General features: G+C 37.8%; 1 protein-coding gene across 1 annotated transcript; it reads right to left on the bottom strand.

The window, feature by feature from the left end:
* Nucleotides 1-26,608: 26,608 nt before the first annotated feature.
* ZNF383 (zinc finger protein 383) lies at nucleotides 26,609-35,915 on the bottom strand. The gene is made up of 4 exons (XM_008057386.2): nucleotides 35,863-35,915; nucleotides 32,077-32,203; nucleotides 31,675-31,770; nucleotides 26,609-28,044 (listed from the first exon to the last, which is right to left on the bottom strand). The coding sequence occupies exons 1-4, from the start codon at nucleotides 35,869-35,871 to the stop codon at nucleotides 26,849-26,851; spliced, it is 1,428 nt and encodes a 475-aa protein (XP_008055577.1). The 5' UTR covers nucleotides 35,872-35,915; the 3' UTR covers nucleotides 26,609-26,848.
* Between the last annotated feature and the right edge of the window lie 35,467 nt (nucleotides 35,916-71,382).

Below are 71,382 nucleotides of genomic sequence, written 5' to 3'. Positions count from 1 at the left end.
GACAGAGTGAGACTCCAACTAAAAAAAAAAAAAAGAAAGAACGAAAAGAAAAACAATTGAGGTCATTTTCTGCCAACCCTACTGCCTTTGCCAAAGAGTTCCGTTACCTTACTCGGGCTTATGATCTGACATGGCATGATATTCATGTTATCTCTACTTCCACCCTCACTCCTGATGAATGGGATCGTATCATGGCCGCTGCTCAGGAGTATGCAGATAAAGTCCATTTAACGGACAACACACAGCCAGTGGGCTGTCCCAGCAACGGACCCCAATTGGGACTACCAAGTCAGCCATATAGGACGTAGACGTAGAGATCACATGATACGCTGCATTCAGGCAGGACTTGAGGCAGCATTTCAAAAGGTAGTGAATTATGATAAGCTTAGGGAAATAACCCAAGGCCCAAATGAAAACCCGGCTGTTTTTCTAAACCACCTCAACGAGGCTATGACTCTCCACACCCACCTCAGTCCAGATGATCCTGCCGGGGCTACTGTTCTTGCTACCCATTTCATTGCCCAATCTGCCCCTGATATCTGCAGAAAGCTAAAGAAGGCAGAGGATGGCCCTCAAACCCCTGTCCGTGACCTGGTAAACATGGCCTTTAAGGTTTTTAATGCCCGCAAGGAAGATGCAGAAACTGCTAGGCAGCAGCACCTCCAGCAGGCTGCTAAAGCGCAAGCCCGCACCCTGGTTGCAGCCCTGCGGCCAACGCAACAGGGTATGGGGGTCTCTCGACGTCTGGAGATGGGTAACAAAGCTCCCCCGGGAGCCTGTTTTAAGTGTGGCCAGGAGGGCCACTGGGCCAAGCAGTGCCCTAACCCGCGTCTGCCAAGTAAGCCATGCCCTATCTGCAAACAAAAGGGCCATTGGAAATCGGATTGCACTTGGCCTGGCCAAGTCCAGGTGCCTCCACACGAGGGTGTGGCTGAGCCACCTGCTCCACTCCATGAGCTGCTTGGACTGGCAGAAAGCTGAGGATGCCCGGATTCGAAGTCCCCAATTACCCTCGCTGAACCCAGGGTCTTACTCCAGGTAGTGGGTAAGTCAATCTCATTTCTCGTGGACCCAGGGCTACCTATTCGGTTCTGCCTTCCTTTTTGGGGCCTCTATTTCCTTCCCAGGTCTCAGTCGTTGGTATCAATGGCCAGCCTTCTGCCCCCCTTCAAACCTCGCCTTTACCTTGTTCTCTCAGTCATTGGATGTTTAGTCACTCCTTCCTTATTGTCCCGTGCTGCCCCATTCTGTTGCCCGGCAGGGATATCCTCTCAAAACTGGGGGCCACTTTAATGCTGCTGGTTCGATCAGCAGCCCCACTCCATGCCAATATTGCTCTAGTCTCTGTTTTTCCCAGCTCAAACCTGCCACCTCCCCTCCCACCCCACCTAGTCAACCCCGATGTATGGAACATTTCCACTCCAGTCATAGCCCAACACCACACCCCGGTTCACATAATTTTAAAAAACCCCTCTAACTTCCCTTCTAGACCCAGTTCCCCATTTCAGCCACACATCATAAGGGCCTTAAACCCATCATTATTCGCTTGCTTTCTCAGGCCCTCCTCATACCTGTTAACTCTCCATGTAACACCCCCATCCTTCCGGTCCATAAGCCCTCCGGAGACTACCGCTTGGTCCAGGATCTCCATCTCATTAATAAGGCTGTGGTCCCTCTCCACCCAGTGGTCCCTAATCCCTGCACTCTTTTATTTCAGATACCCCCTCAAACAACACATTTCACTGTCATTGACCTCAAGGATGCTTTCGTTACTAGCCCCCTACACCCAGACTCTTACCCCCTTTTTGCTTTCACCTGGGAGGACCTGGACACGGAACAGGCACAACAACTTACATGGACGGTCTTGCCACAGAGCTTCTGGGACAGCCCCCACCTCTTTGGCCAGGCTCTCATGGCTGACCTAGCTGATTGTCCTTTCCAACCTAGCCACCTCATCCAGTATATGGATGATCTCTTACTTTGCAACCCATCTGAGGAGCTGTCCCACACATGCAGCCGCCCTTCTCAATTTTCTGGCCTCTAGGGGATAGCGGGTGTCCCCCCAGAAAGCCCAGCTCACACAAACTGAAGACGTCTACCTTGGTGTCCGCCTTACTCCCACCACTAAGGCCCTGACAATGGACCACTTCCACGCTCTACGGCAGCTGACACCCCCAGAAAATGGTGACCAAATCTTGTCCTTTTTGGGCTTTGTGGGGTACTTCAGGCAATAGATCCCTAACTTTGCCCTGTTAGCCAAACCTCTGCATGTGGCCGCCAAACAAATGCCTACGGGGCCTCTCACCTCCCCCGCTGAGGTTCACAAGGCATTTGTTGCTCTCCACGACACCCTCCTGTCTTCACCACTGCTGTGTCTCCCTAACCCCTCTCAGCCCTTCTATTTGTTCACAGATGAGCACCGTGGAATAGCTGTAGGGGTCCTAACACACCCGGTGGGCCCTTCCCACTGCCTGGTAGGCTATCTCTCCAAACAGCTCGATACCACTGTTCAGGAGTGGCAACCCTGCCTACGGGCACTAGCAGCAGCCGCTGTTCTAACCAAAGAGGCTTTAAAACTTTTCTTACATCACCATATCACTGTCTTCTCATGAACTGTTGGGACATTGAGTGCTCTCTCTCCTAGGCCCCTCCAGGATACAGGAGTTCCATTTGTTGTTCCTGGACAACCTGGGGGTAACTCTAAAGCCTTCACCACCCCTTAACCTGGCGTCCCTACTCCCTCTCCTCTCCTCTGATGCAGGGCCTACCCACTCTTGCCCAGAGGTGGTGGAGGCCCTGACTCCGCCCAGGGATCAGCCACTTCAGTCCCCAGACCTCATTCTGTTCGTGGATGGTAGTTCTGTCTGCACCCCGCAAGGCCACCGGCGGGCGGCTTATGCTATAGTCTCTGCTGACTCTGTTCTTGAGGCCCAGCCCCTTCCTCTGGGCACCACTTCCCAAAAAGCGGAACTTGTTGCTCTTTCACCGGCTCTTGAACTATCTAAAGGGCAGCGGGTAACCATCTACACCAACTCCCAATATGCCTTCCTCATTGCTCATTCCCATGCCACCATTTGGAAGGAAAGAGGATATCTTACCACTAAGGGCACACCCATTACCAATGCCAAACTAATTTCTAAACTACTCCAAGCCCTGCAGAGCCCACAGGAAGTTGCCATTGTCCACTGTCGAGGCCATCAAGCCTCACAGGATCCAGTGGCCAAGGGCAATGCCTGGGCAGACTCTGTCACTAGGGGACTAACCCAGGTCGCACCTCCATCCCCCCTCCTCTTCCTCTCTCCCTCCTTGCAACCCCAGTACCTCCCTGAGGAGCGGCAGTCCCTATTAAATAAGGGGGACCATGTCACACAGCAGGACTGGATCATGCTGGGGATCATGTTGTGCTACCACAAAATCAGCCCTCCCATATTTTGACAGAAGTCCACCGCTCTCTGCACATTGGACCTGAGGCCATGTATAGGTTTCTCTCTCCTATATTCCATCTAATGGGTTTAAAAAGGCTTATCTCTCAGGTTCATTCTGCATGCTCAGTCTGTTCTACCATCACTCTGCAGGGAGGATTGCGCCCCCGTATTCCCACTCACCAGATGAGGGGCCACCTCCCAGCCGAGGACTGGCAAATTGACTTCACCCATATGCCTGTCCGCAAAAAATTTCGGTATTTGCTCACTCTACTGGATACCTTTTCAGACTGGATCGAGGCCTTCCCCACAGCCAAGGAAATGACTGATGTCATGGCCACAGTCCTTCTGGAGCACATCATCCCCAGGTTCAGCCTCCCAGCCAACATCCAGATGGACCTGCCTTCACCACCAAAGTTGTCCAGCAGGTGGCTGCTAGCCTGGGAGTTACCTAGAAACTCCACACCCCTTACCGCCCACAGTCGTTGGGTAAGATAGAAAGGGCAAATGGCATTTTAAAAACACACCTCACCAAGCTCACCCTAGAGGTAAAACTCGGCTGGCCTGGCCTCCTCCCACTCACCCTCTCCAGGATAAGGGCGGCTCCAAGGGCTCCATTGGGTCTCAGCCCTTTTGAACTGCTATATGGCAGGCCCTTTTTAATCAGTCACAACCTACCCTCCCCACCACTTCCGCCTGCTTCCTACTTGCCTTACTTGTCTCTGCTTAGGCAGTTGCTAAGGGAGCACACGGAACGAACCCTTCCCACGGTCACTCCTGACAACCCATCAAATCTGGTTTGTACAGCCCTTCAACCGGGGGATTCAGTTCTACTCAAACAACTGTCCCCTCAAGCTCTAACCCCCCGGTGGATTGGCCCATTCACGGTGGTCCTCACCACCCCCACAGCTGCCAAATTACTGGGACATTCCTCCTGGTATCATGTCTCCCGTCTCAAATTGGCTCCGGCCACAGAGGCCCCTTGGCAATGTCAACAGGTGGGACCTACCCGTCTTCGCCTCACCCGGGGTCCTGCTATTCATTCTAGTCCTGCTGCCTCTCTCACACACAACACCACCAGATGATGGCTACCGCTGGCAGATTTACGTTGAGGAAACAGCCCAGTCTTACGGTAAAGTCATTACTCAGGTTGTGGGCACCGGACTGTGCCAGCCCTGGGGGTGCCAGGCACCAGTCACTATCGACATCTCAATAGGCAGCATGAACTCCATCAGCCTGGGTGCAACCCCAACCCCAGTCTTCTGTTTCCAATATGACCAAACTAATGCCAAATGTAACTGGTGGCCTCAGACATATGGGAGTTGTGCATAAAATTGCTGCAAAATACACAAGGTCTACCCTCTCACCCACCAGGGAAAACTAACCCGTTTCACCATCTCTGATCCCTGGCACCCCAGGTGGACACAGGGAGTCGAGAGAGTTGTTTACAACTTCTGGCTAAACTCCAAACCATCAGGAAAACTCTGCATTTTCCGAACATACCACCTTGTTTTCCCTCCCCCTAACAAACTTCCCAACCTTATTGCAGAAGCAGATACTTCTTTGGCTAACCAACTCCCCACCACGAGTGCCGACCACCCTTCTCCGTTCTCTTAGCTCCGTCTAATACAAGAAGGTATCTCATTACTCAACCACTCTTTGGTTGGGAATGTAAGTAACTGCTTTCTTTGCACCGCTCTAAACCGCTCCCCTTTAACAGCAATTCCTGTCACACAGTTGTTCAATGCCTCTAGTGGGCCAGTCAACCAGCCTCCTCCTATCCCTGGAGTTCCTTTGTTCTGGCCCCTCAGTAACCTCTCTAATACCTATTATGGCAGCTCCTGCACATGTAACATCTCCAGACCTGTGCCATCTACTCTATCTGCTCCAAGGGGTGGGTTCTTTTGGTGTAACGGCACCCTCTTCAAATCTATCAATAATTCTTACCCTTGTTGCTATCTGGTAACGCTTGTGCCACAGCTTACATTCTATTCTGAAGAAGAACTGTTACTCAAAGCCTTTCCCACTCCCTGCCACACCCGCCGTGTGGCATTTCTCCCCCTCATGCTCGGTCTCACGTTTGCCACATCCTTGGCGGCTGGAGGGCTGGGCGGGGGAGCACTGGGACACAGCCTCCTTTCTTCCCAAAATCTGGAAGAAAGGCTCCAAGCTGCTCTGGAAGCATCTGCAAGCTCCCTGGCATCCCTGCAATGGCAAATAACCTCTCTAGCCCGGGCTACTTTACAAAACCTTGATCTCCTTACAGCCGACCAGGGTGGAACCTGCATGTTTCTCCAGGAAGAATGCTGTTTCTACATTAATGAAACAGGGCTGGTAGAGGAAAATGTCAACGTCCTCCGAAAGCTGGGAGACGAGCTTCACCAAGAAAACACCGCAGAATCGCCCTTCTCTGCTTGGTGGAACTCGGGCATCACCCAAAGGGTATGCCATTCTTGGGACCTGTTCTACTTATCTGTCCTTTACTTATGGTTGCACCCTGTCTGTTTAATTTTTTGCAGTCTCACATGAAGGAAATTTCTCACGTTGCAATCAGCTACTCCTGCACCTCTATCCATATGCCCCACTTCCCTCTGAGCCACCCAATCCTGGCCTCCCCTAAAACTATGCCCCCTTTCAGCTTGAAGCAGCCAGATTGAGTCAACGCCCCTTTACCAAAGAGGTCAGGATGTTAGGCCTGGGAAGAAGCAGCACTCATCTTCCTCTATCTGCCTCTCCACCCACCGATCCCCTATACACCCCTCCACCCTAAACCCACAAACCACATACCAGCTTACTGAAACCTGCTGGCAGCTGCTGAGAAGGGCCAGACAGAAACTTTCCAGCCCTCGCCAGATACGACGCTTTGTCTTCCTGCTTCACTGCCACCCTCAACACCCTCCCCAAATTACAGCACCCTTAAAAACCCAAGCCTGCCCCTCCTTGGGCATGACTCCCTTGGCCCATCTTTCCAGACCACAGGACCTCACCCAGGAGTTTCTCCCCCAATAAACATTTGGTTTATACTGGCCCTTTGTCCTGTGCCTTTTTCGGTATCTCCAAACGTTACAAGCATCAGGCCACAAAAGCAGTTAGTACTGGAGGGAGAAGGAAAAGCTACAGGAGCTTACAGAAAGATTAAGGACAGAGTTATTACCTCAGGCTTATCAAAGGGAGAAAAATCTGAAAGTAATGAGACATAGTAAAAGTTAAACCTATGAGAACGTTATAAAGAAGAAATCAAAAGACAGTTTGACAGGGTCATGCAATACTTTGATTTTCCTTCTTTATCTGCCAGAATCAGGTTGGAAAATAAATCACATGAAAAGTCAGGAATTTGGGCCTGTAATCCCAGCACTTTGGGAGGCCAAGGCGAAAGGATTGTCTGAGGCTAGGTGTTTGAGACCAGTCTGGGCAATTTGGTGAGACCTTCTCTCTACAACATAATAAAAAATAAGCCTGACGAGGTAGTGCGGGCCTGTAGTTCCGGTTACTTGGAAGGCTGAGGCGGAAGGATTGCCAGAGCCCAGCAGGTTGACGCTGGGGTGACCGTGAGTGTGCCATGGCACTCCAGTCTGGGTGAGAGAGTAAGACTCCAAATCAAAAAGAAAAAAAAAAATAGAGTTATAGCCTGGCATGGTGGCTCACACCTGTGATCCCAGCACTTTGGGAGACTGCGGTGGCCATAAGCGTACCACTGCACTCCAACCTGGGCAACAGAGTGAGACTCCGACTCAAAAAAAAAAGCCAGAGTTTAGTTGTCGTAAAGCAGGAGCCACAGCTATAGTAGCCTCAGTAGCCTGTGTGTAGAATGAAGGGCTGTCTGGTGAGTGTTTGGAACTCCTGAATTCAATTTGTGATTGGGGCAAAAGGTAACTTAAAGTACAATTATCATATTTTTTTGCTATTCAGTGATTTGAATTCCTTATATATTTTGCATATTAGCCTTTATCAGATATATTATTGTTTTCCCATTGCCTAGATTTTTCCTCCACTTTGATTGTTTTCTTTGCTCTACAGAGAAACTTTTTATTCTGTTATAATCCCATTTCTTTTGCTGTCTGTGCTTTTAAGATCATGTCCAAAATTTGATGGCCCAGACTAATGACATGGAGAGTTCTTCCTCTTATGTTTTCTTTTCTTTCTTTTCACTGGTCTCACTTTATTGCATTTTACTTTTATGTTTTGCTTAGTTGAGGGTCTTGCTGTGTTGCCCAGTCTGGTCTTGAACTCTTGGCCTCAAGCAGTCCTCTCCCCTCAGCCTCCTAAAATGCCGGAATTACAGATGTGAGTCATCATACATAACCACCACCCCCTGTTTTTTTCTAATAGTTTTATGGATTAACATCTTACATGTAAGTCTTTAATCCATTTTGTGTTGACTTTTGTATATGGTGTGAGATGAGAGCTCATTTCATCTTTTCGCATGGGCATATCCAGTTTTCCCAACACGATTTATTAAAGAGACCCTATTGTGCATTCTTGGCACTTTTGTCTTACATCAATTGACTTAAATGCATAGATTTATTTCTGGGCTTACTATTCTGTTCCATTGATCTCTGTGTCTGTTTTAGGCCAAGCTGTTTTGATTACAATAGCTTTGTAGTAGATTTTGAAATCAGGTAGTGCCTTTGTTTTTTTTTTGTTTTTGTTTTTGTTTTTGTTTTTGCTTTGGCTATTTGGGGCCACACATCAGTCCATAAGAATTTTAGGGTTTTTTTTCTATTTCTATGAAAATGTCATTGGGATTTTAACAAGGATTGCACTGAATCTGTAGATTGCTTTGAGTAGTATGGATATTTTAATGATATCAACTCTTCTAATCAATGAACTTGAGATATCTTTCCATTTACCTGTGTTTTCTTCAACTTCTCTCATCAGCATTTTATTGTTTTCATTGTGTAGATCTTTCACATCCTTAGATAATTGTTTTAAGTATTCTTTGTAACTAGTGTAATGGTATCATCTTGTTTTCTTTTTCAGAAAGTTCATTGTTATTGTGTAGAAATGCTACTGACACTTGATTGTTAACTTTGTATGCAGATTTACATAATTTATTAGTTCTAACAGGTTTTATTTGGTGGAATCTTTAGTGTTTTCTCTATATAAGAGCATGTCTTTTGTAAACTGATAAAACTTAACTTCTTTTTTGATTTGGATGTCTTTTATTTATTTATTTTCCCTAGTTGTTCTGACTAGAACCTTCAGTACTATGTTGTATAGAAGTGGCAAAGATGGACATTCTTGTCTTGTTACTAATCAAGTAACACTGAGTAAGATGTTAGCTGTGGGCTTGAGGTATATGCCCCTTGTTGTGTTGAGATACATTCCTTCTTAACCTAGTTTGTTAAGAATTTTTATCATGAAAGAATGTTGAATTTCATCAAATTTTTCTTCATCTATTGAGATGATCACATTTATTCTATTAATGTGGCATATTACATTTATTGATTTGATATGTTGGACCATTCTTTTCTCTCAGAGGTAAATCCCACTTAGTCATGGAGAATAATCCTTTAAATATGCTGCTGAATTCAGTTCACTAGTATTTTGCTGAGATTTTGGTATCTATGTTCATCAGGGATGTTGGGCTGCAGTTTTCTTGTAGTGTTATATTTTTGGCTTTGATATCAGGGTAATGCTGGCCTTGTATGGTGCATCTGAAAGTTTCATTCTTTTTCAATTATTTGGAATTGTTTGAGAAGAACTGGTGTTAATTCTTCCTTAAATTATTCCTTAATGTTTGGTGAAACCATCAGGTCTTGTGCTTTTCTTTGACTGGAGATTTTTATTACTGATTCAGTCTCCTTATTTATTATTGGTCTGTTTAGATTTTCTATTTCTTCATGATTTGGACTTGGTATGTTATATGTTTCTACAAACTTATCAATTTTTTCTAGGTTATTCAATTTCTTGGCACATAACTGGTCATAGTAGTCTCTTATTGTCTTTTGTATATTTTTGGTATCAGTTTCAATGTTTACTACGTCACATCTTATTTTATTTGTGTTCTTTCTGTTGTTAAAATCTAGTTAAAAGTTTGTTGACTTTGTTTATCTCTTCAAAAACCCAACAATTAATGTTATTGATTTTTTTCTTTTGTATTTCTAGACTTTATTTCTGCTCTTCATTATTTCCTTCCTTTGGCTATGTTTGAGGGAGTTTGTTCTTCTTTTCTATTTCCTTGAGGTTTAATGTTAGGTTGTTTATTTAGGATCTTTCTTATTTTTAAATGTAGGCATTTAATGCTATAAACTCTCTTAGAACTGTTTTCATTGTATCTCATGAGTTTTGGAATGTTGTATTTCCATTTTTGTTTGTCTCAAGATATTTTAAAATTTCTCTTTTAATTTCTTATTTGACACATTATTTGTTCAGGAGGGCATTGTCTAATTTCTACATTTTTTTAATGTTTCCAAATTTTTCTTATGATTAATTTCTAGTTTCATTTTATTGTAGTCAGAAAAGATATTTAACATTATTTCACCCTTTTAAATTTGTTAAGCTTGTTTTGTAGTTTAACTATGATTTATGATTTATGTACTGGCTATACTTGTGTATGCTACTACTGATGGATGGAATGTTCTGTGTATGTCTCTTAGGTCCATTTGTTCTAAGGTGTACTTTAAGTTCAATGTGTCCTTAATGATTTTCTTTCTTTTCATTGTTGAAAGTCGGATAGGGAAGTATCATACTATTATTATATTGCAGTCTATCTCTCCCTTCAGATCTACTAATATTTTATTTATTTATTTATTTATTTATTTATTTATTTCGAGTTGGAGTCTCACTCTGTCACCCAGACTGGAGTGCAGTGGCCACTCCTGGCCACTGCAGCCTCGACCTGCTGGGCTCTGGAGGTCCTTCCACCTCAGCTTTCCAAGTAGCTGGAACTACAGGCACAGGCTACCATGCCTGGCTAGTTTTTTATTTATTGTAGAGATGAGGTCTCACCAAATTGCCCAGGTGGGTCTCGAACCCATGGTTTCAGGCAGTCCACTCATCTCGGCCTCCCAAAGTGCTGGGATTACAGGCTGAGCCACCAAGCCCGGCCTATTTTATTTATTTATTCAGCTGTTCCAATTTTGGGTACATCTATATTTACAATTTGTGTATTTTCTTGATAAATTGAACTCTTATCACTATGCAGAGGCTACATTATCTTTTTTAAAAAATAACTTTTGACTTAATATGTTTTTAATCTGATGAGCCAATCTATTCTTGCTTTCTCTAGTTTTCCATTTGAAAGCAGTATCTTTTCAATCCCTTCATTTTAAACATATGTATGTCCTTAAAGATGAAATGAGGTTTTTGTAGGCAGCATATGGTTGAGTTCAGGTTTTTTTGTTTGTTCCTTTTGTTTTTTACAAACTCAGCCACTATATGTCTTTATGTCTTTTGTAGAATGCAATCCACGTATATTCAAGGTAATTATTGGTAGATAAGAACTTACTACTACCACTTTTTGCTTGATGACTTTTTGTAGATCATTTGTTCCTTTTTTTTCTTCTCTTGTTGTCTTATTTTGTGATTAGATTATTTTCTTTACTGGTATTATCTGGAGAATTATCAGAATCAGTGGTATCTGTAAGTTCCTCAGTGACTTCATTAACAACCACAAACTAAGTCACTGAGGAACTCACAAATACTACTGATGCTGATTACAGCCAGAGAAATCATATGAAGACTACACTTGTGGACCTATCCAGAATTAAAGCCAAAGCATCCTACCCAACCAACACTATAGATACATCTATAGGAAAAGGTCTTTTTCTACAAGCACCAACCCATAAAATTGGAAGAAGTGACTGTTATAGCGTATGTGCAGATATCAATGTAAGGACATAAGAAACATGAAAGAGCAAGGAGACTTGACATCTCCAAAGGCACACTATAAATCTCCGGCAATAGAAAAGAAAATATGTAAAATACATGTAAAAGAATACAAAATGATAATATGTAAAAGCTTAGTGAGATACAGGAAAACACAGAAATATAATATAAAGAAATCAATAAAGCATTTAACATTTCTAATTTAAAATTTTTTTTTTTTTGAGTTGGAGTTTCACTCTGTCACCCAGACTGGAGTGCAGTGGCTGCTCCTGGCCACCGCAGCCTTGACCTGCTGGGCTGCGGTGATCCTTCCACCTCAGCCTTCCAAGTAGCTGGAACTACAGGCACACACTACCACACTGGCTCATTTTTGATTTATTGTAGAGATGAGGTCTCACCAAGTTGCCCAGGCGGGTTTCAAACCCGCGGGCTCAGGCAATCCACTCACCTCAGCCTCCAAAAGTCACGGAATTACAGACTGAGCCACCAAGCCTGACTTAATTTAAAAATTTAACAGAAAGTTAGGCATCATAGAAAAGAACCAAACAGAACAGATACACTGGAACTGAATGATTCAGTGAATGAAATTAAAAATGTATATATACATATATATATAATTGAAAGTTTCAACAATAGACTGGATAAAGCAGAATAAATTATTTCTGAATTTGAAGAAAATTTTTTGAAATAATCCAGTCAGAAAAAATAAAATAAAAAATAAAAAGTAATCAAGAATGCTTATGTGTCATATGAGATACCATAAAGTGACCAATTATTTGAATTTTGGGCAGCACAGTGGAAAAGAAATGAGCAAAGACATAGAAAGCCTATTTAACAAAATAATAGCTGAAAACTTACTAAGCCCTGCAAGAGATATAGTCATCAAGATATAGGAAGCATGAAGATGCCTATATAGATTCAACCCAAAAAGATCTTCTTCAAGGCACATTATAGTCTAAGTATTTAAAGTCAAAGACAAATATTTCCTTTTTTTTTTTTTTTTGAGTTGGAGTCTCACTCTGTCACTCAGACTGGATTGCAGTGGCTGCTCCTGGCCACCGCAGCCTCAACCTGCTTGGCTCCAGCAATTCTTCCATCTCAGCCTTCCAAGTAGCTGGAACTACAGGTGTGCACTACCACACCTGGCTAATTTTTTGATTTATTGTAGAGATGAGGTCTCACCAACTTGCCCAGATGGGTCTTGAACCCACAGACTCAGGCAACCCACTCACCTCGGCCTCCCAAAGCACGGGATTACATGCTGAGCCACTGAGCCAGGTTGAAGACACATATTTCTAAAAGTAACAAGAGAAAAGTGTCAAGTCACATGCAGTGACAGCCCCAGCAGACTAAAGTAGATTTTTCAGTAGAAACCTTATAAACTAGGAGAGAATGGCATTAGATATTCAAAGTGCTGAAAGAGAAAAAAAAACTATCCACCAAGAATACCATAGACAGAAAACCTGTCCTTCAGAAATGAAGAAAACACAAAGTCTTTTTCAGGCAAGTAAATTCACTACTCAGACTGGCCATTACAAAAAAATGCTTGAGGGAATTCTACATCTCAAAGCAAAAGAATGGTTTCTGACATTATGAAAACACATGAAAGTATGAAACTCACTGGCCAAGCAGATTTACAAATGAGAAAGAGAAAGTTAATGTTATCACTATTTAAAAATCCCCCAAAATCATTAGGGTAGACAATAAAAAAGGTACAATATTCAAAAGAATCATAAAACCATTACCAAATAACAGGAATATATTCTCATCTGTCAATAACAACCTTCAATATAAATGGTTTAATAATCCAATTAAGATATAAACCAGCTAAATGGATTTTTAAAAAGGTACAACTATGCACTGCCTACAAGCAACTCACTTTCCCTGCAATGACACATGTAAATGGAAAGTTAAAAGATGGAAACAAATATTCCACACAAATGAAAGCCAAAAGCATGCAGGAGTAGCTATATTTATGTCAGATAAAATAGATGCTAAGTGAAAAAAAAAAAGTAAATAAGATAATTATATAATGATGAAGGGATCAATTCAACAAGATGATATAGCAGTTTTAAATATGTATATATATTCAATACCAGAGCACTCAGATATATAAAGCAAATATTATTAGCACTAAAGAGAGAGATAGAGTCCAATACAATAAGAGTTGGGGACATCAAAACTCCACTTCCAGCATTGGATAGTTTATCTAGAAATAAGATTAACAAAGAAACATAGGGCTTAATCTGAACTATAAATCAAATGGACCTAGCAGATGTTTACAGAAAATTTCAGTGAACAGCTGCAGAATACACATTCTTCTCATCAGCACATAGACCATTTCCAGGATATACAATATGCTACATCACAGAACAAGTGTCAAAAAATTTAAAAATATCAAGATCATATCAAGTAACTTCCCAGACCACAATGAAATAAAACTAAAAATCAATAACAACAGGAACTTTGGAAACTGTGCAAATAAATGACAGTTAAATGACCTGTTCCTAGATGAGCATTGAGTCAATGAAGAAATTAAGAAGGAAATAAATAATGTCTTGAAACACATGAAAATGGAAACACAGCATATCAAAATCTATGACATAGAGCAAAAGCAGTGCACAGAAGAAAGATTAAAGCAATAAACACCTACATCAAAAAAGTAGAAAGATTTTAAATATAGAACCTGCTGATACTTGATGGCACTAGAAAAGCAAGAACAAACCAAATCTAAAATTAGTTTTAGAAGAAGAAAATAAACAATACAGATTAGAGCAGAACTAAATGAAATAGACAATAAAACCCCACAAAAGATTAAAAAACAAAAAGTTGTATTTTGAAAAGATAAATAAAATGATTTTAAAAACTATCCAAAAAACTGGGAAAAAGAGAGAAAACCCAAATAAATAAAGTCAAAAACAAAGTTTATCACAGTTGATATGAACAAAATACAAAGAATCATTAAAGACTATTATGAATAAGTATATGCTAACAGATTGGAAAACCTAGAGAAAATGGATACATTTCTGGATGCAACCTACCAAGGTAGAACCAGTAAGAAATAGAAAACTTGAACAGACCAGTAACAAATAATGAGATTGAATCATCAGTGTGCAATGAGATGTTCATTTTTTTAAAAAGTGAGATTGAACAGGTAATAAAAAGAAAAGTGAAGGACCAGATGGCTTTACGGCTGAATTCTACCAAACTTGTAAAGAAGAACTAATACAAACTCTTCTCAAATTTTCCAAAAAAGTGACGAGAAGGGGATTTTTTTCTAATTAATTCTGCTAGGCCACCATTACTCTGATACCAGAAGCAGATAAGGACATAACAACAACAAAAAAAACCACAAGCCAATATCTCTGATAAATATGGGTGCAAAAAATTTCAGCAAAATAATAGGAAACGGAATCTAACAACACATAAAAATTACACCATGATCAAGTGGAATTTATGCCATATATGCAAGGCAGGCTCAACATACACAAATTAATAAACGTTACATCATATGGACAAAAACCATATGATCATCATCAAAAGTCATTTGATTAAATTCAACATTTCTTCATGATAGAAACTCAACAAACTAGGCATAAAAAGAAACTCTCAACAAACTAGGCAACAAAAGAAAGGTCATATAAGACAAACCCACAGCTAACATCATATTTAATGGGGAAAAGCTGAAAACCTTTTCTGTAAAATCTGGAACAAGAGAAAAATGCCTGCTTTCACTACTCTTATTCAATATAGTACTTGAAGTACCAGCCAGAGCAATTGCAAACAAATGAAATAAAAGGTATCCAAATTGAAAAATAAGTAGTCAAATTGTTCCTCTTTGCAGAGACATAATCTTATATATAGAAAATTAACAAAAGATTCCACCAAAAAACTCTTAGTACTAATTTTTAAAATTCAGTACAGTTGTGGGATACAAAACAACATACAAAATTTAGTAATGTTACCATAAGCCAATAATAAAGTAGCAGAAAAAGAAATTAAGAACATAACCCCATAGAATAGCTACCAAAAACCCCACCTAGTAATACATTTAAAATATGTTAAAAATTTCTATTTTAATTTATTCTTTGCCTTTGGTTGTTCAGGAGGGTACTGTTAATTTCCACATATTTGTGTATTTTCTGAAATTTCTCCTGTTGTTTATTTTTAATTTCATACTTCCTGCTATTGATTTTCAATTTCCAGCTTCACAGTGATAATAAAAGCTAGTTTATCTGATTTCAATCTTCTTAAAATTGTTGTGTCTTGTTTTGTGATCTAATATATGTATTCTGGAACATGTTCCGCGTGTGCTTGAGAATGTGTATTCTGCTGCTGTTGGATGGAATGTCTGGTATAATGTCTGTTAGGTTCACCTGGTCTAAAGTGTAGTTAAATTCCACCATTTTCTTACTAATAGATAGATCTGTCTGGTCGATCTATCCACTTTTGAAAATGGGGTATTGAATCCCCCTACTATTTTTGTTTTGTTGTTTATTTTCTCTTAATGTTTGTTAATATTTTCTTTATATATTTAGGTGCTCCAATGTTGGGTACATATATATTTATAATTATTATATCTTCTTGATGAATCAACCCCTTTATCATTATATAATGACCTCCTTTGTCTCTTAATAGTTTTTGGCTTGAAGTCCATTTTGTCTGACATAAGTATGTCTCTACCTGCTCTCTTTTGGTTACCATTTCTATGGAATTTGTTTCCTTCTTTTCACTTTCAATCTATGTATGTCCCTAAAGGTGAAGCGAGCCTCTTGTAGGCAGCATCTAGTTGGATCTTTCTTTTAAAATTCAATCAGTTACTGTGTTTTTTGATTGAAGAATTTAATCCATTTGCATTTAAGTTTATTATTGAAAGTCGAGGACTTCCTACTGATGTTTTATTAATTGTTTCCTGGTTCTTTTGTAGATCTTATGTTGCTTTCTTCTTCTCTTGTTGTCTACCTTTTTTGTTTGATAATTTTCTCAGTGCTAAACTTTTGTTCATCTTTTTTGTGTATCTACTATAGTTTTTTTGCTTCATGGTTACCAAGAAACACATATAAAACATTTGATAGTTCTAATAATTTATTTTAAGCTGATAACAACTTAACTTTGATCATATAAGAAAACTCTACACTTTACTCTCTTCCACAATTTATGTTTATCATGCCACAATTTATCTTTTTGTATTATGTATTTCTTAACAAATTATTTTAACTATAGTTGTTTTTGACCATCTTAACTTTTATACTAGAGATATAAGTGAGTTACACATCACCATTACAGTATTAGAGTATTCTGAATTTGACTATATATTTACCTTTACCAGTGAGTTTTATACTTTTATAAGATTTCAGATTAGTAATTAACAACTTTTCTACTTGGAGAATTCTCTGAAGCATTTCTAATAAGGCAGTTCTGGTGGTGAAGAACTCCCTCAGCTTTTGCTTGTCTTGGAAAGACTATTTTATTCATGTCTGAGGGATAATTTTTCTAGGCATAGCATTCTTGTTTGGCAGTTTTCTTCTCTTGACACTTTGAATATATCATCCCATTCTCTTCTGGCCTGCTAGATTTCTGCTGGGAAATTATTTACATTCTGATTAACATTCTCTTGTATGTGACATGTTGCTTTTTTTCTTTCTGCTTTCAATATATAACTTTGTCTTTTCCCTATTTAATTATAGTGTGCCTAGGTGAAAACCTCCTTGTGTTGAATTTGTTTGAGAACTTTGAGCTTCATGGATCTGGATGTCCGTATCTCTTTCAGCATATGGGAAGTTTTCAGCAATAATTTCATTAAGTAAGCTTTCTGATCCTTTCTGTTTCTCTTCATTTTCTAAAACTCCTACAATACATAAATTTGTTCACTTAATGTTGTCTCATAAATCCCATAGGCTCTCTTCACAATTTTTTAAAAATTATTTTATTTGAAAGATATGGGGTAAAATTCAGGATTAGATAAATAAGTGGTTACTGTACAGGTAAAGTTTGGGCCTCCCTTTGGTCCCCACTTTGTCTGGTTTGAGATATGTACCCTTATTGTTGTTATATGCCCACCTCCCCTGGCAGTGTCTCACTACTGCTAATCCCTTTCTTATAGTACTATAATTAATGTTCAGGGTCCACTTGTGAGTGAGAATATGTGGTAATTGGTTCTTTGTTTCTGTGATAGATAACTGAGTATTATAGACTCTAAATTCACCCAGGTTGCTGTGAAGTCGATAATTTTGTCCTTCTTTATGGCTGCATAATACTCCATCATATATATATACCACTTTTTAAAAAAATCCAGGTTTTCTTTCAATGGGCAGCACAATTGGTTCCATGATTTTGCTAATAATGCTGTGATAAACGTGTGTGCAGGTATCTTTTTCATAGAATGAATTTAGTTACTCCAGGTATATTCCTAGAAGGGAAATTGCTGGGTCATATGGAAGGTTGATTTTAGATCATTTAGGAATTGCCACAATGTTTTCCACAGAGGTTGTACTAATTTACACTCACACAAACAGTGCAGAAGTATTCTCTTTTCTCCACATCCTTGCCAGCAACTGTTGTTTTTGAGTTACAGATCATGGCCATCCTGACTGGAATTAGGTGGTATCTCAATGTGGTTTTTATTTGTATTTCTTTGATGATTAGTGAGGCTGAGCATTTTTTCATGTATCTGTTGACTGCTCATATGCCTTCTTTTGAGAAGTGTCTATTCATATCTTTTGCCCATTTTTTAATGGGGCTGTTTGTTTTTTCCTTTCAGCACATTTGAGTTTCGTGTAGACCCTGGATGTTAGACCTTTGTCAGGTGTACAGGTGGCAAATATTTTTTCCCTTTCTGTGAGCTGTCTCCCCACTCTCTGGATAGTTTATTTTGCTTTGCAGAAGTTATTCAGTTTGATGTGGTCCCACTTGTCTATTTTATCTCTTATGACATGGGCATCTAGGGTTTTGGTCAGGAATTGGTTGCCTATTCCAATTTCCATGAGGGTGTCTCCTGCATTTTCTAAGATTCTTATAATTTGAGATTTTATGTTTAGATCTTTGATCCATTTAGAGTTGAACTTTGTATATGGTGATAGGTAGGGATCCTGTTTCAATCCTTTGCATGTGGTCAGTCAGTTTTCCCAGCACCATTTACTGAATAGGTTCTCCTCTCTCTAGTGGTTGTTGGTGGAGGCTTTGTCAAAGATGAGTTGGTTGAGAAATTGAGGTTTTGCTTTCCGGAATCTCTATCTTGTTCCATTGATCTATATCCCTGTTCTTGTACCAACACCAGGCTATTGTAATTACTGTAGCCTTACAGTAAAGTTTAAAGTCTGGGAGTGTAATGTCTCCAGTTTTGTTTCTTTTGCAGAGGATTGTTTTGGCTATTCATGGTCATTTATGCTTCCACATGAATTTCTGTATTATCATTTCCTGGTCTAAGAAGAATGATTCTGGTAATTTAATGGGTATTGTGTTGAATCTGTAGATTGCCTTTGGTAGGATGGACATCTTAACAATGTTGATTTTTCCAACCCATAAGCATGGAATATTTTTCCATTTGCTTCTGTCTGATTTGATTTCTTTGAGCAGTGTTTTGTAGTGTTCATTGTAAAGGTCCTTCACTTCTCTGGTTAAGAAGATGCGAAGTCTTTCTTTCTTTCTTTCTTTCTTTCTTTCTTTCTTTCTTTCTTTCTTTCTTTCTTTCTTTCTTTCTGTGGCTATTGTGCATGGGGTTGTGCTTTTTATTTGGTTTTGTTTGCTGTTGTTGTATAAGAATGTGACTGTCTTTTGCACATTTATTTTATACCCTGAGATTTTGCCACAGTCTTCTATCAGTGTTAGGAGGTTTTTGACAGGTTCTCTTGATTTTTGAGATATAGGATCATATTGTCTGCAAAGAGGGATAACTGGACTTCCTCTTTTCCTATTTGGATACCTCTGATTTCCTTCTCTTGTCTGATTGCTGTAGCTAGCATTTGCAACACTAAGTTGAGTAGAAGGGATGAGAGAGAGCAGCCTTGTCTTGTTCTGGTTTTCAGGGGAAATGCTTCCAGTTTCTGTCTGTTTAACAATATGTTGGCTATGAGTTTATTGTCGATGGCTCCTACTGTTTTGAGTTATGCTCCCTCTATGCCTAGGTGTTTAAAGGTTTTTGGCAAGAAAGGACGCTGGATTTTATCATTGTTTTTTTTCTGTGTTTAGTGATATAGTCATGTGGTTCTTGATTTAGCATCTGTTGATATATTTAATTACATTTGTAGTCTTGCTGATGCAGAACCAGCCTTGCATCTCAGGGATGAAGCCTACTTGGTCATAGTTGATTTTTGAAGTGTGTTGTTTGATCCAATGAGCTAGAATCTTGTTGAGAATTTTTGCATCTATGTTTATCGGGGAAATTGGCCTGCAGTTCTCTTTCTGTGCTGCTTCTTTACCTGGTTTGATAATCAATGTGATGTTCGCTTCATAAAATGATTTGGGAAGAGTTCTGTCTTTCTCAGTTGCCTGAAATATTGTCAATAGAACTGGTATCAGCTCCTCCTTATACATTTTGTAGAATTCTACTGGAAAGCCATCTGGTCCAGAGCTTTTTTGTGTAGGTAGTTTTCTTATGAGGGTTGTTATTTTCTTCATAATTTTGATTTTTTCTTTTTCCCCAACTGAATAATTCCAAAAGGCTTGTTTTCAAATTAATTCTTAATTCTTAATTTCACAAATTAATTCTTCTCCTTGAATTTGTGTGCTGTTGAAACTCTCTATTACATTTTCCATTTTACCTATTGAATTTCTCAGCTTTAAGATTTCTATTTTTTAATTTCTATTTCTTTATTTAACTTCTAGGTTTATTCATGAGTTGTTTTGCTGATTCCATTGAATTATCTCTCTGTATTCTCCTGTATCTCACTGTTTCCTTGAAATTATTATTTTGTGTTCCTTTTCAGGAAGCCTGTAGTTTTTCATTTTTATGGGTGCTTTGGAGAATTGCTGTGTACCTTTGGTGGTGCCATATTTCTTTGCCTTTTTATGCATTTTGTTTTTGGTGTGTGTGTGTCCCTGCATTGATGTGTGTGTGTGTGTGTGTGTGTGTGTGTGTGTCCCTGCATTGATATCTGTGCATTGGATGAAACAGTCACCTCTTCCAAAGTTTACAGATTGACATTTGTAGGAAAACAGTTTCACCTGCAGTTAGTTCTGAGGGTATCAGTTGGGTGGGATGTGATGGTTCTTATTCCAGGTGGGCACATAGTGTAGGCTCCTTGCAATTCTGTTAGCTGTGATTAATGTTGACAAAGACTATGTTCTTCAACAACCTATGTTGCAGGAGTTTATATTGTTAGAGGTGGCAGTGTGGGTTAAGGTCCTCAGTAGCAAGAGTTTTTAGTATCCTCCTATACTTATTTTCTCCAGAGGCTTAGGCCCTGGGTAGCAGTGTTCAGCAACAATTCAGGTCCCAGGGCTTTCAGGGCATAGTGGCAACTTTGAATCCCACAGATAAAGCACTGCACACCCATCACCCAGGATCTTGAGATGGCAGAATGCTGTATTAGTTCAGGCTCTGTGGGACCAGGTGCAGTGGCAGCAAGGGCCAGGAATGGTGGAGCACAGCTATGTCTTGGGCCCCAGTAAGCAGGGACAGCACAGAAATAACTCCATTTCATCGGGAGATGGGTTGCTTCTGCAGCTCAAACTTCAAAGGGTGAGTCTGGTTCTGGAGAGGAAGGGCTTTATGGCTGTTTATACCAGAGGATGGGCTGGCAAAGGTCAGACAAGGCTGTTTCCCTGGAAGGTGGGGTATCATGTCAGCTCAGCCCCGGAAGGCATGGATTCATGGCTCATCCAAGGCTCTGTTTTCCAAGATGACACAGCACCAACTCAGGTCAGTCCTCAAGGGGTAGGGTGTAGCAGTGACTGATGGGGGATTGTGACTCTGTGGCAGCTTGGTTCCACAAAGCTATGTGTAGGACAACTCAGCTCAGGGATGGTATGTTATGGGGAAAGTGGGGTGCAGTGATATCAAGGCCCCAGAGATCAAGGGGTACAATGGCTACTTGGTCCCTAGAAGTGGAATACATACCAACAGTGGCTCTGGTTCCAAGATGGCATTGGACAGTAACTGCTTGGGCTCTGTGGGGCAGGGGCACAGTGTGAGCACCTTCTCTTGGGGAGAGTGTAGCTGTGTGGATGCTGATATCTCCATTAGCTGGGCTCAGTGCTTATGAGGACTGCAGGAGTCCCCAGTGGCAAAGACTACAGGGGTCGACAGTGGTGATGGAGACTCCTTGAGACCTCCTAGTTACCATTGTTGCTCTGCAGTGCGAAGTCCCACCTGGTTCCAAGCTAATTCCAACTGTGGAGTAGCAGAGACAAGGTGTTTCCTTCCCTTTGCTATGCAGTCATCCTAGGTTTCTGTATTCTACAGGATTTGTGTCACCCTTTTTTTATACTCTGGTGCTCTCCTTTAGTACTTATCAGAGTGTAGTGGTTTATTCATTGTTTTGATTGCTTTTGTGAAGGAGATAGGCATTAGAAACTTGTAAACTTGCAATCATCTTACTGATGTCTTCCCTATATAACTTTTATGATGTTTCCTCCTACCTGAGTGAAGCCTAGGTTCACAAAGGTAAAGATGAGATGTCATAGAACCAAATAAGGGCCACATCTCACCTGTTGTAATGAAACCAGAACTAAGAACATATTGCCAGAATATGAATGTGTGCTTTCAGGGAGTAAGTGTACATGCACTGACCTACCATTGCTCTGGTTGATATTGCCATGGCATGGATGATGATGTCATGCATAGGTGTGGGCTTTCAGCAAACTCAGTTAGAGGTAGGCCATGTGGAATTTCAGGAACCTGGATTTCTTCTGCTACCTGAGAGTTACATTCCTCCCAGAGAAGAGAAGGGGTAAAAGCTAAAATCAGAAATTTAGGACACTTTCTTTCCCAGAATCTTATAGTACATTGAAAGAAGGCAGTGGCTAGGCACAGGGCTCATGCCTGTAATCCCAGCACTTTGAGAGGCCAAGGCAGGAGGATTATAGGAGTCTAGGAGTTCAAGACCAGCCTAGCACAACCTTGTCTCTACAAAAAAATAAAATTAAAATAAGCCTGGCGTGGCGGTGTACACCTCTAGTCCCAGCTACTTGGGAGGTTGCTGAGGCAGGATCACATGAGTCTATGAGTTTGAGGCTGTGAATCATGATGATACCACTGCACTCCAGCTTGGGTTACAGAATGAGATCTCAACTCAAAAAAAAAGGTGGATAGGAAAATGGCTTCAGAAACTGGATTATACCTTAGAAAGAGGCATTATGGAGAGAAGGATAGGCTTTGGAAATGTCCCCATGTTGAAGGAAGCTAGTTAATTCACAAATGCTGAGGATTAAGGAGACATTTGGGTGGAAAGTAGTAAAGATTATCTCGCCATAGAAAGTACAAGATCTTTGGAAGTTCCTTGGGTATTCAAGTGGGAGAAAATGCCTGTTTTCTAAGCTTAAGAACTCAGGAAAAGAATATTATCCCAGCATCACATCCTCCAGCCCTGTCTACCCTGTCAACCCTTCTGTGAGCATCAGGGTCAACTCCAAAGACTATAAAAGAGAACATTATCTAATATCTACCATGTGACCTTAGTATCTGAGATTTTGACTTTGCACTTGTTACATCTACATGGAAGCAATATTGTCTAGTAACTAAACAAACTCACACTAAATCTAAACAGCCATGAGTTCCAACACTTGCTTCATCATTGACTAGCCACATTACTTGGGTACCTGATGTTAGTAGTTATTATTGCTATTAGTGTTAGTACCATGGTCTGGTACTCCACAGACAGATCAGATTCACTGCCCAGTCATATTACAGACATATGTATTGGAGTAGATCAAACTCTATTAATCCTAGGGTGAAAAAATAATGGGGTGGGGCACTACTGAAATAACATTCTTGTCCAGTTCCATAATTCCTTCAAGCCAAACAATTGTATTCATGAGTCACAAATGGAATGAGAATTAATTGATAGTGAAGAAGAGAAAATCAAGAATATATTGAGGAACTTGTTAATTACAAAAAAAGTACCTATCCCTATGCTAAGAAACCCAGTGGGTATCACCTTAAGTGATCAACATTAACATTTATCATGAGTACAACAAACTGATATCATGTCCCTGATGTGATACACTAGTTAGGTACTGCATTATCTCTGTGGTATTCTTTTCAGAAAATCATAACAAAAATCATGTGAAAAAAAAAATAAGCCAAACCCCAATTAAGGGGCCCTTTCCAAAACAATGGGCCTATGCACTTCAAAAACACAGGTAATGTTAAAAACAAAGAAAAGTCAGGAATTGCTCCTGATTACAGAGACTTAAGAGATATAATTTATTCTGAATGTTCTAAGCATAATTTTAGGCTCTACTGATTTCTTTTTATCTCTGCAGCCCTTTCACCTGTAGCAGACATACCACTTCATCCACCCATAGTCAACCATTTATTTGCATCCAGGTATGAAAAGTTATGCAGTTCTCTGTTCACCTGTAAAGAGCTTATTTCTATTAGGAATTCAGTTAATTAAGGTGGGTTTTTTTTGTTTTGTTTTTGCCTACTCCCAAGTCCCATAGAAAAGTATGATTTTTATCTTGTCAAGGTTATTTGTGACATTGTGACAGTGAAAACCTCTATTTTTCTTCATTCCATCTGCAATAAGAATTGAAGGTCTGTGCTTATTTCAACAATATCCTCTCCATCCCTCAATCCACTCTCATACCAAAATGCACAGCAACGATTTGACTTGTTAGGTATTTTTTAGACTCCTGAAGTAGCAAGTAAATGGGGAATAAATGGATGAACAGTGATATTGCAGCAGGTAGACTAATACCTCAAGTTTATTTATAAAATATATTCTGCCAAATGCTGATAAAAACAAAACAAGAGTTCATCTAGAAAATGTTGAGGTTTGAATAATATATTTTTATTTACAGTGTTTCAGTTATTTGAACTTTAGAATTCCATGTAAAGTATATTAGGTAGGATTCCAAGAATCCTTTGCTATCCAAATATATTTGGTTGCTGAGTTCAAATATTAAAGAATACTGTTATCTAAATCAATTTGATTTCAAAGTTTCAAAAAGGAAGTGGCAAGTTTGGATAAAGGTTTAGCAGAATCTTTTTGTTCCTAAATTCAGAATGAAACAAATGCTTATTTTCTTTCAACAGATTACTAGATTAGAATTGATTTGCTAATTTATAATACCACATTTTCATTAGAGTCTGGACATAACTTTTTGGGTCTCCTAGCAGGTTTTAACATCAAGATTATAATAAATTTTAAAAAACAGAAAATTTGGTATCCTAGTCTATGTCCTGAAAGAGTTCCTAAAACATTTCATAGATTTCACCTATAAAAATAGTTACATTGGTGGCATTTTTAGTGTTGCGATTTGACAAATATTTAAAATGTTTTTTGAAAATATTTTTGGTCTAATTTTTTAAAGTACCTTTTGGAGGCAAGTCTATTAAGATTTTTCATCTCCAGTTAATTTTGATGTCAATTCAATTTTTTATATAAAAATCAGATTTTCTTCAGATTTTCAGATATAACACCAACTTAAGGCTTTTAATTGAGATGAAATTCACATACCATAATATTCACCTATCTAAAGTGTGCAGTTCACTGGTTTCACATGAGTCACAAAGTTGTACAATCTACATGACTAATTCCACATTTTCATCACCCAAAAAGATACAGTTCTTTTAAGTTTAAAGTCATTACAACTTCTGATTTACAATGCTATTTTTATCCTTATTTAAATTCTAGAATCACTGATATTTGACACCTTTTTTCTTCCAACAAATAGTAAAATTTTCTATTTTAGATCATTTAATTTTTTTCTTTCGATTGTGCTCTGCTAATGACTAATATTTGCCTCCTTCCACAATTCATTTTTGCTTTTCTTTAGCTCCTTGGGTTCTAAATATTGATTGATTTTATTTGTCCTCTTTCATTATTTCAATATATGCATGCATAGTGGGTTATGAAACTTACAACGTTAACTTTTACTGCTCACAGGTTTTTCCAGTGTGTTCTCATTTTCATTCACTTTTAAATAATGTATCTGTTAGAGATTCATTCCTTAACCCATGTTAAAGAAGAGGGGACACTGAATTAATATTCATATATTTGACAGCTGATTGTTCCGGCTTCTTTTGGTCAAAATATGGGGCCTGTATGTTTTCTGCTTTTCTGGAGAAAAATAATTATTAGGGAAAATATTATCACCTCTTAACTGTTTTTGATAGCTGTGCTTTCAACTACCAGTTATTATGTCAACAAGATTTCAGACTAGTATTCTTTGTGCAGTATAAAAGATTAAGTCTGAACAAAGACTATTCACACACACTTTTTCTTTTCCTTTTTAAACTTCATAATGAGTCATGAGGAAAGACTTTCCTGTATTCATTATGAGTGTTTTTCTTTTGCAATGATGAATCTGATGAAGGTAAACAACATGGATAAAATCCTTTCCAAAAATCCTAATGAAGATACTTATGATAATGAGTGTATCAATGATAATAGTGGAAAACTTTTACTAGACTTGTGTGATAATAGATCTAAGTACTTTGCATTTATTAATTCACTGACTCATCACAGCAAACCTATACATACAGCATGATTGTATATCATTACATAAGAAAAAAAGTAACACTAACATATATAAGAAAACCATTTTTAAAATATCTGAATGGATAAACAATGCTTTCATAACAGTGATTATCTGTCTAGTATGGCATTAAGTTTAGGATTGATGTAAAGGAACAGTTACAAGGAGAAAATGTTGATAATCTCAGCAATTAAAATACATGTAAGAGTAAGCATCCAAAGATAAATTTTGGTCATATTAATGAGGACAACTCCTATAACTTCCAAAATTTAGAGGCAACTTATAGCATGAGTATCATTTTAAAAGTCATTAAACATGTTGTTAAAAATAATAAAGATTTATGTTTACTGAAATGACAATCATGATTTTTTGGCATGATAAAAGCAGGTGAAGGTACCGCATGCATGCATAAATAATTACACCTTTTTAAAACAGAGTTCAGTAAAATTTACTCTACCAAATTGAGAGAAGTCATCTATAAGTATGATTATAATTAACTTTGGCCTTTTAGTTCATAATGTTTTTGTTTTCTGATTTTGTTTCACTATTAAAAATACAAATTTATGAAATGATACACAAAGATTAACAATGACTTCAAAAACAAAGTCATAATTCCACGAGAAATGTAAAAATCTTAAAGATTACAAAATTCAGTGTGATACTGGTGCAAGCACAAATATATAGACCAGAAAAGATAGCCCTAAACACCAAAGCAAATATAAATAAAATGTGAAACCAAGAAAGTAGAACAATAGGGAAGAAAAAATTATGGAATTAGCATTGATACAAGATTGGGGAGAAGGGAGTGTCAATTTAGACTCCAAATTTATAACTTAGTGTGAAATTTGGATTCAAAATTTAAGTATAAAATAAAGAAAAATAGTGAAAGAGAGCAGCTACTAGACATGCATTTTTGTTTAAAAAATTAGAAAGGTGACAAGAGTTTACTGTTGTTATTCATTAGTATGAATTCCCTGATGACGAATGAGATCTGAGCCACTACTAAATGCCTTCCCACATTCCTTACAGTTATAGGGCTTTTCACCAGTATGAATTCTCAGATGTCGTGTAAGGTTTGAGCATTTATTAAAGGCCTTTCCACATTCATTACATTCATATGGTTTTTCATCTGTATGAATTCTCTGATGTTGAAAAAGTTGTGAGTTTTGAGTAAAGGCCTTTCCACATTCAATACATTCAAAGGGTTTCTCACCAGCGTGAATTCTCTGGTGTTGACGAAGCTGTGAGCTCTGAGTAAAAGCCTTCCCACATTCCTTACAATCATAGGGTTTCTCACCAGTGTGAATTCTCTGATGATTAGTAAGTGCCGAACCGCTACTAAAGGCTTTGCCACATTCTTTGCACTCATATGGCTTCTCACCAGTGTGAATTCTCTGATGCTGAACGAGCTTTGAGCTCTGAGTAAAGGCTTTGCCACATTGCTTACATTCATAGGGTTTCTCACCTGTATGAATTCGCACATGTTGAAAAAGTTGTGAGCTCTTAGTAAAGGCTTTCCCACACACTTTACATTCATAGGGTTTTTCACCAGTGTGAATTCGCTGATGGTCAATAAGATTTGAGCAATAACTAAAGGCTTTTCCACATTCCTTACATTCATAGGGTTTCTTACCAGTATGGATTCTTTGATGTTGAGAAAGGTATGAGCTACAACTGAAGGCTTTTCCACATTCCTTACATTCAAAGGGTTTTTCACCAGTATGAATTTTCAGGTGTCGAGTAACATGTGAACCACAACTAAAGAATTTCCCACACTCCTTACATTCATAAGATTTTTCACCAATATGAATTCGCTGATGTTGAATAAATTGTGAGTTCTGACTAAAGGCCTTTCCACATTTCTTACATTCATAGGGTTTCTGCTCATTGTTAATTATTTGCTGCAAAGTAAGAAATGTCTGTTGAATATATGTGGGCATGTATTCATGAGTGAATATTTCTTGACTGAAAGGACCATTCTGATATCCCAGTTGTCTTGAAAAGTGGCTTCTATATTCCAAAACATCTCTAACACTGGAGTACTCAAGGCCATGCTTTGTAAGTCCCATTATCTCCCTCTGGCATGATTCCATTTCATAAACTTCCTTCTTTAGTGATAATAATTTGGTTTCACACATTGATTCCAGATCTGAAAGAAAATAAAATGGTAAACATTATTTTTCCCTATTTATGAAAAGTTAAAATTTTATAATAGAAATGGAAAAATTAAAGGAAATATAGTATCTGCTAGGCAAGTTACATAGAATTCACAAAGACATCTCTTTAGCCTGAAAAAACAGACAAAAATACACAGACATTTAGAAAATATAATGCAGGAAGCAGAGAAAGGAAACTATGGAAATAAGTCACTAAAATGATTGCCAGATATTGATGTGGATTCGTATCATCCGGAAAGGTTAGAAAATATACACTGCTTAGGCCACCTTCTACACCGAAACATGACTAGTCATATGTATGTCTATATAAATATGCATATGTGTGTTTAAGGGAAAGTATATCATACTATATGTATAACAAAAATTAGATAATTTTCTGGCCTCGTTAAAAACCTCTTGAAAGAAATAAATGCATATGGGGAAGAATCTTTGGTTCCAAGGTATAATAAAGAATAAATTTAGTCTTTGTCCCTGGTTCCTGGCACAGAGCTTCAAAAACTCTTAGAATGTCCTGAGTGATAGGAGTTTATTTTTATGCTAATGAGGTAACTCATGGTGGGTCCTTAAAAATCTTCAGGATGAGGGCCGGTCACCAGAAAGACCAAGCATGTGATTAAAAAGTTGGGACTTTCAGTTATCTGACCTCTGGGAAGGGTAAAGAGGCCAGAGATTAAATGGCTAATGATCACTCATGTCTACGTAATGAAACCTCAATAAAAACTCTGGACAGTAAATTCAGTGAGACATTCTGGTTGGTAAATACATTGATATGCTGGCAGAGTGACACATCTTGACTCCACAGGGAGAGGGTATGAAACCTCTGTCCAGTTCCAATATCACTTTAAGATGTGTCCCTTAAAATAACATTGTAATTGTAAATACAGACATTTCCTGAGTTCTATGAGTCATTCTAGCAAATTATTGAATATGAGGAGGCTGTGAAAATCCCTGAATTTATAGTCAGTTGGTTTACTTGCATATGGCCTGGGAACTCCAAAGAGTGGTAGCTGGCATGTAAGGTAAAGGCAAACTGGACACAGTGGCTCACACCTGTAACCCCAGCACTTTGAGAGGCGGAGGTGAGAGGACTGCCTGAGCTCGGGGGATTAAGAGCAACCTGGGCAACTTGATGAGACCTTGTCTCTAATAATAAAAAAATTAGCCAGGAGCGGTGGTGCATGCCTATAGTTCCAACTACTTGGAAGGTTGAGATGTAATGATAGTCTGAGCCTAGAAGGTGGTTGCTGCAGTAGCCATGACAGTGCTCTGTGCTCTAGCCAGAGCAACAGAGTGAGACTTGGACTCAAAATAAATAAATAAATAAATAAAAATAAAGTGAAAGCAGTATTATGGAGGACTGAGGTCTACACTAACTCTGAATAGTGTCAGAACTGAATTGCAGTATGCTCAGTTAGGATGAAAACAGGGTAAGCTCTAAGAATATAATGGATGACATTTGAAAGCAGTAATAGAGATTCATTCACATAAGGGAACAGCCAGAGGTAAGTTTAAGGTATTGAACTAATTTGATGTAAGTAGCAGATAAGAAACCCAAAATATTTTATGTGCTGGAGATTCAGTTAAAATACTGCTTGCCTTGGAATTTTAAGATACTGATCTTAGGAAAAGTGAAGACACTTGCTTAGTACTGAGAGAGGAGGCAGCTACAGCTTAAGGAAGATAGAAAGAAATTAAGACACAGTACAAAATACTGACATGGAAAGATGACAGGAACCAGAAGCAGACTGATGAGGGCTGAATCTCAATTCTGATAGTACATCACTATATTCTTTCAAGCAGTTATTTAACCTCTCTAAGCCACTGTTTCTTCATTTGTAAAAGGGTAGTAATCCTTAATTCATGATTACTGGGAGGATACTGGATAATGTGTGCAAATGTTTTGGACCAAAGTACTCAGTATTTGATACATATTATTATGAAAGAACTTCTTGCTAAAAATGAGGATTAGGTAAATTAAATGGCTTGAAGATATCAAAATGGAACCTACTGGGACATTTTAAACCAGAAGCAGGGAATTCATTCCAATGCAATCTTTTCCCCCTTACCCCACATGATCATTCAGTAACTTTCATCTATTTAAGCTCCCAAGTAACCTTTTAAAAACTGCCTATCTCCACTGCCAATGCCATCCTCCAGATCAGGCTCATTTCTTACCCAGACTTCTGAAATAATCTCTTCAGCCAGTCTCCCACTAAGTTCTCACAACCTTTAATCTACTCAGGGACCAAAATGACATTTGGTCTAGCCTTCCACTGCTCAAAATCCAAACTCTTCATAATCTCCAGCAAAGGTTAAATGCTATGGCTCCTGCTTGCCCAGACCTTGACTCATACTCCACTTCCACTTGCTTATGGGGCCTTGTAACACTGGCTTTCTTTCAGTTCTTTAAACACACCAAGCTTTTCCCTCCTATCAGGGCTTTCACAGAGGTTATTCCCTCTGCTTGGAGTTTTATTCATTGTTAAAACATTAAATAACAAGACCTAGCAGTGAGTCTATTCTACAGCAATTCCAAAATAGTGACGAGCATAAATATACCTATAATAATGTAAAATGATATGAAAATATCTATAATTTCCATTCATATCAAAGTCATAGGAACTACTGATACCACTTTAGTTTGCTGCATAGGTCACAATAGGAAGAAATGCTAAATTGCAATGAGAGATTATTAAATATAAAGATGTAATTTTTTCTTATTATTCAAGTTTTTGAACTCCTTAAATTCTACCTAAAGGAATCCAAAATTAGGAACCACTGAACAAGAGCGATCCTTTAAAAACATGATCATGTCACTCTGCTAAATCATCCAATGGATTTATATGCATTCAGAATAGAATTCAAAGCCCACAAGACCCAAATCATCTGCAAGTACATCCCACACCTCCCACCCCACCTGCACCCAGCATGCAAACACACATAGCCCTGCTACTTTCCTGATCACCTCTTATACAATTCCCTCTTTACTCTTTCTACTGCTGCACAATGGTGGGAGCCAAAAAGCTCCAAACTCAGGTCCTTTTTTCTTCTGCTTCCTTTGCCTGAATCTCTCCTAGCAGATATTTACATTACTTGTTCTCTCATTTCCTTTAGGTCTTTACTAAATTATCACCTCATCATAGAGGACTTCTCTGACCTCTTGTCATAGCAATTCTCACCACCTGACATTTTATACTCATATAATAATACATAAATAGAATGTTTCAGTATATATTATATACACTATATTATTTATATTATAAAAATATGTCAATATTATAATCATATACTAATATAATCATATAACATATTCATAATACTATATTTACTAATATATGGCATTAATAATACAGAATATATAAACACATTTACATATTATATTAATATATCATGTGTTAATATTAATAGTATATATATATATATATGATATATGTTTATTTCTACTATGGCTTGAATGTGTCCTCTCCAAAATTCACATGTTGTCAATGGGATAATATTAAGGGTTCGGGCCTTTAAGAGGTGACTAGGTGACTAGGTGACTAGCTGACTAGCTGAGTTATTACCTGTAATGCCCTGCTTCTGTCAATTCATTTCTCACTTACCTGAACACAGGCCTCTTGTAAGCTCTCTGCCAACCATCCAAGGTTCTTTCCCCTGTTCCAATAAAGAGATCACTTGAGGCTTAGGAATGTAAAGACCTGCACATGAGAAAAGATATGGAACAAAGTTATGCTGTGGGTAAGTTATATTCAGAAATCAGATATAGTCCCTTGATGATTAGGAAGAGCACCACATAGGAACAGCTAAAGAAAGATGAAGCTGCAACCATAGCCCATTGGACTGCCAATTTCTCACTCTTCCCTTTCATTTCAGCTCAAACCATTTATTTGGTAATAAGTAGCAGAAACTCAGCCTGTAACTTGACAAAGCAGCCAAGAATTTTACTGTGGAAGAAGCAGATATGTCATAGGAGAACCATGAATTACTTATTTAGAAGTCCTTACCCACTGAAACCAGATTGTTGTAGTTCTCCAACATCACATCTCTGTATAAGTCCTTCTGAATAGGGTCAAGGCATTCCCACTCCTCCTGAGAGAAGTCTACAGACACATCACTGAACATCACTGATCCCTGAAACGATAAGCACATGCCTTACTTGTTTATTAAAAGAAATATCTCAGAGACTACTATGCTTGTATTGTGTGGGAATTCAAATGAGTAATTATATTGGTGTCACCAAGAACCAGTATCTTTGGATTTCAGAAAGAGATGCAAGAATAGAGTTCATTTTATATATAACAAACTATCAAATTCCTAACTCTACCCATTGAAAAGGCCTAGAAACAATAACTAGTCCAGTATCAAAGAGCACCCTAGTACTCAGACTGTAGTTTCTAAGTACTATTTTCAAATAAAAGGAATCAAGATTCTTTGGGGAAAGAACTTTCAGGATTAAGAGATTAAAGAGATTTCAGGATTAAGTCAGAACTGCACAGAACAAGTCTGATTACTTTCTTGTATCAAAAAGCAAGAAAGCTACCAAAAACTATTAGGATCATGTTGAAGGCTTACGAACTAGTTTGAAGCAGCACTTACCAGCTAAAATGATATAATTTGCATATCAAATTATAAGGATAATAACTGCAATGGACTGATTGTGTTTAAAAATGTTTAATCTGTGAGCTCACAACAATACTGAAAAAAAATTACCGGTCACTTTTGGAGGATTCTAAGAAGAAAACTCATTATTTTGAAAACTGGTGATTAAAAGGAAAGAATCAAACATTGTTCCCTATATAAACTGTCCTTCAGGGTAATCAAACAGTTGATTAGGGAAAGTTTTACTTTATTGAGAGAAGTATTCTACACAATCTATGAAGAAGGACTTATAATTAAAATGTCATTTTGCAACTCCTAATGAATTAATAAATCTAATGATAATCAACGGGTGCTAACATTAATATAATATGCCTCCTAATAGAATCAAGCAAGCATCATGACCTAGAAAATATTTTTGAAGGCCGGGCTCAGTGTCTCAGCCTGTAATCCCAGCACTTTGGGAGGCCGAGGTGAGTGGATTGCCTGAGCCTGTGGGTTCGAGACCTGCCTGGGCAACTTGGTGAGACCTCATCTCTACAATAAATCAAAAACTAGCCAGGCATGGTAGCGCGTGCCTGTAGTTCCAGCTACTTGGAAGCTGAGGCGGAAGGATCTCTGGAGCCCAGCAGGTCGAGGCTGCAGTGGCCAGGAGTGGCCACTGCACTCCAGTCTGGGTGACAGAGTGAGACTCCAACTCAAAAAAAAAGGAAAAAGAAATATTTTTGACAAAAAAATCCAAACAGAATCTAATCAAGCTTTTATATCTAACTACCAATTTTCAGGAAACACTTAAATGACACCACAGAGATGCAATCAACAAAATCCAGACAGTAGACAAATGAACCAGTTTTTTATTTTTCCCAACAAAAAGACTGCACAGAAAGAAGAACTGGATAGTGTACCTACAAAGTAAGAGACTTGAGAGATATACTCATTAATTGCAACGCATAGTACTTATCTGTCTTCTAATTCAAATAAATGCTTAGAAGAATGAGACAATTATAAAAATTTGAACACAACTAGATACTGAAAAATTATTTTTAACTTTTCTAGATAAAATAATGATATAATGATTACATTTAAAAAAATAATTCTTATCCTTTAGAGATACATATTTATTCATTTGCTTCAAATAATCTGGTGTGTAGCAGTGAAGGCAGAAGAATGTGCAAGTACTAGTACAAATGAAACAAGAATTATCAGAGTTGATATTAATTTAAAGCTGGTGGTGAGTATGTTCAGAAGACTCATCTACTTTTGCATGTCTGAAATTCTCCATAATAATTTTTTTTTAAGAAGGGAGGTGGCAGCGAATAAATGCAACAGAATATCTACAAAAGCCTAATTATTTGCATAGCATTGATTTCGACAAAATTGTGATATAACTTTGTGGTGGGAAAGCAGCGAGTACAATATTATAGCAAGTCTAAATCCACACATAGCTTGCAAGGAAATAACAAGAAAGTGTCTAAAATTGATTAGTCAAGAAATAGCAATATAGAAATATAAATTAGAAATATAGGATAAATTCTACTGGAATCAGCTAAAAGAGATGAGTATTTGCCTTTAGGGAGTATGGTGAAATGGTAGTGTAGGGCCCTACTCTTTTAACACTTAATGAATTTTTAACATAGAAATATTTTGGAAACAGCATACATATGCAACTTAAGTTTTCATAAACTCTAGTTCACTCTTGTGACTTACCTTTATAAGAATTATTTCCTTTTTTTTTTGAGTTGGAGTCTCACTCTGTCACCCAGACTGGAGGGCAGTGGCCGCTCCCGGCCACCGCAGCCTCGACCTGCTGGGCTCCGGTGATCCTTCCGCCTCAACCTTCCAAGTAGCTGGAACTACAGGCACGTGCTACCACGCCTGGCTGATTTTTGATTTATTGTAGAGATGAGGTCTCGTCAAGTTGCCCAGGCGGGTCTCGAACCCGCGGGCTCAGGCAATCCACTCACCTCAGCCTCCCAAGGCGCGGGATTACAGGCTGAGCCACGGAGCCCGGCTAGGAATTATTTCCTGTTTACAAATTCTTTAATAAGTATCTTTCCGGTGGCAGAATTTTCTACAATATAGGTATAACTGGACAAGACATAAGGTTCTTCTATGTCCTGACGGTATGGTTTCAACAACCTGTGCATTGGCTGAACTCACTATAGATATTCTTATCTCTATTGATTTACACAGAAATTCCTCACAACCCACACTACATATGTAACCTCACAATGGACTTTGTTCATCGATGCCCTAACAACACTGCAGAGATCTATATCAGCCACCAACCCCATGATCCCCAAAGATGCATAAACTAGGAAATCTTGCAACAATCTAACATTTGGAGTCACCAACACCACCTGTCATACTATCTTACTGGAGAACGCTAATCTGTAGAAATAATCTGGGCTTTTTTCCTTCCCTCCCTTCTTTCTGCTTCTCTGTCTTTTTCTCTCCTTCTCCCTCTCTTTCCCTCTCCCCCTCACTCTCACTCTTTCTTCCTTGTCAGATTCTCACTCTATCACCTAGGCTGGAGTGCAGTGGGACAGTCACAGCTCACCACAGCCTTGAATTCCTAGACTCAGGTAAGCCTCCTTCCTTAGCCTCCCAAGTAGCTGACTACAGGTGCATACTACCACATCTGGCTAATATTTTAATTTTTTGTAGAGATGAGGTGTCTCTATGTTGCCTAGGCTGGTCTTGAACTCCTGGGCTCAAGCAATTCTCTTCTGCTCCAGCCTTCCAAAGTGTTGGAATTACAGGTGTGAGCCACCATTTCTGTCCAATCTTGGTTTTTCTGTATTTGTTCTCGGCTAAGCAATTCATACCTCCAACACATCAAATCATGGTCCAGCCAGGACAAGTTCATTCTACAAATCTATTTTTGTTTCCTTAAGGGAATGTATTTCATCCCTATCATAGTCCCTGGCAGAGAGCTGAGAAGAGAGATGCTTAACTATTTATAGAATGAAAATATCAATGCTTATTGAAAAAAAGAGGGGGCATTTATGGATGATATAGGATTATCTAGCTAGAATAAGAGGAAATGGGGATCAGGATCCTGAAGAGGGGTCTTGTTAGTCAGAAATGTCAGGATAAGGAAAGCATATGCTCACATCTTTAAAAAGCAAAAACAAAACAAAACCCCCCCAAAACACTGAATGTCAGGAAGGCAAGAAAAAGGATCAACTCACCTCAGCCATGGCTTTCAGTATTGCAGAAGATGATTAGTCCTCGGGGCTGTTCTGAAAAAAAAAAAAAAGTGTTCTAAGAATGCAGGACTAGGGAAGTCAAATCATCTAGAAACTACACTGGCTTTATCATTCTCAGAACGGTCAGATAAAACTACCTTCCCTTCGCTTGGTCATACGATATAATTCTAGTTACTGAGTATGAAACAAATCCTATTCCTTCCTCCACCCTAGAAATCCTAGGCTTTAGGGTTGAGCTGAATCCAAGGGAAAACAAGGACCCAGATTCATTCTCCTTCACCCAAATCTCCTAGGTTTCTGTCTTAGCCAAGGGATTCAGGCCAGACTTTGCCCCACTTGAGTGATGTTGTTGCTCTGACCTTAAGACTGAGCTACTTTGACCTCCCCTGAGCAGATCCTTCCTCTGCAGTTGTCAGGTCCCCAAGCCAGAGCCATCCAAATGGTGAATGCCCTTTGGCTGGCAACACAGTACCTTAAGACCAGAAAGACCTAGACCATACCCTTAACCGGTCTTCTTGCTTACTAACCCCAAAAAAGTCAGTCAACTTCCCCCACCATGTATACATACACAAAAGAATGCTCATTTTTACCCTTTAGCTTTTTTTTTTTGTTGTTGTTTTTCTGTGTTGGAGTCTCACTCTGTTGCCCAGACTGGAGTGCAGTGGCATGCTCCCGGCCACCGCAGCCTCGACCTGCTGGGCTCTGGCGACTGTTCTACCTCAGACTTCCAGGTTGCTGGAACCACAGGCGTGCATTACCATGCCCGGCTACCTTTAGCTGTTTTTAACTTTTTTTTTTTAACACTTTGCATGTGTGTTTTGCCACTCAAAAAGTCAAACTGCTAGTTTCTCTTTTATAGATTTTGGATAACAAGATATTATTCTCATTCTATCCATACTTACATAAATTTCTCTTCCACAAGTTAAATGCTTTCATTTGCTACACTTAAATCTTTTAATCATTATTTTATTTTGGTATAAGACTATTTGGTAAAAATTATGGTATATGATTATCAATGATAATTTTTAGTATAATGTATGAATTAGAAATTCTTTTAATTTTTCCCCTAGAGGGGGCTACCTATGAATAGCAAAGATACATATAAATATTATTTCATGGGACTTAAAATGTACTTTATATACCACTAGGAAAGGAAAACAACTGTGTAAGATGTAATTCTGACTACAGATAGGTTAAAACGAGGGGAGGGGTGAGCCTTAGAATACATTACTATGGAATATATTTTCCCTACTGATTTAAATGCTAGCATTATACTAGATCACACAGATTTGAATCTATTTGAGGTTCTATTTTAGTTTAGTAATCCATCTGTTTATTTTTCTTTCAGTTTCATACTCTATATTTATTACAGTTTTAAAATGTTTTGATGTCTTAATTAAAAAAAAAACTCTCATTACTCATCTTTTTCAAGTTTCCTGGTATTCTGACTTACTTTTTCACATGAACTTAGATCTATTAAAAACATTACACTGGTATTTTTCTGCATAAAAAGATTAACTTAAGGAATCCTGACATCTTTATACTGTTGCATCTTGCTTTCTTAGAATATAGAATTATTTTCTATTTATTAAAATCTATGTTTGTGTTCTTCGGGAACATTTAAAAAGTTTTCTTCACAGAATCATGCACATTTCTTATTCAGATTATTCCTAGATATCACATATTACTTTTTGTTATTAAATTACTTTTTTTATTAAATGGGGTCTTTTCCCAGTGTATCTTCCATCTATTTTTTAACATACAAAGTTCTCTGATTTCTGAATATTAATTTTATACCTTATTGAAATATCTTCATACTTATACTAGTTTTCAGTCTATAACAGGTTGTTAAAGTATGCCTCTGTTCTTCTCAGTTTATGTGCAGTCCAGAGAAGGAGAGCAAGACAATAGGCGCCAAGTCACCCTGCATTCCAGTGAGAAGCTTGGCCACCTTATTTAGGACCTGCAAAGGAGCAGGCTGAAAAGTGATGCTGTGCCCTTGGTTCAATTCAACAACTATTCCAGATGTACTTCAGAGATTGGAGTGTCCATAAGAGAAGGCCGTCTTCGAGAGAAAGGTTTTGGAAAACATTTGTGTTCTGTATTCCACCTCTTAGGAGGTAAAAGAGGGAACAGGGTTCCAAATAATATGTGTCCTCAGAGTTTAGAGGGCACAAGGACTGGGGCCTAATTCCCTCTAAGGACTAGATATAGATTCCACAGTAGGCACTGACCCGGGCCTAGGTTTGTTTCCAAGCTTACACAAGGATTTCCGGTAAAGGACCAATGACCTCTGGAGAAGTGGTGGAGAACTGATGCCCAAAGGTTGAATGCAGAATTTGTAGGCAATCAGTCTGATTAGAGCCATTGCACCTCCTAAAGTCACAGCCAATTTTTTAAAATCTATACTCCCACCTACTAATTTTAGGTTGGCTTTATTTTTTTTAACAGCTTTATTGAGATATACTTTACATGCCATGCAAGTCATCCACTTAAAGTGTGCAATTCAATGTTTTTAGTATATTCAAAACAATCTAAGTTTTAGAATACTTTCATCTTCCTCCAAAAAAAAAATTCATCAGCAGCCAACCTCCATTTCCCTATCCCTAAGCAACCACTCATCTACTTTCTACCTCTATGGACTTGCTTATTCTAGATATTTAATACAAACAGAATCATACAATATGTGGGCTTGTGTGTCTAGATTTTTTCACTTAGCATATTTTCAAGGTACATCCATATTGTAGCATATATCAGAACTTCATTCCTTTTCACTGTCAAACAGTCTTCCACTGTATGGAATGACAGATTTTGTTTATTTGTCAGTAGATGGGCATTTGGACTATTTTCACTTTTTGGCTATTGTGAATAATGCTGCTATACAAACACTCATGTACAAGTTTTTTTGTGGACATATGTTTTTAACTCTCTTGAATGTATACTTAGTTACTATAGTAACTCTGTTTAACTTTTTGAAGAACTGCCAACCCATTTTCTTCAGTGTAACAACATTAGAGCCCACCAGAAATTTCTCCAAATCCTTACTTACATTTATTACTGTCTTTTTAAATTATTCCCATCACAGTAGGTATAAAGTGGCATCTTACTGTAGTTTTGATTTACATTTTCCTAATGAGTAATCATGTTGAGCTAGGTTAGCTTTTAAGAACCCAATTCTTTAGAATTCATTTCCATTATAATCCATTACTCTCCCAAAGGTAATTCAAGTCAGGAAAGGAAATTGAGAGTGTGATGAACACTCTGAGTGGCTCCTGGGAGAGGTAAATGAATGCACCTTTGCATAGTTTTAGTCAGGGGAGGAAATGAAGATAGATAGGGCTTAGGATCAGCAAAATTAAGGGGGCAGATGCACATCTTAATTTTCTCCTACAGGAAACTCTAGGCTTTCAGTTAACTTTTTCATCTGCACCACCCAAATTACTTTAATTCAGAGTAAGTCTGCTCAAAACACCAAGCACTTACCTTGCAAAAATACTTGTATTCTAAGTTCTCTACTTATGTGCCTGCTAATTTTTAAGCAAGAGAGTCATAAGTAAAGTTAATTGCCTCATGAATTAATAAGGCATCACTGCAGTGTTCAATTACTCAATAACGAAGTTAGTATTGAATCATTGCAGCTAGCTGTCATGCCCACAACCCCTCTCCTAAGGAAAGAGACACCCACCTGAATGAAAAATTTCATTTAAGTCCTATTTTAGCATCTTAAAAAAGCAATGTTTTTATTCCAAAATATGGTTATTGTGGAAATGTCTCAGATTTAATTACTAGTTCCTTGGCCCCAATAAGCTATCAAAGTATGAAAAATTTTTGAAGGCTGGGAATATCACTTACCATAAAAAAAGCTATGGAAAAATCAAAATGAACACGAACCTGAAAGCTTTTCACCTCTGGCACTACTTAATGTAGCTCAACAATACCAGCCCTTTTGCCCAACATATACTAGCAGCCTCCCATTTTTGATTTTGTATTTAATTCCAAACAGGAAAGAAGAGAAGACAAAAAATTAAAAAAAAAAAAAAAAAAAGGGAGATCCTGGACAGTAGCCATGTCTTAGGACAAACCAAAAAGGAAAAAAAAACCTGGCTAAAAATGGAACCCCCTATTATTGCCAAAAGGTGAGGTAGTTTTCAAAAGTATCACTTGTACTGAAAGGATCCCTTTGAAAAGTTTCCTAAAAGGGGTTCCCATTAGCCAAGTAATGAAAATGCATGAACAATATATTAGGAATACCTCTGCTGCTTCTCCTTGTATTATGATGGAGTCTATGACAACTACCAGTTCATTGAAACAGTCTGTGAAGTGCTGTAAGTCCATAATAACATGTAAGAGAAAAATTGTTATAAAGTGCACAAAGAAGAAAGGTAAATAAAATACTTTATTTTTACTTGCAATAATTAGGGAATGATTATACAGGTGCTTTTTTATTTATAGATCTAGTATTAGCTTTCATCTGCACAACATGAAAAGAATAAATCATGGAACTCTGAAAAAGCCAGTTAGCCCCAGAAAAAGGAAAAACTGTACCAAAGCCATCACACCTGTGGCCTCACACAATAATCCAAGATAAAAAGGAGATTCATTGGAGTTAGTCAGCACCAGTGGACACATAAAAAACCAAGTAGAAATGGGACAAAATTATAAATTAGCTGAATGTCCCAAATGAAAGCTTACTGAATACTCAATCCATTATTATCTAGGAAGTAAACATTCTATTAACAATATTAAACCCTTAATAATTACACAGAGATATTAATAAGGGAGATTTAAATTTTTAAAAAATCACTAGCTCAGGTCAATATGTCTTCATGATAGGATGATGACTTGTAATGACATTGCAGACCATGCAAAAACTTTAAGCACACATCTTGCTCAATAAACACATTGGATCCCCAAAATTAAAATCTGTATTAAAAACAGAAACTTACATTCCCAGTGAAGTATAAAAAGGAACTCAACATAATGATCAGTGGCTCAGGAAACTTAAATGGATGGTTAGTGAAAGAAGTCAATCTGAAAAGGCTATAGACTATATGATTCACACTATATAACATTTTGAAAAATATTAATAAAAAACCAGTGGTAGCCAGGGGTTGACGTTAAGAAGGGTTTACTGGGCAGGGCACAAAGACTTTTTAGAGCAATGGCACTAATATATATGCTACTATAATGGCAGATATATGTTGTTATACATTTGTCCAAACCCACAGAATATAAAACACCAAGAGTAAAACCTAATGTAATCCATGGACTCTGCGTGATAATGATGTGTCAATGTGTGTTCATCAATAGTAACAAATGTACCACTTTGGTGGGAGATGTTGATAATGAGGAAGACTGTACACGTGTGGGGGAAGGGGTATATGGGAAATCTCTGTATCTTTTCAACTCTGTTGTAAACCTAAAACTGCTCTAAAAAAAGTCTATTAAAACAAGTAAACCAAAAAAAAGGAAGTAAGTTCTGTCATATGCTACATGTTTGACCTTGAGGACATTATGCTAAGTGAAATAAGGACAGAAAAAGGCAAATACTATATGAATCCATTTTATCTAAAGTAGTCAAACTCACAGAAACAAAAAGTAGAATGGTGGTTGCTGGGGCTGGGTGGAGAGCAAAATAGGACTTTGTTGTTTAAGAGTTATATTGTCAGTTTGTGAGATGGAAAAGTTCTGAAGATCTGATACATCACAATGTGAACATAAGATGGTAAATCTTATATTGCTTTCTATCACAATTAAAATTAAACAAAATCATTTTAAAAATAATAAAAATCCACAAAAATTAACACATCTGACAAAGCACAAAAAGGGACTTACTGTAATGATCAATGGCTCAGGTTCCAATGTGCCTATTTTGTGCAACCAAGTTCCAGGTACCAACCACACATTATTTAACTGAGCGCTTAGACTTTAAGTCTGTGGTTATGTTTGTTTTTCCTCATTATATGATATTGGTAATTTGTGTCTTATCTCATTTTTTTCCTTTAAGTTTTGCTAGAGGTTTATCAATTTCATTAATTCCAAAAAATAAGCTTTTGGTTTTGTTCATTTTCTCTTATGGACATTCACTTTATATTTCAATATGTATTCACTATGTATATAAAAACATGTATACTTTAAATATAAACAATAAAACAAATTTAAAAATTTTTGAGCTCTAATTTTTATGTATATCAAAACATATATACTTTATATACAATAAAATATAAATTTAAAAATTTGGGGGCTCTAATTTTTATTCTTACATTGTATTTTTTGAAGTTTAATTTACTATACTTTTCCTTAGCTTCCTGAGATAAATACAGATCATTAATTTTTCAACATTCGTCTTTTCTAACATATACATCTACAGCTATGTATCTTCCTCAGGTTCAGGTTTAGAAACATAACAACTTTGATATGTTACATTTTCATTTTCATTCAGTTTAAAATATTTTGAATTTCCATTACAATGTCTTTTCTGATTCACCAGTTATTTATAGCTATACTGCCTAAATCCCAAGCACTGGGATATTTCTAATTATCTTATTGTTATTGACTTCTAGTTTAACCCACTTTAATCAGAAAATTACAGTATTATTTTAATCCTTTGAAATTTCTTGAGACTTTCTTTATGGTCCAGTATATGATAAATTTGGATAAATGTCTCATATATTTGAAATCATGTATACTCTATAGTTGAAGGTACATTGTTCTATATATATCAATCAAGTCAAGCTTGTCAATCACATTGTTCAAATACTGCATAGCTTTACTGGGTTTATAGTGCTTGTTCTATCAGCTATTGAAGTGCTAGAAAGCCCCCACTAAAATTGTGATTTATAACTACTTGTTTTAGCTCTGACAAAAATTTGAAGTTATTTTATGAAGGTATATAAATTTAGAACTGTTATATCTTACTATTGAATTGACCTTTTTATTATGAATGATTATTCCTCTTTATCTCCTGTTATAAAGTTTATTCTCATACACTGCAGCTTGGAATGTATACTGATACCACTATTTTGGAAAACTGTTAGTATCCAGTAAAGCTGAATATATGCATAACCTATGACCCAGCAATTTCAACTCCTAGGAATATGTCCAAGGGAAATGCATTCATATGTGTACCAAAAGACACATATAAGAATGTTCACAGCAGCACTGGTCCTAGAAGCCCCTATCTGAAAACAATTCAAATGCCAATCAATAATGAAATGGATAAATAAAATGTGTTTATTCATATAACAGAATTTTAAACAGTAATAATGATGAACCTATAACTATGAGCAACATAGATGAATTTCACGTATTTATACTATATATTATAACAATACATTCACATTACATATGAAATGTAATACTGAGCAAAAGAAGCCAAGCACAAGAGTAGATACTGTGTGATTCCATTTATATAAAATTCAAATACAGGTAAAATTAGTCTATGGCTACAGAAAACAAAATAATAGTGATCTTTGGAAGAAGTGGATAGTGAGTGAACTGGTAAGAATTGGGTTTCTGGAATGCTGGTAATGTTTCATTTCCTTATATTTGAGTTCTGGTTAAATGAATATGCTAATTTTGTGAAATTCATCAGGCCATATACTTTGATTTCTGTACTTTTCAGAATGTATGTTATACTTTTAAAACCACACTACATACCATAAGATAAGCAGACTCATCAAAGATTAGAATACCAAATGATCAAGTGTTAGAATACAAGATGACTATGGTGTTTAAAAACTGTTGGTAGGAATTTAACTTGTAAAGCCATATTATAGATCAGCTCAGCATTATCTAAGAAAATTTGAAATAATGCTGTAATTTTTCTGATCACAGTGGGTCAATCTAGAAGTCAATAACAGTAAGATGATTAGAAATATCACAATGTTTGGGATTTCGGTAGTGTATCTATAAATAACTGGTGAATTGAAAAAGACATTATAATGGAAATTTAAAATATTTTAAACTGAATGACAATGGAAATATATCAAAGAACCAGATCACTTGTTGAGTTTATGTTAAGCAAAACCATCCAGAGAAAAGCAAAAAGAAAACTCCATGGCACCTTGTATCTGGCTTGGTCAACAGCCATTCCTCTTTCTTCCTCTGGGTACCTCTCTGAGAAGAGCAGAGCTGAAGAAGAAAGGAATCATGAGATGCCAGGTCTTTCTTGTGGCCCAGACTGACCAGATCAGAGGTCACTACATATTTAGATCTTTCACCCACGGAAAAAAGGAGGGATGGAAGGAGATCAGAGGAACCTAGGCTGTCCTGAGCATTTCTGGTATCAGAGGGGTAAAGTCAATATTGTCCAAGAGGGGATTCTGCTCTGACGTCACAGGAATCTCTTGGGACAGAGAGCTGGAGTCCTAAGAACAGTCAGGCACCCCACACCCGCACATTCAACGCACTCACCATGGGGATCCATATACACCTTCACAGGCACACCCAAACAATAACACTATATATGCTTACCCAGTCATAGTCCCACATCTACCTGGTGGAAACATAGTCATACCCTCACATTTACAGACCCTTCCAACACAGCATCACACAAAACCATACAATGCTACCTTTAGTCACAATACCACACTCACTACAGAGCCACACACAATTACACTTCTCCCCAGGCCTCCTATTGAACAGTACACACAATCACACACTCAAAATAATGCAAATGTTACTAAGACCCACATACTGTCACCCTGGGACAAACGCATGCATTCAACCACACACACACACACACACACACACACACACACACAGCCACATAAAGTTACATGATCACATTCACACATTCTCAAGTCTCTTAGTGTGGCCTCCCGTACACTTAGTGCTAACATTCATACAAACACAATTACACACGCACCCCTCGGAGTAACACGGTCACAGCCGCATAATCTCGGGTTCTCTGAACAGCCCCCTCCCCTGCCACACACAGAATGTCACAGAGTGGTGCAGTCACACACACAATCACAATCCCATCACAGGACACAGCCACACCGACCCATACAGCCTTCCACTGCTACAATCGCACAACCACGACGAGCATATGCACCCACACCCGCACCCACAGCGCCGCACAGTCGCGCAAGGTCACAGCCGCACCCGAAAGCCCACGCCTGGCGCCTGCGCCCCCCGCCCGACCAACTCACACCTGCCCGACCCTCCGGACCGGCCAGCTCCGGCCCTTCAGACGCCCCGGGACGCCCACGCGGAGGCGAGTCGGACCCCGCGACCCAGGCCGCTCGCGCGGCACTTACCCTTCCCGGGAGGCCGAGGGTCCCGCAGGCGAATGAAGGGGCTGCCCGGCTCTTGCGGGGGCCTCTGGGAAATGTAGTCCGGACACGGGGCGCGCGGAGAGCCTGGCCCCTGTTCCCCCGCCTTCCGGCCGGCGCGTGGCTGGGGCCCAGCGGGCGCCCCTGCCGCCCGCTCCGAACTGTCGCCCCGAGTTTCCAACATCCAGACGCGGGCTCGGAGCGAAGTGCCCACGCGACCGCGGCCCCACATCCTGAAGACCGGCTTCCTGCACGGGACCGGCCCACCCCGGGAGGCTCTATGTCCTGAGAAACGAATAGGTCTCGGGTTCGCGCCAGAAGTTGATTCGAGCCGCGAGGATTTTGGGGAATGTAGTCCAGAGCCTGAAAGGTGAGACGCCGCCGGGTCCACAGGAAGAAGGTTGGGGTGAGTCACTTTCTGCACCGAGTCTCTCCGCCGAGCAGAGCACACCCGGGCTCTGGACTCTTCTTGGGGTTGTGTGACCCGCTGTGAGAATGCTCGGGACAGTCGGGCTCGGTGGCTCAGCCTGTAATCCCACGCTTGGGGAGGCTGGGGTGAGTGGATGGCCTGAGCCCGCGGGTTCGAGACCCGCCTGGGCAACTTGGCGAGACCTCATCTCTACAATAAATCAAAAAATCAGCCGGGCGTGGTAGCGCATGCCTGTAACTTCAGCTACTTGGAAGGCTGAGGCGGAAGGATCGCCGGAGCCCGGCGGGTCGAGGCTGGGTGGCTGGGAGCGGCCACTGCACTCGGTCTGGGTGACAGAGACTCCAACTCGAAAAAAAGAAAAAGAAAAAAAAAAAAAAGAATGTTCGGCGCTGACTGATGGAATCGCCAATTTTGCCTTAGCCCGTGGATGAGCCACATACTGTTATATTCCACTTAGATGAAATATTTAAAATAGGCACATCTACAGACGCGGAGTAAATTAGTTATGTAGGACCGGCAGGGTTGGGGCAATTGTGAGTGTGAATCGGTATAGGGTTCCTTTTGGGGGTGATGAAAATGTTCTTGAATTAGTTAATGCTCATTTTGCACAACTCTGAATGACGGAATTGTACGCCTTAAAAGAGCTAATTTTATGATTGGTGAATTATATTTGTGTGTGTGTTTAAAAACAAGACATATGGAAGTATAATTTAGATACAATAAAATGCACTCATTTTTCCTGAATTGTTTGATGAGTTTTTAAAAATGGATACATCTGTGTCACCATCATCATAATTAAGATGTGAAACATTTTTATCCCCGCCGCAGAATTTCCCTGTGACCTTGTTAACTCAGTACCCACCTCCCCACCCCCAGGTCAGGCATCCACTGACTTACCTTGTATCACTACAGATTTGTTCTGTTCCTTATAAAAGGAGTAACATAGGAGGTGCACTTTTGAGCTTCATCTATGCTGTTTTAAACATCAGTATTCCTTTTTATTGCTGAGTAGTAGTCCATTTTCTGAATATATCTGAATTTGTACTTCCGCTCACCTGTCTATGCATATTTGGGTTGATTCCAGGTATAAATATTTGTGTACAAGTCTTTTTGTAAACATATGCTTTTATTTTTATTAGGAAATACATAGAAAGTGGAATTAGTGGGTCATATGATAAATGCATGTTTATTTTTACAAGAAACTGCCAGACCATCCACATTCTCACTAACAGTGTATGAAACTTGAAATGTTTCATATTTCTTCAACATTTACTATGTCAGTCATTTTAATTTTATCTATTCTAGAGGTTGAGCAGTGGTATCAAATTGTGGTTTTAACTGGTATTTCCTGAAGACAATGAATTTCAACATATTCTCATAGACTTATCATTCTTTTAGCTTCTTTTCTGACATGTCTGTTAAAAAATTTTCCTATTTTAAAATTGGTTATGTATCTTATTATTGAGTTGTAAACAGTTCTTTATATGTTTGGCTAAAGATCTTTTGTCAGACATACATTGCAAATATTTTCTTTCTGCTTGGATCTCACTTTCTCAATATCTTGTTTTTTTGTTTTCTTTTTCTTTTTAATGTTCTCAGTTTCTTAACGGTGCCTTCCAAAAGGCAGTTTTTACTTTGGGTGAGATCCAATTATCATCTGTTAAATTTTATGCTTTGTGCTTTATGTGTTCTTTCTAAGAAATCTTTGCCTATCCCAGTGTTGTGAAAAATTTCTCCTATGTTTTATTCTAAGATTGTATAGTTTTAGTTTTTATGTGTAGGTCTGTGATTCACTTGAAGTTAGTCTTTGTGTTTAATGTGAGGTAATGACCAAAGTTATGATTTTTCATGTGGAAATCCAGTTGTTCTAGCACCACTTGTTAACAAAGCTATAATTTTCTCCTGAATTACCTTAGTATCTAAAGTAAGCAAATTGATGTTCCCCCCAAATGTCCACATTCTAATTTCTGGGACTTGAAAATTGATTATGTTATATGGCAAGGGGAATTAAGTTAGTAGGTGGAATTAAAGTTGCTAGTAGGTTGACCTTAAGATACAGGAATTATATTGGATTATTCAGTTGGGCCCAATGTGATCACATGGGTCCTTAAATGAGGGTTATTAAATGAGGAAGAGGAAGGCATTAGAGTCAGTGTCAGAATGGTGTGTGATATGAAAAAGACATGATCAGCCATTATTGGATTTAAAGATAATGGGGGCTCATGAGGTGAGGAATGCAGGCAGCCTCTCCAGCTTGGAAAAAAGAAAGAAACATTCTCCAGAACTTCCAGAAAGGAATGCAGCCATGCAAACTCATGATTTTAGAGTAGAAAAGCTCATTTCAGACTTTTGACTACGGAACTGTAAAATAACTATGTGTTGTTTTGAGCCACTAATTTTGTGGTAATTTGTTACCACGATAGGAAACATACAGCACCTTTATAAAAATCAACTGGCCATATATGTGTAGGTCTAATTCTAGAGTGATCTATATGTCTATCCTTAGCAAATGCTAATATAAATAATTTTTGTTGAGATATAATTCACACAACATAAAATTCACCATTTCAACTGTATCATTCAGATTATACTATATTCACAAGACTGTAGAACAATCATCTCTATCTAATTACAGAATTTTTTTTTTTCATCACCCCCAAAAGAAACTCTGTACTTGTTAGCAGTCACTCTTTATGTCCTCCTTCCCCTAACCACTGGCTTCTAAAAATATATTTTGTATGTATGAACTTACCTATTCTAAACATGTCATACAAATTGAATCATATAATATGAAGCCATTGTGTCTGTTTTATTTACTTAGTGTTAGGTTGGTAGGCCAGTGCCATAGAAAAAAAGCAAAGGTTTGTGATAGGGAAGCAAAAAAAAATTGACTTACCTTTCAAGTGAGAAAGGGGACCAACACTGAGGATAGCTGGTGTTAAGTAAGGGTACTATTTAAAACTTCTTTAAGGAAGGAGAAGAATGTCTCTAGCAGCTACATTCTTGACTGTTGATGACATAAGAATGGTTGCAAGACACTGTATCTTGTGACTTCAGGTGACCCAGTGGTCTGTGTCAAGTCAGTCATGGAGGGCTGATCACAGTGGATGAGGTCAGCTTGGCCCTTTATGGCTGGAAGACAAATACTTGAGATAAAAGGTAACCTGTAGGAGGCATGCTTGTGGGGATGGTTACAAAACAATTATCAGTAACTACCTCCAGGAAATTGGTTTTATTTCTTGTTTAATGATTATAAGGTAGATGGAAGTAAGCTGCTGAAAAAGTATGGCAAAGATGAACAGTGTTAAAATGGGTGCCATTCTGGCTAAAGTTACACCATTTTGGCTTTTCACCCTTTTACTTTGCATACTGTTTCTAAGATTCATCCAGGTTGTATCAGTATTTCAATCCTTTTTATTACTAAATAATATTTCCTTGTACAGCTATATCATATTTTGTCTATCCATTCTCAAATTGGTGGACTCTGGACTTCTTTTCTAGTTTTTGGCTATTATGATAATGCTGCAATGAACATTTGTGTACAAGTTTTTATGTGACCATGTGTTTTTAATTCTCTTGGGCATATACCAAGGAGTATAATTGCTGGGTCATATGGTAATTCTATATTTAACTTTTTGAGGAACTGCTGAACTGTTTTCCACAATGACTATGCCATTTTACAATCCCACCAGCAATATTTGAAAGTTCTGATTTCTCCACATCCTTGACAACACTTGTAACTTTCCATATGTTAAAATTATAATCATTTTAGTGGTTGGGAAATGATATACCGTTGTGATTTTTATTTGCATTTCCTGGTCACTGATAATGTTGGACATCTTTTTATGTTCTTATTGGCCATTTTCATATCTTCCTTGGATAAGTGTCTATTACCATCATTAACATCCTTTGGCCACTTTAAAATGAAGTTATTTTTCTATTATTCTGTTGTAAGAGCAATGTATGTCATCTGGATACAAGTTCCTTATCTGATATATGACTTGAGAATATTTTCTTATTTTTTTTATATTAGAAAATATAGTTTATTTAAAAGGTAAATTAGAGAGAGTGAGAAAGAAAGAGGATATTCACCTCCCCAAGGTAGGGAAGGGGCCAAAGGTAGGAAACATGACGACAGCCATAGCTCAAAGAGCACATGGCCACACCAGGGTCTAGTAAGGCAGTGGCAGTGGTCTGGCAGTGGCAGTGATGGCCTGGCAGTGGCCATATTTTCTTTCATTCCATGTGATGTCTTTTCATTTTTTTTGATACACCACAAAATGTTTACTTGAGTTGAAGTGCAAATTATATCTTTTTAATTTTGTCACTCATGATATTGGAGTTATATCTAAAAGTTCTTTGGCAAATCAAAAGTCATGCTGATTTACTCTTAAATTTTCTTCTGAGAGTTTTATAGTTTTCTTACATTTAAGTCTTTTGTCTATTTTGAGTTCATTTTTGTATGTGGTTTAAAATAAGAGCCCAACTTCATTCTTTGCTGATGTCTATGTCATTGTTATAGCATGATTTGTTCAAGAAACTGTTCGCTAATTGAATTATCAGCCTTGTCCAAAAAAATCAATGAACTGTTACTCTCAATTTTATTCACTTAATCTATATTTATGTTCTAGGGCTAGTACTGCAGTGTGTTGATTATATTGGTTTGTAATAAAGTCAGGAATTGTAAATCCTCCTACTTTGTTTTTCTTTTCAATATATATTTTTTGGCTCTTCTGGGTTCCTAACAATTTTATGTAAATTCTAGAATCAGCTTGTCAGTTTTTACAAAGAAGTTAGCTGGGATTCTATTAGGATTGTATTGAATCTGTGGATCAATTGGTTAGTACTACTATCTTTTTTTTTTTTTTTTTTTTTTTTTTTTTAGTACTACTATCTTAACAATATTAAGTCTTCCTATCCATGAACCAGGACCACTCTCCGTTTTTGGAACTTTTTCATCACCCAAACATAAACTCCGTGCCCCTTAAACAATAAATCTCTACTCCAAACTCTTCTTAGGAGCTCTTAATCTCGATTCTACTTTCTGTCTTTATAAATACATCCATTTTAGGCACCTCATGTAAATAGATTCATACAATATTTGTACTTTTGTGTCTGAGTTATCTCACTAAGCATAATGTTGAGAAAGAAAAGAAACTTTTTAGTTGAGGAATGCAAGCCCAGAGAGGCATTGGAACAAGTCCTCACCAACAGTCAACTTGTGTTAAGTAATTATTTAATCCAAGCTATATGGACTGTAGACTGAATGTCACCACCAATAGCTTTAAATTAACCTAGCAATGCCTTGTGCTGAACAGCTGGGGTCTCTGTTCTCTCTATAAAAGCTTTTGGCCAACTGAAATCTTCTTAAACCCTTGCTAACTGTACACACTCTCTCTGTTTGCTTCTCATTGACATATTTTTTATCCCAAGGATAATGTAAAACTTCATTGACCTTTTGGAAAACAAGATTTTCTCAAGCTTGTCTCCTCTTAGACTTGTTCTTCTATTCACTTTTGTCTTTTCTTCTTCTTCTTGTTACCTTGGACATTATATGAGGGGACTAAAAGAGGGCTTCTTTTTTTTTTTTTTGAGTTGGAGTCTCACTCTGTCGCCCAGACTGGAGTGCAGTGGGCGCTCCCGGCCACTGCAGCCTCGACCTGCTGGGCTCCGGCGATCCTTCCGCCTCAGCCTTCCAAGTAGCCGGAATTACAGGCACGCACTGCCACGCCCAGCTGATTTTTTGATTTATTGTAGAGATGAGGTCTCGCTGCCCAGGCAGGTATCGAACCCGCGGGCTCAGGCAATCCACTCACCTCAGCCTCCCAAAGGTGTGGGATTACAGGCTGAGCCACCGAGCCTGGCTAAAAGAGGGCTTCTAAAAGCCCTGGAACCCTTTGAAACACAGAAATGTTGCCACAATAGTCTTCTTTTTGGGGAACTTTTGTTTTTCCTCAGGGAGCCCCAGAATTGTGGGTGGACAGATTTTCTCTGGTCTAAAGCTCTACACTCTTTTACGTTGAACTTTTTGACTTTAGATACGTACGTGTATGTATGTTGTGTCTACATGTATATATGTCTGTATACATGTTTGTACATTGTCTACAAAGTACCAGATTAACTTAAAAATAAATGAGTATTCATAAATTATACAAGTTAGCCCAAATATTTTTAAGTTCATGTGACTTGAGTAAATCATTTAGTAAATAAGACTAGTTTAATATTGTTGGTTTAATAAAAGCAACTATGTCTGCCGAGTTTTCAGTAAAATATACAGTTCTTGCTTTTATGATACTTCCTGAATATACAGAAATGTAAAAATGGTAAGTAGAAAATTTAACTTGAGAAAATGGCTAATGAAAGGATGAAAAGCCTACATGGAATGACTTAATGAAATAATCTTAACTAAAATGCAGCCATTTTGACCCTGCCTAGCATGCCCTTGTAATCACTAGCCAAGAACAGAACCGATTTCTTAGAGGTAGCTATTGATAATTGCTTTACAACCCCCCTCCACAGCTTGTTGTGTATTAATCAGTCTTTCTGTTCTGAGTGTTTGCCCCCCAGCCACAAGAGACTGAGTCAATATAATCTGTTACAGTCAGCCTTCAGTGCCCACCTGCCGGAGTCACAAGATATGTTGTCCACACAATGTCAAGGCATAAGACCTATTATGTCAACACCCAATAATGCAGTTGCTGGAAATTTTTACTAACCTTATTTCCTTATAGAAACTTTAAAAGCATCCTTATCCCACCCCACAGGGCCACGCTGTTCACAGTGTTGGCCCCATTCAGATCCTATCCTGAATGTGAATAAACTCTTTTTGTTTTTCCTTGCAATTCTTTGCTTCTTTCTTGTGGCACCGGATCGCAGACCACCCCCTCCCACCCGTCGGGTCTGACCTAACAGCTACATTTGTCCATGTCTCATAAAATTTTCCAAATGTAATTGTTAAAAATAAATAGATCAAATAGATGTAAACAGGATGAAAGTTTATAAATGGTCTTTTAATAGTAATTATGTTTTATAATATGCTCACCTAAGAAGGTTTCTCAAACTTTTTTTTGGTAAATATACCCTTGTAGTTTTGCTAAGCTAAATTAAATTATGAATAGTCACTGAATATCTAGATAATTCCCAAATAACATAATATTAAGACATGAATTACTAATTATGAGTTTAAACTTAAATACTTTTGACTTCTTAGGGAAACAAAAGATTTTTAGATCCTTTAATTAAAATGTTCTGTTCCATATTGAAAAATTGTATTAAAAGCTCATGTTTCTTGACTGGTTGTGGTGGCTCATGGCTATAATCCCAGCACTTTGGGAGGCCAAGGTGGGAAGGCTGCTGGAGGCCAAGAGTTCAAGACCATCCTGTGAAGGATACCAGAGCAAAAGCTGACAAGGTCCTTGTGTTCAAGGAACCAAGCCTATACTCCCTCATCTCAGAGCAAATGTGATTTGGAGAGCAGACAAGCACTGCCACTGTAGCAGGACTTGAGTACCCCAGGTTTGTAGGCAATGATCTCACCTGGAAGCTCTGCATCCTAGCCAAAGCCAGGCTGTGAGGAATGCAGCCTGCTACACGAAGCAGTGTCTTGAATGCCCACACATCTGGGTGCACATAGTACAGATAAAGTCTCAGCTATAATAAAGCCCTAGGTACAAAAAGATAAACAGAACAGCTCGCCTTCTAGTAACAACATAATTCCACTGTGGTTCACCCATCTCCCCTAACCTTGATTTGTTACTTTATGATAAAGCAAAGCGACATGATGTCGATCACACCTGGCCCGGATGCCTGGCCCAAAAGCTGATACTGCTTGTTTTTACAATATTCCCTTGTACAGATTTGCCCTAGTTTTGCCCTATATAAGAAGAATGCTAAATAATAAACGGGCTCTCACCTATCGAGGAGAAAAACCTCCCAATCCCGCTATCTCTTGTCTTTCTTTCTCATTCCCCCACCACCTCAGGCCCTGCTCTGTGGAGACTGGACCTCCGCAATCCTGGGCAACATAGTGAGACTTCATTTCTACAAAAATAAAAAAAAAATAGCCAGGCATGGTGGTACATACATGTAGTCCCAGCTACTCAGGAGACTAAGGTGGAAGGATTGCTTGAACCCAGAAATACAAGGTTTACAGTGAGCTGTAACTGCACCACTGCACTCCAGCCTTGGTGACAGAATGAGGGTAACTGATCTCTTGTCTCTTGTCTTAAGATACCTTTGTCTCTTAAAAAGAAGAAAAGCCTATATTTCTAAATATTATAAATTGTGTATCATAAATTGTTGATACATGACTAACAGTTAAAAACTGTTTATTTCTTACATTTTCACTATGAATTAAGTTTGCTAAGAGTTAAAATTCTGACTTCTGTATTGTAACTAGAACTAGCAATAAAAAGAAAAACAATTCTATATACAACATATATAAGGAAAGTAGGATGTGTTTTTGATAAGGAAAGCTCTAAGATATTAGGATGTGGTTTTTGCTAAAAGAAGTGGTTTTTCCTAGTTTAGAGTTTATTTAAAGATTATATTAAATTGAAAAAATAAAAGAAGGAAAAAGTGAGATAGGTAACTGACTAGATGTAGAAAGTTGGGGGGAAAACAGAACAGAAAATAAACTGTAAAAGCTTATAAAAGCTTTATGTAAATTTTATGTGACAAACTGAGATTGGGCAGATCTGTTTATAAGGTCTTATTAAAATTAGCTTTAGCACTAATAATAAACTGATACAAAGATAGAATTTGCTTTTCTCTTTTGTCTTTTTTAATTGAAATATTTCCTATAGCTTTTTAAGAAATTATTTTAAAGATGTGTAGTACAATTGAGGGTTAGGTATTCAAGTGGACATCATACAGGTAAAGTTTGGGCCTCCCTTTGGTCCCCACTTTGCCTGGTTGGAGATCAGTTTCCCTCACTGATGTTTTGTTCTCCACATCCACCCTCCCTGGCAGTATGGTAAATGTTCACTGTTTGCTTATGAGTGACTTTTCTCTTTTTGTTTTTTGAGTTGGAGTCTCACTCTGTCACCCAGACTGGAGTGCAGCGTCCGCTCCCGGCCACCGCAGCCTCGGCCTGCTGGGCTCCGGCGATCCTTCCGCCTCAGCCTTCCCAGTAGCTGGAACTACGCACGCTACCACGCCCGGCTCATTTTTGATTTATTGTAGAGATGAGGTCTCATCAAGTTGCCCATGCGAGACTTTTCTCTTTTAAACAAGATTTTTGAGTGGTATTCATAAGACGTAATAAAAGGCTTTGGTTTATCTTTTTTAGCATGTTGCTAAAGAGAGAGGGAAAGAGGGAGGGAAGAAAGGAGAGAGAAAGAGTTAATTTGCTTCATGCTGTCTTTATTAGGTCCTTTGATTGTTGTTTGGAAAACTGAACATCCTTTCAGAAAAGTAAGACTTTTGCTTTTTTAAATCTTTGAATTATCACTTTGGCTAAGTGAATATTATTTTCCAGTGACCTGTGATCCTATTTGGAGCTAGTGTTGTAAACCTTTCTTATTTTGATATCAAGTGTTTTAAACTTTTGATATTTAGTCATACTTTCCACAATCACATTTCATATTCTGAAATCAATTGTTACCTCAAACTAACCTTTGGATATTCCAAAAAGGATGTTCAAGAGAGATATATTACACTTTTTGGTATGTAAAAATTATGCAGGAAGCATACATAATCAAAGCACTTTCTGTGTGAGTTTTTTTTTTGTAATTGATATGTATTGGCATATGTTAACAGTTATAATTTTTATTATGTTAAATTGTTGTAGCCTTAGAAATAATAAAATTTCTTTGTCAGTTGTGTCTTTAACCATGGCTATTCTAAGTCTTTTGTCATCTGCAGGTAATTTTTATTTTAATTATTCTGAAAAAACATTTTAAAATCAGCTATAGTAAAAAATTTGCTTCTTTGTTTAGGAAATTCATGGAAAGGACAAGTACTTTTAAATGTAGGTCTGTGATAACTTTGGAGATCATACCATTGGACTATAGTCAAGAAAACTTTTTTTTCTTTTGAGCTATTTATAGCTTATGAACACACAAATGGGGAACTTGAAACACAAGTGGAGACTGGTCATTTACCAAGGCTTTTATTGGAATAGCATATTTCAGATATGAATAGACTTTTTTGAAAGATTTAGATAGACATGATAAAACCAATAAACTTGAAAAAAGATTGATACTTTGTCTACATAGTTTCCTTACAAGGTTTCTGACCATATGGTAAGTTAAAAATGTCACCTTCCACAGGCTTAGGAATCTCAAAATATTTTGGGAACTCAAGTAGAGAGGAATTTACCTGATTCATATAGGTATTTCAGGCACAGTCTCATGGTGAATCACTGGCTGACTTCCTGTCCTTGAGAGACATTTTTTTTTACAAATATGCATTGTGCAGGTACCCTTGTTGATGAGGTATGCCCCCCTTCCCCAGACAGATATTGACTACTGTTAATCCCACCTCCCTTCTCCTCCCCACCCCCCCATAATTTCCTGCCACTGTCAACTTGAGAGGCATTTAAAAGTCTAATCTGAAATTCCTTATGAAAAAGTTCCAACGAAGCCAATCATTATTCTCATTGTACTTTATGCAAATTATCAGGCCAAGTATAAAACTAAAACTTATTTTGTAAAAAAAATTGGTCCTACTATGATTTAATTTTGGTAAATTTAGGGGACTAGAGAAAAAATATGCTTCAGTAGGACACTTATTAGATTCTAGCTCTGACCATTGTTTTTGAACTTTTATTATCTGCCTACAATTTGGACTGAATTCTGGATTATTTCCTGGTTGTAATAAGTCTCTAAAGAAGAACCAAGATTTAATTTTATTAATGATGTTTTTCTTTTCCAAAGACAATCCTAATGGAATAGACTCTCTCTCTCTTTTCATTCTGGCATAAAAATTATCTTTTGATTGAAATTCTTATGTTCATCATATTTCTGCTATTCAAATTACTAATACTATGTATCTCTTGTTTTCACTTCTTCAAAAAAACTAAAATTATGGTATTCCAGAGACTAGATCTGATTCAATGAATGACAGCAGCTATGTAAATTCATGTCTTAACTGCGATCCATTTTTTGACACTCTGATGCTATACCAATTCAGCTTTTGAGTGCTCTTAAAATTTTTCACTGAAATGTCTTCTCCCTCACCCCCACCAACTTGGGACAGCACTGTCTGGGAAGGAGTTCCCAATGATGAGGGACACTTTAACATTCAGATTTTGATCATCAATGCTTTCAAGAAGAAATATTTTGATCAAAAGTGGGAAATAAGAAAAAAAGAAACTTTTACTCTGAGAAAAGAAATGCAAACCACCTTTAAATTATCAGACCCAGAGAGGCATTGGGACAAGATGGCAGTCTTGTCTCACTCCCACTCTCCCACCCCTTTGAGCTAACTAATCATTCTGAAGCTGCCTGAGGGGGAGTAAGGTGTAAACCTAGCCTAAGATCTTTTTGGCCTGCCACGCCAGGCATGAAACCATGACCTCTGGGACCTCAGTATCTCCAGACCCTGTGCCAAAGGTCTCCATTCCATAAGACAGAGCTGATGGAAAAAAAGAGCTCTCACTTTACACCTGCACAAGCCTGGTAAGATATACTAATTAATATCTTACTCCTCCTAGAAAGAATGTTCTCCTGCTGTGAACTGGCAAGAGAAGAATCCCTGTGTTCTTGGCTGTGATACTCTGAAGTGGAGTTTCTGCCTTGCTAAGCTGTGAGAAGGAAAGGAGGTAGCAGTCTTGGCTGAAAAACCACAGACTCAATTACTTAATGAATTTGTTTTGTTTGAGTCAGAGTCTCACTCTGTTGCCCAGGCTAGAGTGCAGTGGCACACTGCTCATGGCCACCACAGGCTCAACCTGCTAGGCACAAGTGATCCTTCCGCTTCAGCCTTTCAAGTAACTGGAACTACAGGCACGTGCCACCAGGTCTAGCTAATTACTTACTGAGTTTTAATAGATTTTTAAAATAGGTATTTGATTTGTTTTTGTGCTATTTGAAGAGTCTTTAAATGATTGTTCTAAAAATAATGTTCACACATTTAACTGGGGACTAGGTTAAATGTACTCATGCTCCTCATGCTGCCGTGCTGGAAAGTCAACTTACCTCAATAGAGATAATTTTAATTCCTTGTTCCCAATCTTGATGTCTTTTATTTTATTTTCTTGCCTAATTGCACTGGCCAGAAATCCAGTACATTTTCAAATAGATGTGATAAGAGCAAACATTTTTGGCTTGTTCCTGACCTTAGAGATAAAGCTTTCAATGTTTCACCATTAAGTATCATGTTATCTGTTGGGTTTAGTAATTGCCCTATATCAGCTGGGGGGAGTTTCCTTCTATAGCTAATTTCTTGAGCATTTTAAACATAAAAAGATGCTGGATTTTCTCTAATTATTTTTCTTTTCTTTTTTTTTTGAGTTGGAGTCTCACTCTGTCGCCCAGACTGGAGTGCAGTGGCCGCTCCCGGCCACCGCAGCCTCGACCTGCTGGGCTCCAGCGATCCTTCCGCCTCAGCCTTCCAAGTAGCCGGAATTACAGATATGTGCTACCACGACCAGCTGATTTTTTGATTTGTTGTAGAGATGAGGTCTCACTGCCCAGGCGGGTCTCGAACCCACGGGCTCAGGCAATCCACTCACCTCAGCCTCCCAAAGGCGCAGGATTACAGGCTGAGCCACTGAGCTCGGCATCAAATTTTTTTTTTTTTTTTTAGTTTTCCTTTACTAATAGTGTTTTGTATGTTGAAACAATCTTGCATTCCTAGAAAAATTTCCTCTTTGTCATGGTATATAGCCTTTTTTATATGCTGCTAGATTTAGTTTAGTAGTATTTAATTGATAACTTTTACATCTGCATTTCAAAGAGATATTAGTATGTAATTTTCTTATGATGTCTTTGCTTTAGGTCTCAGGGTAAAACTGGCCTCATGGAACAAATTGGGGAGTGTTTCCTCCTCTAGTATTTTTTAGAAGAGTTTGAGATGAATTGGTGTCACTTCATTTGTAAACATTTGATAGAAATCTGCAGTGAGGTCATGTGATCTTGAGCTTTTCTGTGTGAGAAGTTTGTTCACTAACTCAATCTCTCTCCTGTTATAGGTTTATTCAGATTGTCTATTTCTTCTTGAGTCAGTTTTGGTTGTTTGCATCTTTTAAAAAATTTACCCATTTCATCTAAGTTATCTAATTTGTTTTTGTATGATTGTTCATAGTATTTGTTTATTATCCCTTTTATTTCTGTAAGGTCTATACCACTATCTTCTCATCGTTTCTAGTAAATTGAGACTCTTGCTTTGTTTTGATGAACCAACTTCTGTTTTGTTGATGTTCTCTATAGTTTTTGTATTCTCTATTTTGATTATTTTTACTCATAATTATTATTTTCTTTCTTGTGCTTCCTTGCTTTAGCTTACTCTTCATTTTCTATTTTCTCCAGGTAGAATGAAAGGTTATTGACTCGAGCTCTTGCTTTCCTTCTTATGGTCAAAAATGTGTAAAATTTACAATTTAACTATTTCTAAGTATACAGTATAATAACGTTAACATATGCCCATTGTTGTACAGCACATCTCTAGAACTATCTCATATTGCAAAACTAAAACTGTATATCTATTGAACAACAGCTTTCCTTTTCTCTCTTCTCCCTAGCCCATTGCAACCATCATTCCATTTACTGTTTCTAAGATTTCTTAGATTCTCATGTAAGTGGATTCATGTAGCTTTCATCTTTTGTGATTGGATTATTTCATCTAACATAATGTCCTCAAAGTTTATCCAAGTTTAGTATATGTCAAAAAATTTCCTGCCTTCTTAAGACTGATATAATGTATGTTCCACATTTTTGCATTCATCTGCTGCTTTATTCATCTGGATACAAGGTTACCTCTACCTTTTGGCTATTGTGAATAACGCTGCTATAAATTTGGTGTACAAATATCTCTTTCCTATCCTACTTTTAATTATTTTGGGTATGTACATGAGAATTAAATTGCTGAGTCATATGGTCATTCTATTTTTAATTTTTTTTGAGAAATCATACTATTTTTCATAATGACTATACCATTTTACATTCCCACAAGCAATGAGAAGGGATTCCAATTTCTCCACAGCCTCCAAATACTTCTTAGTTTCTATTTCTTTAATAGCAGTCATCCTAATGAATATGAGGTGGTAACTCATTGTGGTTTTGATTTGCATTTCCCTAAGATGTTTCTATAAAAAGTGTGAAACTTAAGTCAAGGTGCTTTTCTTTCTTGTTTGTTTTGTTTTATGGATGTCCAATTGGTTCAGCACCATTGCTGAAAAGTTTTCTCTATAAACTTGCTTTTGCGCCTTTGTCAAAAATCGATGGAATGTATTTTTGTGGGACCATTTATATGTTTTATATTCTATTCCATTAATTTATATGTTTAACCTTTTATATATACTTTACTGTCTTGATTATTATAAACAGTTTCACTGAGCAATTTATTCTTATTTTTCAAAATTGTTTTAGCTACTCTATGTCCTTTGCCTTTCCATATAAACTTTAGAATAAGCTTGTCTATATCTGCAAAAATCATGCAGGGATTTTGATCGTAATTGTGTTAAACCCGTACATGAATTTGGGAAACATTGACATATTTGTTGAGTTGTCCAATCTGTGAACATAATCTCTCTCTCCTTTTATTTATTTAGATTCTCTTTTATTTGTTTCTTCATCATTTAGTAGTTTCTTATCATACCAGTCCTGTACATGATTGTTAGATTTACACCTGAATATTTTATTTTTTGAGTGAATGTAAATTGTATTATATTTTAATATTGCTATTAGATAGAAATACAGTTTATTTAAAAATTTACAATGATTCTAATAAAAACAACAACATCATTTTTAATGGAGCTAGACCATTCATTTTACAGTTTATATGTGAAAGTAAAGAAACAATAATATTCAGGGAAAACCTTTAAAAAGAACATGTATATTATAAAACTCTATAATTAAAACAGTGTGCTATTTGTGTGTGGATAGAAAAACAGACTAATGGAGGGGGATGGAAAATACAGACATAAACATACACATAAATGTTTAGAATTTAATAAAGATAGCAGCTCAAATCACAAACCGTATAATAAAGTTTTATGCAGCCCACACACACATAGCAAGAAAATGAGGAAGCTCTTTATAGAATGTCATGGAAAAAACTCTGAAATATATAAGAAAATTGAAGGTACAAAACAGTATAACATATATTTGTCTGAGAAAGAGAAGGAAATTAGATTAGATGTATTTGTTTAGGTTCACTAAAAGAAGAAAATACAGAAAAAGATAAATATTGGAAATATATACCAGAAACAATTCCTATAGTCATTACTTATAGTGGACGTGGGGGGTGGAAGTAAGACATTATAAGTCTTTTTATACAGTTGTATAGGAAAAACAGTTGTTTTTTTTTGAGTTGGAGTCTCACTCAGTCGCCCAGACTGGAGTGCGATCCTTCCGCCTCAGCCTTCTGAGTAGCCGGAATTACAGACGCGCGCTACCACGCCCGGCTGATTTTTTGATTTATTGTAGAGATGAGGTCTCACTGCCCAGGCGGGTCTCGAACCCGCGGGCTCAGGCAATCCACTCACCTCAGCCTCCCAAAGGCGCGGGATTACAGGCTGAGCCACCGAGCCCGACTGGAAAAACAGTTTTTTTATATATTCTTGCAATACTTCCAGAATACTTTACTTCTAACACCAGATGTTTGTGGTTTTTCCCCACCAACAATTCTCTGACACCCACATGAGTACCCTACAATTCAAATCAATTCTCACACTAACCAGAATCAGCACAGACCCGACAGGTTATTTGCTCAGTCTCACAAATCTACCAACCTCTTCAAATGCTATTCACAAACCCAGATTACCCACAACTTCTGTCCAATTTGCCTGCATATTGGAGATTCCCACCAATATGTAGTTTGAAAATCTGTTTGTGTCTCACAGAACCAGGAAAACAGTACTATTGCCTACTTAATACAAAAATATTTTAAAGACTACCACAAATAACCAGATGAAAAGATACATAGGGCAAGATCTGGAAGAGTTCAAACTACAGGAACTCTTCTTCCCATGGTGTTGGGATGGGCACATGAATGTGTTCACCAACCTGGAAGCTCTTTTAAGGATTTTTATGGAGACTTCATCACACAGGCATGATTATTTATTAACTCCATTTTCAGCCCCTCTTTCTTTCCCTGGAGGATGGGAGATGGGGACTAAAGTTTCAAGATTCTAATCATGGCCTGGTCTTTCTGGTGATGAGCTCCTAAAAGATCCCTCATTAGAATAAAACACATCCCTTTCACTCCGAAAATTCCAAATATATATATTGAATTAGAGTCTCATTCTGTTGTCCAGGCTGGAGTCCAGTGGCAAGCTTGTGGCCACTGCAGCCTCAACTTGCTGGGCTCAGGTGATCCTTCTGCCTCTACCTTTCAAGTAGTTGGAACTACAGGCATGCGCTACAATGTCCAGCTAATTTTTTTATTTATTGTAGAGATGAGGTCTTCCCAAGTTGCCCACTGGGATTACAGAATTGAGCCACTGTGCCTGGCCTAAGTTTCAAAGATTTTTATGAATTCCATGTTAGGAACTGGGGGCAGAGACCAAATATTGTACATATTTTTTATTATGCCACTATAGTCTGACTTTTGAACCATTTAGTGTACACCCAATCAAAAAATAAATTCACAAGAAGGAAAATGAACTACTAAAATTGAAGACAAACTGTTTAAAACAAGTAAAGCTACAATATGTCAAAAGCTACTATATATCAAACTATATTAGTATAGTTTTTATTCACCTAGAGTAGACTTTATTCTAAGGAGAGAGGAACTGCAAAGAAATCTTAAACTTCATGTAGTAATTTTATTTATTAGAAGCAAAATTGTTGTATTAGTGGAGAGAAAAGAGATACAATTATAAAATTAATTAAGTTACATAAAAATGCTTAATGACAGATTTCAATTGGAAATAGCAACATGAATACACATTTTAAAAATATAATTCCTAATTCTGGTCACGGGGAGGGCCTAGAAATTGATGTTTCATTAAAAATGAGCACATCTAATAGTCATATCTTGTTTTTAGATGGCTCTTTCCTGAATAAAACCTACTAGGACTCCTTGGAGAAACTGTTGATTTCACGTTTAAGACAGGAAACAGAGTAAGTCTGAACCAATTTGTGCCATAATGCAAAGAAGTATTTATACACATTGGGCTGGTCAAACACAAGTGCTACCTTGAAATAGTCCTGTTACACCAATGTTAAATAAAATAAATATCCAAAGCATGACTTAAATTTTTTGAAACACATTGTTTAAATATATGAAAACTCAGAGGCCATAATAATATTCAAATACAGAAAAACAATTTGCCACTATTTCAAGAAATTATTCAATTCCTTACTCTGACAACTGATATTAAATGAAAATAATTAAAATTTATGTTGCCTTTTCATTAAGAATTGCATTTCAGGAGAAAAAGAAGTCCTAGCTGAAGTGAGAAAGCTCTTCTTTACTAATGCTATTTAATACATTTTTAAATGTCATAGAAAGAGCAGAGTCTTAAAAATTACCATTTTGACAATCCCTAATGAGTAATAGATTCATGCAAAAATTACCAAAGAGTGTTAAAAACATTAGGTAAAATGTTGATGGGGAACTGGAGATTATTAGAGGTGACATGCTAATTGCAAAGGAAAATGTAACCTTGCAAAAATAACTTATAGTCTCACCATATAACCCATTTGTTATACTTAATACTCTAACGGTGGGATAAAGGGACATTATATACTTATTGATATGATATAATATTAAGAATACAACATGGCCTATAATGTATTCTTGCCAAAAATATTTAGCATAAACCTAAATAAGTCTTGAGATCTAACTTCCAGGTTACAAGAAATACAGGGTCTAGAGCAGAGGGTCAGCAATCTTTTTTCTGTAAAGGGCCAAATAGTAAAAGATTTAACATATGGTCTTTTCTTCCTCTTCTTTCCTCTCCTTGCTCTCCTCTTCTTATTCCTTCTCTTCTTCCTCTTCCTCCTCCTTTTCCTTTCTCTTGCTTCTTCCTCCTTCTCCTTACCTCTCCTTATATTTCTTATCTTCCTCTTCTCCATGAATGAAGAGAGAGTCAGGAATTTCCTATTCTATGTTCCTGGCATCATTTTATTTCTTTTGTTATTCACTCTTTTAATATTCGGTCCCATTTAAAAGAAAATGAAATACAACAATAATGATAAATCTATGTTTATACACACAAAAAATAAAGTCATAATTTATGATAATAACAGTACATTAGGGAGCCATTTAACAGTGAAGATTTTGTATACAATTGAGAGTATGTTGGTATAAATGTGAATCAGATTGTTATGAATTAATATGTTAATTATAATTCCCAAGGCAGACACTAAGAAAATGGCTCAAATAAATATAACTAGACCTACAAGACATTTATTAAACAGTCCCCCCAACAGCAGCAGAATAAACATTCTTCTCAAGAGGACATATGGTAGACCACATCATGGCCCCAAAACCAAACTATAGTAACTTTTAAAACTGAAATCATACAAAGTGTTAAGACAAATTAACAAATTAGGCCAATTAGCAATTTAGACAAATTAAATTTAACAGAGTTTCACTGAGCAAAGGATGATTCACAAATGGAGCAGGTTCCCGAAACAAAATAGGTTCAGATAGACTCTGCATTGTGACTTGGTCAAAGAAGATTTATAGACAAAAAAAGGAAAGTGACCATACAGAAAATGAAAGTGAAATACAGAAAGAGCTGGATTGGTTACAGATCTGTATTTGCCTTGTTTGAACACAATTTGAACACTTGGCTTCCTTTGTCCAAAACTAGGCAATTGGCACAAGAGTAAGTTACAGTTTGTTTACGTATCCAGCTAGATTATAGTTCACTATGTACAGAGGAACCTTTAGGCCAAACTTAAAATATGTAAGGAAGCAGATTTAAGCTAAACTTAATTTAACAAAAGTAAATTCTCCAACCACAGTGTAGTGAAAGTAGAAATAAGAAAACAGAAGGAAGTTTGAAAATTCGCAAATATGTGGAGACTAAACAAAAGTATTCTAAAAACCAGTGGGGTAAAAAAGAAATCACAATGGAAATTAGAAAATACTTAGGCACAAATGAAAATTAAAACACAAGATGTAAAAACTTATGGGATACAGTAAAGGTAATAAAGTCACAAGAGGACAAAATACTGTATGATTCCCACTTATATGAGGTACCTAGAGTAGTCAAATTCATAGAAATAGAAAATGGAATCGTTGGATGCCAGCAACTGGGGGAAGGGAAAAATGAAGAGTTGTTTATTGGGCATAGAATTTCAGTTTTGCAAGATGAAGCGTTCTTAAGATTGACTGCAGAACAATGTGAATGTACTTAATGGTACTAAACTGTATACTTAAACATGGTTAAGATGGTAAATTTCATTTTACATACATTTTACTACAATTTTTAAAAACTCCCCATGTGAATGTTTACAGCAGTTTTATCTGTAATAATCAAAAACTGGAAACAATCTAGATGTCCTCCCATGGGTGAGTGGTTAAACAAACTGTGCTACATCCATGCCATAGAATACTGCTCAAAAATAAAAAAGAAAATAACAATCTGTGTTAATCTCCAGACAATTATGCTGAGTGGAAAAACCTAATCACAAAAGATTGTATATTGCATGATTATATTATATTTTGAAATGATGAAATATAGAAATGGGGAACAGAATTGTCACCAGGGATTAAGAAGGGAGTGAGGTTGGAAGGGAAGTGAATGTCACAAGGCAATATGAGGGATCCTTGTAGTAATGGACAAGTTCTATATCCTGACTGTATCAAGATCCATATACTGATTGTGATATTGTACTTTAGTTTTTCAAAACGCTACCATTAGGTAACATGAGGAAAACTGGGTCAAGAATATATAGGAATCTCTGTTATTTCTTACAACTGCATGTGAATCCACAATTATTTCAAAATTAAAATTTAATTAGAAAAAATTTGAAGACAATTTCTTTTTTTTTTTTTCTTTTATCTTGAATTCGAGTTTCACTCTGTTACCCAGGCCTTCTGCTTCAGTCTTCCAAGTAGCTGGAACTACATGCGCTCACTACCACGCCCGGCTAATTTTTGGGTTTATTGTAGACACCAGGTTTCACCAACTTGCCCAGGCTGGTCTCAAACCCCTGAGCTCAAGCAATCCTCTTGCCTTGGCCTCTCAAAGTGCTGTGATTACAGGCTTGTGACACTGTGCCTGGCTGGAAAGACTTTTTTTAATGTTAATTTTTCCTATCAAGAAACTAGTCTTTTATTTGTTCAAGTCAAATTTTGTGTTTTATATTAGTGTTTTAAAGTTTTTCTTCTATAGATAGTACATTTCTTAAGTTTATTTCCAGATATTTTATATTTTGTGATGTTATAAATGTTTTTTTCTTATCGTATCTCCTAATTGTTTATTATTTGTATGCTACAGACTACTGGATTCTGTATGTTATATCTTGCTATGTTAATAAACTTCCTTGTTTTTATTACTTTTCTCATGATTTTCTTATATTTTTAAAGATATACTAGCATATCATCTGCAGGTAGAGACAGTTTCAACTTTTCCTTTTCTACTTTTATCACTCTAATTTTGTTCTCTTTTTTATTTGTATTGGTTAATGTCTCTAAAACAATGTTAAAATAATGTAGTGATCATAGGCATGCTTATCTTGTGTCTGAATTTAGCAGAAATGTCTCCCGAATTTCAAGATTAAGATAAGATAATGACTTTGGGTGTATACATAGGAAATATAAAATAAATATTTTATAAAATATGTGAAATCTTTAAAGCCCATTTCTCCTACTTTCTTAAGCAATGGGTTTTGAAACTTTTCAAATGCCTTTTCAAGATAAATGAAACATTTTCTCCTTAGGTCTATTAATGTGATAAATAATATTAAGCTATTCTTTGATTTCTAAAATAAAACTCACTTGATCATTTACTGTATTTTAAAAAAATATTCAGGCCAGGAGCAGTGGCTCAAGTCTGTAATCCCAGCACTTTGGGAAACCTAGGCGAGAGGATTGCCTGAGCTCAGGGGTTCAAGACCAGCCTGGGTAACTTGGTGAGACTTCATCTCTACCATAAATCAAAAAATAAGCCAGGCGTGGTAGCGTGCGCCTGTAGTTCTGACTACTTGGAAGGCTGAAGCGGAAGAATTGCCTGAGCTCAGTAGGTCGCCACTGGGGGGCGGGAGGTAGTGAGCGTGCCACTGCACTCCAGCCTGGGCGATGGAGTGAGACTCCAACTCCCAAAACAAAACAAACAAACAAAAAAATCCAATTTAATTCTTCTTGCAAGTACTTGGTGTGATTGGCTTATACAATTTTTTAATGTAATTATAAATAAGATTTGATACAACTATTAACGTGTAAAGTACATATGAGAATTCTATTTCTTCTTGTGTTTTAATTGTGGGATCGTTGGTCTTTAAAAATTTAATAGAGGGTGGACAGCTCCCTTATTGCTGTTCTGTTCTGTCCCCTGCTCTCTTGTAGTGTACTCAAAAAACTTATTTTTCTACTCTTAAAAAAAATTTTTTTAAATAGAATTTCTCTGTGAAACTTTAGTTAGGGGAATATTCATCTCACAATTTTCTGTATTTTTTCCATCTATAATGGTTTATTTGGAATTTCTATCCTCATTGGGATCAACATTTTCCTGTATTATCCATTTCAACTAAATATGTACATTTATTGGCACAAACTTGTACGAAGTAGCCTCTTAGGATCTGACAATTTTCTCTTTCAATCATTTTCCCCTTGTTATTTCCCAGTTTGTGTACTTGTTCCTCAGTATCTAGATTTGGTTAGCTATAGTTTCTTTTTGTTGTTGAATCCTTCAGGCCCCCATCAGCCTTTAGAACTTAAAAAAATTTTTAATTGTTTTTTTATTTTTTGAACTTTTTCTAAAGTTCTGCTAACTCATAACTTTTAGTATCAGAATAATGCTGGCCTCATGAAATGTGTTAGTGTTAGGAGTGCTCCTGACATAAATGTGGCTGTGTCTAAAGTGATTCAATGGGTGTAACTCAGAATGTGAGCCAAAAGGGAGTGAACGCCATGATCACGCCAGACGGAGTAGGGCGCCCACCTGAGGACAGGTGTGCGCCGATAAAGAGTCAAGTGGTTATCTATGAACCACCCACTAAATGGACTATATAAAGAGGACGCTGAGATAGGACTGCACCGACACTGGGTCAGGAGACAGCCGAAGGCTCTGTTGGTGAGTGAATCGACAGAGTGCTCTCAGTGGCACTGCCAAGGTTGGTCTGATCCGAGGGCTGGAGTCCTCTCATTTGACCCTCTGTACCGTGATGACTGGTGGGACACCGGTGCTTTCTCCATGGCTGTTTGTCCGGTGCCTCTTCAGATGTGCCTGAGTTCCTTCCTGGAGGAAGGACTGCTGGGATCCTGTGGCGCCATTGCCTCTGTAACCAAACCTGAAAGATGAGTGATTTGTTTGATGGTATATGTGTGATGAGCATAGAAAGACAATAAAAAGAATATAAATCATGAGCTGAGCATTATGGTCCTAATTTGCTCATGACAGTTAGGAAATGTCCTTTCTGTTGCCCTATAGTCTGATTTTGTGTTTAACTGAAAGGATTTCGTCCTTACATATTGGATAGAATTTATAATTGAGCCCATTTAAAAAAAATAGGAGTCAACAAACTACTGCTTCCAAGATTGTTGGTCCTTTTTAAAAATTTCATCTCCCCAGACCAAAATTTTCCCTTCAAAACAAAAGGGATTGTGTGCAATCTGAATACAAAGCAATTATCTTCTGCAGTTCTGGACTCCTGCATTAGATGGCATTCCATGTAAACTGTTAGGCTTTTTTAGTTCAGGGATTCTCAAAACATGCATCAATACTTTCCCCTGAGCTACCCCAGTTCAATAAATAGAGGAGAGTGAATGGTGAGGAAGGATACATCTAGACAAAGGCAGGTACAAAGTTACAAAAAGTTCCTTTGAAATATTCCTTTTTAAAAAGAAAAAAACACAGACCAGGAGCAATGATTCACCTGCAATCCTAGTAGTTCAGGAGGCTGAGGTGGGAGGATTGCTTGAGCCCAGGAGCTCGAGACCAACCTGGGCAACATTGTGAGACCTCCTCTCTACACAAAAATAAAAAATTAGCGAGCATGGAGGCACATACCTCTAGTCCCGCTATTGGGGAGGCTTCGGCCTGAGGATCAGTTGAGATCAGGAGTTTGAGGCTGTGGTGAACCGTGATCATGCCACTGCACTCCAGCCTGGGTAACAGAGTGAGACTCTGGGTCAATAAATAAATAAGCACAGATCTGGTATCTTATCACATTACTAATGTCTGTTTTTATATAAAAACCATGGCTTAAAATATGTATTAGATGCCACAATTTTTGATCTGCTTTCTCTACATGAAAAGTAAAATGGATAATCCCAAAAATACACTCTTAGTATCATTTTATAAGTAAGCAAAGTAAGATTCATAGGTGGTAACATCTGACTGCTCACAGTCAACTGCTCACCCAGTCGATGCACATTCAGTTAACCACATTGACATACCAAAAGCAATGTTTCTCATTCATTCAACAACCTTGAAAAAATGATCATTCACTTCTTAGGCCATTAGCTGCCTCAAGAAAGCCCATCTCCAGTGCAACTTGGTTTGAGAAGTCCAATTTCCGCAATCCACTTGGCTAAGTGCAAATCTCAGGTCATAGTCAAAAATGGCACTCCAGTGAGTCAACTGAGCATTACTGGAACGTACAGAACTCACTGGCCCAGACTCAATGCCGTCCAACTTTCCCTCCAGTCAGCTTCTAGGCTCCAGACTACATTTTCCAGAGGGCTTTGTGACTTTCCGCATGAAGTTCTTGCACAAACTTGATTCCTTTTCCTAGTCCCTGGTGGAGAAAAAGGTGAGCCCTCAGGGTGAGGGGCAGAACAAATCTAGGCCCCTTACTCGAATCCTGGGTGGAGATTCCTGAAACATTCCTGACAGGAGTTTCACTTGGGTCCTGAAGCCATCTTGTTTGCATAGTCTGCTCTGGACAACATTTCCTAGAGGCCTCTGTGGCTGGACGCCACAATCCATGAGAATTCAGCCATCTTTTTCCACCTTGGTAGGATTTCAACTTCCTGTGGAGAGCCGCGGGTTGCTGGATGACCGTTTTTAATTGTGGAATAGCTGGTCTTTAAAAACTTAATAGAGAGTGGACAGCTCCCTTATTATTCTGCCCACTGCTGTCTTGCAACATACTCAATAAACCTGTTTTTCTGATCTTAAAAAAAATGTTTAATAGAATTTCTCTGTGAAAACTTTAGTTGGGTGGTATAAATCTCACAATTGTAAATCTCATAATTTATCACACTAATAGACTAAGGAGAAAATGTTTCATTTATCTTGAAAAGGCATTTAAAACGGTTTGCAGCTAAACAGTTTGCAGCTAATGGTTTGCAGTGACATGAGGTGAGAAGACCCTAACCTGGGTGGGAGCGGAGTCAAGTTCACAATGTCAGGTCTCTGTGGAGCGGGTTAAGGGGTAGAGGTTGTAAGTGTGTGTGTCAGTGGATGCGAATGACACACAGTAGTGTGTCAGTATAACCATGTGTGGCGCTGTGTGCTGGTGTGGTGCACTTACAACTCTGAGTTTGACAGTCACACTGTTTCTGTGGTGGGTATGTGATTGTGAGGATGTGTGACTCTGTGCGTGTTGGAGCCAGTTACAATACAGATGTCACTGAGTGTATCCCCTTGGATTGTGCTTTATGACTAAGTATCCCTGGTTCAGTTTAAGACTAAGAAGCACAGTGTGATTGTGTGAGTCTGTGAGGTGAGTGTGTGATTGTGACCCTGTGACTTTGGCACTGTGTGTATAGTTAGTGGAGTGCTTTTAACTGTCCCTGTTACTCCAACATTCTTTTTCAGGAAACATAAGTCAGGACAGATGCTGGCCTATATAACACTTTCCTGAGACAGTCTTTTCTGACTTCTTTTCCCTCTTGTTAGAAGGAGTGGGAATGCGACCGTGCTTGGGCAAGGTTTGCCAGCAAATTGTAACAGAACCTTGTAACAATAGCCAGCTCTAACTTGAGATTGGGCAGCCTAGTCTGTGTTTGTCACGGGCAACATCTACAGGATTCTTTCTCTAGGTTGGGAGCAGTGAAAATACGAAGTAGGTTGTGATGGTGCTTGCAAGTAAGAAGATGATCTGTGTATTCAAGTAGAGCAGTAATCCTTAAACTTAGTTTGCAGGGGATGACAATCCCTTCAAATTGTAAACAAATTTTGCAGCTGTTTAGTTATATATTTTATTTCACCTTCAGTAGTTTCATGAGAAATACAATGACCCCACACCAATGTAATAACACTAAAATTAATAATACTTTTTTAAATTTAATATTTTTAATTTTAAAGATGTGGGGTACAATTCAGGGTTAGGTATACAAATGTTCATTATGCAGGTACCCCTGTTGATGAGGTGTGTTTCTCCATCCCCTGGAAGTTTCGCTCAACTGCCAATACCACCCCCACTCCCCTGACAGTTTCCCACTACTGCCAATCCCTTTCTTTTGTGTGTGTGTGTGTGTGTTTTTTTGAGTTGGAGTCTCACACTGTTGCCCAGACTAGAGTGCAGTGGCCGCTCCTGGCCACCGCAGCCTCGACCTGCTGGG

This window comes from Carlito syrichta, unplaced genomic scaffold (genome assembly GCF_000164805.1).
Source record: "Carlito syrichta isolate Samal-C Ts95f unplaced genomic scaffold, Tarsius_syrichta-2.0.1 Scaffold87093, whole genome shotgun sequence".
Lineage (NCBI taxonomy): Eukaryota > Metazoa > Chordata > Mammalia > Primates > Tarsiidae > Carlito > Carlito syrichta.
This window is presented reverse-complemented; position numbering and strand designations above follow the sequence as displayed.

Coding starts and splice junctions, on each gene's coding strand:
- ZNF383 (XM_008057386.2), bottom strand. Junction 31,771..32,076: donor CAACAATCTGGTTTCAGTGG/GTAAGGACTTCT, acceptor TCTCATGTGCAG/GTCTTTACATTCCTAAGCCT. Junction 28,045..31,674: donor TACAAGAGGCCTGTGTTCAG/GTAAGTGAGAAA, acceptor ATTTTCTTTCAG/ATCTGGAATCAATGTGTGAA.